Here is a 72,089-nt window from a genome sequence, read left to right as displayed (position 1 = left end):
TTGTGTTTTAGTTGCATTCACTTGAAACTTAATTTTTTATATTTGTGTCAAAAAGAAACCTAGTATTAGTATGAGCTAGTGAGTAAGTTTAAATATTAATACTAGGTTTCTTTTTGACACAAATATAAAAAAAATTGAGTTTCAAGTGAATGCAACTAAACACAATACGATTTACTAAAAGAAAATATAGAGAGTTAATCCCCCTCATGTGACGTTAACTTTTGTTGTTGATTTTAATAAGTTTATTTTATTCTTTCTAGAACTCATAGACAAGTCTACTACAAGAATACTGAGCATTTGCCACGGCCATAGACCGTGGCTAAAACCCTTTTGCCACGGTTTATAGCTGTTGCACGACCGTTGCCAATGCGCCTGTGGCTAATCTTTTCCCACGGCTATCGGCTGTGGCCAAAGCTTGGTTTTTGCCCACGGTTCTAGACCGTTCCATAGGCCGTGGTAGATAAACCTTTTGTTACAGTTGTTAACCGTGGCTAATGCTTAGATGAACGGTGGGGATTATTTTTTTAACTGGATCAATAGTTTAGCCACGGTTCTAAGCCGTGGCAAATGTTTTGAATTGGGTAAAAAATGATTCCAAAGACCTTTATGCAAAGACTGTAATTCATACAAAGATATACAATTCCATTCAAACCCACAAAAATCATAATTCTTCACAATTTAACATTTCATACACAATATGTACTTAACATGAACGATTTTACATCATCATTCGAAATCCAAACTAACATGAAGAAAAAAAAAACATATAGTACTCTTTAAGAAATTTGAAATATTATTAGGACTCCCAAAAATGAAAACATCACCAGATATAACGCCGAAACTCGATAGACTCTATTCCTAGCCATCTAAACAACACCTCAACTTATTTGGATCAAAGTCCGCATGTTCCGGTTCGCTTGCTTGTACCTCATCATGTTGGGCAGTAGGCCAGGCATTGAAGATATAGCTAAAACCATATAAAATCAATCATTAGAACTTAAACTAAGTCATCTTCACAGAAAAATTAAGTCAATATGTAAGATTCAGTCATCATCAAATAGAAAGATTAATAGTACACAACGCTAATAAATATTTGTTTAAGAATTAAGTATCACAATCACAGAGGTTAGTTTGTTGGCTTCTCTAGATAAACAACGGAGCATACATCTGAACACCATTTTTGAATTATGAAAGATTACCTGATTGAGTAGTTTCGAATATGATATAACCTCAACTCTAGTTGATGATGGAAGAGACGGCATGTGTTCATTTATTCCTCATACTACCTGCAAGAGAGAAAACAACTGGAGTTACATACCTTTACAAGGATTAATTTCATAGACCAGTCACACTCATACCACTATTAGACGTACGGATGGAACCTCCGGCAAATAAGTCAGCTGCTAATTTCATTGTTGCTAACACACTATGTGCTAACAGATGTACCACTTAACACTTGGTCCTGGACAAATTAACGGATGGAATCTCAGATAAATAAGGTGACAAACATGAAAAGTGGAGTAAAAGCACTTGCAGTCTAGGACTAGATGTTAGCAACAATAAAATTAAAAAGAAAAAAAAAATAACAAACAAGGAACAGAGGGTCCACTGAACGGCATCGATTTGAACCTGAATATATTGGGAATTATAGAAACAAAAGAAAAATAAGATCAACTGAAGGTCCACATATTAGATGTTATATCATCAATTTGCATGTAAGAAAAAACATACCAAGAGTATCATATAAAGGCAACAAAATGTAAGAATACATATAGCAAGCATGATCAACAATAATCCACTCTTGTCATTTTGTAAAACATAATCCAATGCTAGCTCCGTGTTAACTAATGTAGTCTGAGAACAACTAAGTTCTACTGGTTCTTTACAAAGTCTATTTGCATGAACCATGCATAGGATCAGGAAGAGTAAGCCTAATATCAAAACAAAGTACAAGAGAAAAAACCATGTTCCAACACAAACTCACTTTTGGTATCCCATGATACATAAGACTAGATCCTATTTCTGATCGAGCAGTACTTGCTTCTCCATATGTCATCCATTTGTACCTAATTTTAGTGCAAAGTATAAATAAAAATCAGGATAATGGAATTTCAAATATGAACTTCGAAACAAAAATTGTAATAAAATTGGAATGTAAACAACTCTTCAACTGTTCCGTCCACTTGAATTCATGTGCCCAAATATTTGTTATCTTGAACGTTTAATCCCCCACCTCCTAATCAAACATTTAATCCAATGCAATTTCATGTCATTGTATTATACGCATGTCTTCTGCTTGTAAGTCTATTTACAATTATTTCCATGAATGTATATACCACACAGTGTTTGTGCTCCCACAGCATTGTAATTGTAATGTGCTAATTAAAAACCTATTTACTTATTGTCCTCCACTTGGTTCCCATCAATGTAGAGTCTCTGATAAGAAATTGGAAACAAAAGAATGCTCTTAATAAAGATCTTGACAGCCTAAATAGTAAATGGAGGTTTTCACTACCTTTGTCGGTACTCAAGATAATATATCCTCAAACAATCTTCCTGATGGAAGATTAAGATAAATGTGCTAGCTCCCTTAATCGTATATAAATCGCTAAAGTTTTCCTATGATTAAGTTTTTGTCCATGGTAGATAAGACTCTGCTGGCACACTGAAATATTTTGCGAGTCTTGAATCTTGGCCTTCACACCAAGAATGGAGTACATGTTATCGATATAAAGTTCAAATGTCTTTTCCCTAGAGCCGATACAAAATATTAGTTAAATTCATGAAGACACAAATTAGTGGTGCCATCCTCAAAAGTATAATTTTCTTTCAGTTTGAAGACATTTATTAGCTAAAGACAACTCTTGCAAGTTTGCAAAAATACCTTTCATTGCAGAAAACTGAGATTTGACATTCTGGATTGTATTGTATTGCAGTCCATCACCTTCAATTCAATTTATTTCATTACTTCGAGATTTGATTCATACTTTCATATATATAACCAAGAAAAGAAGGAAGTAAGATTTGTTACTAGAGAACAACATTTAGGAAAGAAGAAAACTAAATCTAGTTAAATTACCTGTGTACCAGACTACCAGCAGGGTAGGCTGCCAAATCCTGTCGTCGTCTCTCTCCTTAAATTGATTTTTTCTTCATTTTGGTTTCAGACTTAGTCTTATATATGTTGCCCCAAGGGGCTCACAAGGAGACCAGGCAGGTCAAAACTTAATAGAAGAGTGAGTATGAGTGTATGAGGGGCAGCAACAAGTCCACTGGCTTGGATTTGGTCACAACAGTGCTGGTTGCCAAGGTGGTCCAACCAGAATTGAACAAGGGAAGGAGGCAATGCCAGCAAAGAGGTGACTTGGCTTCAGAAGAAAGGGGGATATCCAACTTCAGTATGCTACTGAGGCAAGTCATTAAAGCCTTTCCCCTTATATTGACTATAATTAGATTATTTTCTAAGCACTCTTTAACTAGGAGAAAGTTCTAAATTCACTTTTCTATGTTCTGATACGTGACTTTTCATAAAGGTTTGTCTTAGTCAAATATTGGAATGTGTCAATTCTATATATCATGCCTTCTTTTGTTTCAATGTATTTGGAATTCCCTTAATGGTTCGTCGCAGACCTTATTTGTGTCTTTACTCTTGGATTTGGTAGATGAATTCTATGTTGGAGTGAACATGACTGAGTATTCCAACAAAATGATCTCTACAAGAAGAGACAACTCTAAACAACTTCTGAAGAGGGTGGTTCCTACAAGTCCAAAGAATACTAATTATGATTCTCATCGAGGGAACAATCAGTTACATTCCAGGGGAAAGGGATTGAGTAACTTGAGAAGAAGCAACGATGTTGATGATGCTTGGAAGCTTAAAAAGAAAAGTGCTGCTATATTTCCCGAGTCGGAAGAATATGGTGTTGATGACCAGTTTGATTTTGAAAAATGGTCTGGTGAGGGTGACTGTATGTGGCTGTTTTCAGATATCAAGCCTCCTTTCGGAAACAAAAGTGATTACAGAAAAAAGCAAATTAGAGGTTTGCAATTCTCATCTTTTAAACTTTGAACTACTAGTTAATGTGGTGTATGACACTATGACAGTAGAGTACCAAAGCAAAAAACAGCGAGTGATTTCTGAAAAAAATCGCTAATAGAGTGCATAGTTTCAACAAGATCGTTTGATAGACATTCAACCACTAACAATATAAAATTATGAACACCACGTTACAGATTTTATCACAAGAGTTTGGAATAGCCATAAAAAGCTCATTTATCATCTACATTTCGCAACAATAAATTGTCTTACATTTTAAGTTTGTTCAGTTCATGGTCACGATATATACAAGGTACTATGTTGTATACAATTAAACCACATAAACAAGGTAACTATGCAGATGATATCAAACACAACAAATAATCTAGGTCTTGTTACATACTTACCATCAGAAAATAGATACTACAAACACCAAGTCAAGACGAAGTGAATGGTACATCAGTTGATTGGCCAAAAAGGGAATTCTTCAAACATTCAGATGCACTCTTCATGCTTTGATTTGAAGAACAGGACTGATGGCCTATAGGAGAGGATAATGACTCAGTATAAAGAGATATTATTCTACTGGCACTAATAAGTAATTTTATCATCTCCAATTGATATTCCCTGAACCCTAGATCTGATAATTAAGTTCTAAAAACACTGAAAGTGGCCAACCCTTAAGCTTGATATTAACATAAGCAATTAAAATTAGAAAACCCTAAATTAGCATCTAACATCAAAATAAGTAAAAATGAAAATGAATATGAGAGTGAAATCGAACCTGGTACTCGTGGCCCTAGCATTAGAGAGAGAGTGTGTGAGGAAAAAAAAACTAAACGCCTGTCCTCGATCTTCAGCCTGGGTAAAAGAGAGAGAGAGAGAGAGAGGAAGGGAAGATCTATTAGAGGAGAGAAGAGAAGCTCATGTTTATAAAGGAGAGAAAGAAGGATAACAAACCTGGAGAACGACTCGAGTCTTCTTCTTCGATCGATTTTTGGTAGTTGTTTCGCGGCTCCTCATTTTCACGAGGGTTTTCATTAGATCTTAACCGAACCTCAAAAGCCAAGTCTAATCCAATGGTGGGCGAAACAATGGACACAACCGTGGCCAAAATGCAAAGTAAACCCAAACTACACACACAATAACCGACGGCCACTTAAAAACTTGGCGACGGCTGTGGGCCGTTGGACCCTCGCAACAGCTAATGACCGTGGCTAAACCTAGGTTGTACCTGTGGCCAATGCTCAATTTTCTTGTAGTAGACTTGTCTATGAGTTCTAGGAAGAATAAAATAAACTTATTAAAATCAACAACAAAAGTTAACGTCACATGAGGGGGATTAACTCTCTATATTTTCTTTTAGTAAATCGTATTGTGTTTAGTTGCATTCACTTGAAACTTAATTTTTTTATGTTTGTGTCAAAAAGAAACCTAGTATTAGTATTTAAACTTACTCACTAGTTTCCTAAGAGTAAAAACCAAGTTGTAGTTGTCCTAGACTTTAGGTTAGATCGAATCTTTACTCCAACTATATGAACACGAAATTTTGTGAGTAAGGAAACTTTGAAATTGCACTTTTGTCAAAATTAGAAGAGACAATCTCTAACGTAGTAAAAGTGGATATCAAAAGGGATGAGCTTGAACTGAACCTAAGGATCACAATTACACTTCAGTTTCAATTATAACAAAAAAATAAACGAATATCCTTTCTATTTTGCTGCTGGGCAAGTTATAAATTTAGTGAGTGTAGTAACAACATTCTACATTACATATTCATATCTGTGTCTAATAGACTTCCGTCAACATAATGAGGGTCACAACTCACAACCAATTAAAATACTATGTTACATTAGGGTTCACCCATCTCAAAATCCGATCAGGTCTTCCTCTCGAATCTTTACAGTGCGTGGAGTCATTCTGGAGGCCTATGTTATTGTTGCATTGGTTGATACGTTGCCTTATATGCATATTGAAGTCACCAATAACTTCCGCATAGTTCTTGTTGACTTGGGCCATCAAAAATTCGTAAGACATTTTTGACTTGCACCATTTTTGTCTCTGAAAAATAGCCCTCACACCAACCTGGCTAGGATTAGCCCTCCACAGGTACTAATTTCAGTTGTTCTTCCCTTGAGGAAGTATCCATTTGTGCATTCTCTAGCTTGAGAAAAATTCCAAACATAACAACAAAATGAGGGAAAATCAACATGGTTAAAACGATATTTTTGAACCAACACGTGAATAAGTTTTCACTTTTGAAACGAAAATATTCCTCCAAAGTAGCATGGAGCAAATGAGAGAATAAACTGCAAAATGAAATCACTAATCACTAAACACTAAAAAAGAAACTACAATTGAAACAAAGAAGAGGGATTGTGTGCAAAAGCCATCATCTTTCTGTCTCTTGATCATTCTAATTATTCCCCTTCTCAAGAGACAAACAGTTTATTCTAAAACATTTTTTGAACTGCCTTTAAAGGTACTCTTCCATGTCCAGTAATATCTTATGTTAGACCATAAAAGCCGTTTAGTTTCTCCCTCCAAACCATACTGTTTTCCTTTCAATACAAAATGCAGGCACTCTGATAATACAACTCGCCTGCACTCAATAGATTTGGGGAAAACAAAATGAGATGTCAATTGAGTACTTGAAGGGGGAGATAGATAGAATGAGGAACTTTGTAACTTATATGATGCCTTACAAACCGTAAACATATTAATTAGAGTAAAGAAGGATTTAGTGAGCAAAAGCATATTACATATAGAAACATGCAATAATAGAGTAATATTATATTAGTAATATCACATCCAAGAGTTTATAGCTTTCCTCAAAGTGGCCCGTTAAATTATTAATTTAGAAAAGGAGAATTTCCAAACGCGGCATCTACTGGAGACTAACCTCTTAAAACACTCCCCATCCTATACTATGGAAAAAATGATGTCCATACATATCAAACAATGAACCATACACAGCAAGCACCACTTGCTGGCCATACATAAGGACTAAAGAATCCTCTTCTGATGTTGCATTACAAAATAAATAGGTTAATGTTACCACGACAATTATATGAATGAGCAAAACTTCCGTGCATTAAACCGTCATAGTATATAATATAGTACACAAAAAATTCATATCAATGCATTCCATACAAAAAATTAATATCCAAGCTGAAAATTACTCAATGATTCGAAGAACTAAGCTAAAATATAAGGGGGAAGCATAACCTGTGTGCATTAGTAGTAACATAGGAAAGAATAACATCTTGTCAGAGAAAGTAGCAACCCATCACACTCACCTGCATATTAAAAAACAGAGGTGTAGTAACTGCATCAACTGCAAAAAATTGTGTTTAGTAGTTAAAAACAGGGTCACCCCCTTTTATGGTAAGATAAATTACAAATATATTTACCGTTAGCGTTGATATTGATGAAGTCTATGTAAATACAATTTTGCAAACGAATGTGATACTATTCATGACATTTTACAGTAAAGTTGGTATTTCACAGAAGCCACATCCCATACTATCCAATTCTTTCATACCAAAGGCCATCTTGGAAAGGTATAGATTACAGTATTCTAAAACAAATTAAAAACAAAAATATAAATATAAATGTTAACAATAATCCAACGCTAACCAAACGCAACTTTGACTAACCTTTGTTTGTTCCATATATTCCCATAGTATTTGGATTAAAAGATTAGATATTGCGTTAGAAAGTGGCATATTGCAACCAAAGGACTATTATAGGCCAAGAAAACGCAAAGTGAAAGAGAGCATTCAAAGTTCAAACAGTAGAAGCACACATTCAAACAAATAGACATAACATTTGATCGTAGGCATCTCTAAATATTTCTTAAGCTCCCGAGCTTAAAAATTGGAATAGGTAAGGGAAAACCACATTATAAACAAACATCCAAAGAAGAAAGGGGTGGGGATCAAGAAGTTCGGGTAGTAGCATTAATCCCTGACATCAAATTTTGTGGTGACAATCCACATTATATCTCTATGACTCAAACACTACAATCATTCGAATAATATGCAAACCATGAAATTAAGTGTAGAGCAGAAGGTAGATGTTTTGAGGTAGCGTATTCCGAAACGCTTACAATTGCTTATTGGAGGATCAACTTGGTCATCATGAAATGCAAGACTAACAAAGAAATTGGACAACATATGAAACTTGATGCATGGAGAAGCTAAACCTCAGCAGAACGTATTCCTATCAACAAATTTCAAATTAACTTTTATATAGTAAATATTGTTGTCTTACAGTATGTACATCTTAGCAACGGAAAACAAAGGTTAGTATATATATATATATGGCTTTGGCACATACCGAACTCGCCGAGATTACTCGGAAGAGGTTCAATAAGTCTTTTCTTTTCTTCCATCATTTTCTAAGCACACAGCAATAAAAACTTGATAAACTTGATCAGTGAAATCATCAACACGCGAAATTAATGTTTCGTTAGCAACAACTAAAAACTTTGTTCCAACAAATCACGTACTGTTACCCCCGTTCCATTAACTTGAATAGAGCATGCATAAGTACGCCATTCCAATTACTTGAATAGAGCATGCATAAGAGAACAAAAGATTCTTTGCTATATGGGCTTTCAAGGGAAAACATGATGGAAGAGAGAGAAATAGGATCCTAGACACTATCAGCGAAGACAATTTTCTTTCATTTACTTTATAATTCTATAATTAACCAATGAATCGGATATCCCAAGTCCATACAGAACTAAGAGATGGACCTGGATTTCCATGACACTCGATCTCGATGGCAACTATAACTTGCATTAAGAACCCAAAAACAAACTTAATTAGGGAAAATAAGTGCACCAGAATGCAACTATCACAACAACACAATAAAACAAAACACAATAAAATAAAATAAATTTAAAATAAATAAATAAATAAAAATAGTAAAGAATAAAATAAAATCAAACACTAAGAAGAGATTCGAAAATTGCAAATGCTCGCCTGCTTGCTTATGTTGCCCCCTCTCACTATTTGTACTGTTAAGCAAAAAGTATCAGATAAACCAAAGAAAATGCATCTTTTTTTTTTTTTTTTTTTTTTAAATATACCACATATACATCAGGGAGGAAACAAACCTCATGTGGTATGACATCATTGTCATAGGATCTTCAAAACCCGCCAAACCAAGTAGTATAATTCAAGCAGTAAGGGGTAAATGAACCTAAATGAAATTTTAATAAAAACTAAATCACAAAAAAAAAATCTGATTCTTACAAAATGAAAAACTTAATCAAGATAGGAAATACTTAACAACTAAACTACGATAGATGAAAACTTCATTAGTAGCAATGAACGGAGAAGAGGGCATACCTGTGTAGCTTTCGTTGATCGAAATTAGAGAAAAAAAATTGGACATAGAAGGAAAGTTAAAAAGAAATAAAAATTCTACATGATAATTTTACTTTTATTTTACAAACAGTAAAAGAAGCGAAGGGAGAAGCTAAGACGGTTTAGAAGTTCTTCTAATTGGCTTCTATTATTTTTTTTTTTTTTGTTTATGACTGTGTTGTTTTTCTTCAATTGACTTGCTGACCATGAATGCTGAGAGAAAGAGCAAAGGGAGATGAAGTTAATTTTATCTGATTGGGGAAAATGAAAGAGAGAGAGATCGAGACTGTAACTTCCAATTTTCTGCCATCCTTTTTTCGTTTAGCAAATAAACCAATGAATGAATGTAAAGGGAAAATTAGAGAGGAAGAGTGGGGAGACGAAGGGATTTGAATTTTGGTGTAACTGTTTAGCAATAAATTCTAGCCGTGGCTGCCTCACATTTTCTAAGCTTGCACACACGTGTCCCGACCCTCGATTTATACCCCACAAAGTTTTCGAGATAAGAATAATATGCATACCTCAACTTCTTTGACCATTTAAGTTCGAACTTTGTTAAGCATTGTCGCCCGGCCCGATGAATTTCTACATTAATTTCTCTGCACAGTAAAATGAAATGACAACCTTAAAAAACATTAAGTGATAAATTTGTCTGAATATACAACACATTTAAAAATATGTGAACACTTTAACATCAGTCAACAATTATATGCATACCTCGACTTCAACCACCGCTTCAGCTTGCTCCGGCATACTTGTATGAGGAGTACCAAAATAAGAATGAACTTAAAGGAACCAAGCATTGAGGCAGTGAAAAATAAGAACAAATGAAGAAACAAATTGAAGTTTGAAATAGAACTTCAAAAATGGAACTCTGAAATATAACTGAAATTCAATGAGAAAATAGTACAAAGCAAAGCCTAAAAAATCCTTACCAATTAGGAGAAGCTTTGAAGCCCATTCGGTATGGATTACACGTTGGTCCAAAGGGTCTTTATTCAGACGAACTACTAACCATCAACAAATGACTAAGTAATCAACATGTTGGGTCGTTCTCTATCATGTTGGGTTCAATGATGATTGAATGATGGTTATTAATAATCAACTTTGTAAAGCTTGCTCCTTTATTGAGAGATTTTAACAGAGATACATGATTTTCAATAACCGAAGTTTTCTTCTCTTTTTTTAAACTATGATTTACCCATAAGTAAAAAAAAATGCAATTTAAAGAAGAAGACGAAGGAGTTGATACCTGTCAAATTAGGCCGACTGCAATTGTTTTCTTCTTCATTGTTGAAAATGTGAAGTCCACCACTCGGAGAAGTAAGTTTTCTTTTCTTTTTTTCTTAATTAATGAGGAGAAGTAAGCCAGGCCAAAACTGTTAACATGAACAATGGAAACAGTAAGAAATATACTAAATCAAAAAGTCATATAGAGCATTTTCTACACGTAGCATCATTGCACCAAGCATAATGGCAGCAAAAAAAAAAACGGTTGCTTACCATTCCCATGGCATAAACAATATATAGGCCATACAGTGTACACCTAAAAGCAATTAACAAACAATTATTACGTACTCCAACTCTAACAATGCAATTAAATAGAGGTGGAGAGATGGAGAATAAACAAAAGAGGTTCAAAGGTGCCTTGGTTAACCATTTGCAGTACACAAAAGGTTAATTTATTGATTGTCTTGATATCATAAAAAAAAAAACGGTTGCTTACCATTCCTATGGCATAAACAATGTGTGTGCTTCTGAGTCCCCAACAATTTCCAGGCCATACAATGTACACCTGAAAGCAATTAACAAACAATCATTACGTGCTCCAACTATAACAATGCAGTTAAAAAGAGGTGGGGAGATGGAGAATAAACAAAAGAGGTTCAAAGGTGCCTTGGTTAACCATTTGCAGTATACAAAAGGGTTCCTTAGGAACAATTTAATATACACACGTTCTTATTACACCACTTACGCCACTTATAACAAATCTAAGAACTCTATGTCAAGAAAGGATTCTACTACACATTTATCCAAACACCACAAACTCAGTTTGAAAATTTCGAGTACCTCATTTAGCAATATAACGTTTAAAAAAGAGAAAGGAGAAAGAAGGCACCTGGAGCTTTGATGAGAATGAAAATGAACAATTGAAAAGTGAGAACACTCATTTATGGGGAAAATGAAGGGTAAAAAACCTGCGTTGAAAACAAAAGGTTTTTACAGGCCTCGAAGATTTTAATTCGTAATCTCACTCACACCATCTCTTAAATTAGATTTGGGTAGTCTTGCCACAAATTCATGAAAGAGAAAAGTAGATAAGAAGAGTTCTTCACGACACATACCGATAGAGGAAAGAGAGAAGACTTACCTGAGTCAAGCTTCCAATAAGAACTGATCAGGAGAGATGGGAGACCGAAGGATTTTGGAAAGAGAAAGTGAATGACAGCACAACACGGTGTGAGGAAGGAGAAGAGGTAAGAGGCGAAGGGTTTTTTTTGTTTTTAATTTCACAATTAAAACTCCTAATTAATTTCTAATCCAATGTGCGCGATTGCGGACCCTCAATTTATACCCCCTGAAACTCAATCCCAGCTGCGAGTCAGGAAACAGTTTTGTTTTGTTAAGTTGATTACAACAATAACAACGACTAAGCGTAGTGCAGCATGTTTCTTAAATACCCCTTGGCCATGGAACCTACCATAATAGTCAAATAGCCAATCAGTAAACCATATTCCTTTTAATTCTACTGTCACTGTTACCTCCATCGCAAACAACATACTAACTCTTCTTATCGTGTTTTTTCAAGCTGCTTAAGACCGACACCAACAAAGTGATGATCAAAGTAAATTAGCGCCGGCTTGAAGATCATAAAATACCACATCATATAATTAAAAACATTGAAATCATATGCTAATTTACCTTGATCTTTGTTGCTCAGATATATTATAAACCCATATCAAATTCATCCATGCATCTAATTCCTACACCCTTCCCTCCAAGTTTACATCTAAAAAAACAAAATCATAACCTAATTTCAAACACAAATATAATTTAATTCTAATGCACCTTAAGTTGAAACTACATTATTGTATATCTTAATATTGCCACTTTAAAGCAAAAACTTCAAGCAACTAAGAAAATTCAATGTACACCAAAGGTCCTAAGTGAATATACAGTTGGGATCCATTTGTAAACTTAGGGTGGTGAGAGTCAAAACTATTGAACTAATAGAAAACACTTAAGAAGAACTAATTAAGTTGATGCCTTACTAACTTGATAAGAGTCGAAGCCCATATGCACAGTCGCAGACCATCAAATATCAATCAATTTAGCTATTACTTGGATAATCATAACAACTCATCGTAAGAAGCAGCACAAAATTTATGAGGGCATAAGCATTTCACACATGCCATATATGAAGCACAAAATAAAAAGTGCTTGCAAAACATTTATTTCATTAGTGTGGATTTCATTTCATTTCATTTTAACCAATCCAAATACCTCAAATCCATAGGGTAATACATACTCATTTAAAGTAGGAATTCAAAAACAAAGAAAAGCACAAAGAAACTCCTAGCATGAAGCAATCTATATATGCTAAATATAGTAGACATTGGAACCACTATCTACTTAAAACCAATTCCATATATAGGTACACTTCACCTAAATAATTTTATGGGCAACGCGCTTAATCTACATTTCTTTGTGGTGTATAGTGAAAACTAATAGAAATGTTAGTTGAGGAAAAAGAGAATTCCATATTGTATATCAGAAAACTATTAGAAACTTTGAAATATATGGAGACCACATAATATTTGGACAGGAAAGCTACTGATTTAATTAAGATAGTTAAAATCTAGGAATTTAAAAACGAAGAAAAGCACAAAGCAAAAGAAAGGGTTCAACTCCTAGCCTGAAGCAATCTATATATGCTAAATATAGTAGCTATTGGAATTACTGTCTACTTAAAACCAATTCTAGATATAGGTACACTTCACCTAAATAATTTTATGGGCAACACGCTTAATCTACATTTCTTTGTGGTGTACAGTGAAAACTAATAGAAATGTTAGTTGAGGAAAAGAAGAATTCCATATTGTATATCAGAAAACTATTAGAAATTTTGAACTCAATCTATGGAAACCACACTTGTGGGTAGGAAAGTTATTGATTTAATTGAGACAATCGAAATCTACAAATATGCCTACTAAAGAAGTTTCATAAATTCAAATGACTGAATCTGTAATCAGTGGAAGACATAATGTGTTACTGATTTTCAATAATATTTTCAATTACCTACATACAGGAGCATCCTCCTCAATTTCTTCACTAAAGATATTCTATCAGTTAAAATGACTAAATATGATTTCAAACTAAATAAATTCAGGTTACCATAGTATGAAGAGTATGCATACCTGAACATCATCCGCAATTTGATTTCATAACCTTGCCCAATGAAATTCATCTACCATTTGTTGTTCCATGATAATCTATACATTAAAAAGGAAAGAATCCAAATTTAAGATCGTAGCATGTTGCATTTAAAGAGAGAAATTAAAATTGCCCTATGAAAACTTACATATTGCAATGAAGATACATACATGACAAATGAATCATTAGCACGTAGGTAGGGCATCAGTCTAGGACAAATTCACATTCTGAAGGACAAAATCTAGAAATGGACAAACGCAACATAATAATATAATAGAGTTTATCAATTACAATTATAAATAATTGAGTTTAACAACAAAGCCGAGGCATACCTACTGAAATATGTAATATAATAGGTGTGGTTAAACTCTCACACCTTTAATAGCAAGTAACCCCTGCTTCCTTTGAACAACTTGATTTGGAACATTGATAATAAGTAGCAACAACAGCTTCCAACTATATATAATAACTCCAGGAAAAATTACTCATGTCGTTAAAGGGAGATCGATAGGTCTAAAAATTTAAACACCACCACATTCAATTATGCTTAATAACAACAATACACATTGTTTCGACCCCCACCTACGTGGCAAACGTCCATTAGTAGGGGTCTCTATTTTATTCATTTAATCAACAGGGCTAAAACCCAATTTGCAATACCATAGATCAATGTACGGGCCCATTAACTCATGTGTCTAAGGCTGAACCTTAGCCACATGGCTTGCCACTAATGTACATTGATTTATGTCCAGATTCATTTCTTATCAAAGAGATAATTATCAGTTGAAAGTTATAGTCTATCACAATTACTCAAGCTACAAGATTACTTGAGCTACAAGGACTCTCTACTCTACTTATATAAATACCAAACTATTTTTCATAAAGGAACTACGTGGAAACTTGATCCCTAGAGAATAGATCTTGAGTACGTAGGCAGCCATTATCTTGGTTCAGTTTTATCTCCCCCAACATCAAATTCCTCTGTTTTTTAGTGCGTTCTTTACCATTGCTCTCGTTGTGTTGAAGCAGTTTATTGCCGAAACACACATACTTCAAAAAACCAATGTAATTCTCCCAAAATCAATAACTAATTTTAAACTCTATACTTCCTCCAATATACGTTTACTATGGGGACCAAAAGAAAAACCTAAAGAAAGATTGGTCATTGCTGTCTACGCAATGCTTGTATAGGCGCAACAAAAGAAATTCTCACTGAGAGCAAATACACAACAGTGTGGCCAAGTTTAACCAACCAAAAAGCTTTTCAACCTTTTCCGACTGACATCATACAAAGTGAATTCCTAGGATGGAAATTATTTATGATACTGCAAAATTAGTTATGATACTAAAATTCCTAGGATGATGGTGAATGCCTATGATATTAAACCATCGATCTGATTGCACATAAACAAAATGAGATGGGTGCTTAATTACCTTTTGTCAATCCATCATCACATCAATATAATTCATATCAATATAATTGTGGTCACTACTCACAGTAATCTCTGTAAACAACAATGTTTGTAGCAATGAAGATCTTACAATTAATTCCATTGTAGAAACTGCACCTCCCAATTGACTTGTAGACACCCGAATCAATGAAGCAGAAACCTAAAAATTTTACACGGAAAGGAAATTACTAAGAAAGATGTGAAGACAAATGTTTTAAAAGGGGACAAAAACTCGGCATATTTTCCAACGAAGGCAAAGATTAGAAAATATAAGGCATTGACATAAGAACTGAAAATAGATGATGGGGCTATTCTCAGTAGCAACAAAATCAGATAAAAAATTACATGATTACCATTGAATTTATATTGCTATAAATGTCCCACTTTAACACTTTAACTTGATGTGGAAACGCCCACATAGATGAAGCACAAAACTAAAAATCAAACAGGAATAATGATTACAGACTTAATTCGCAAAATTTCGGTTTGCTCTTTTACCAATATAACATTTAAAAAAAAATGGGAAAAGAGATACCTGCTTAACAATCTGTATATTTGATTTCTATTGATGACAACGAAGAGAGATGGAGAAGGTACCTGGTTCGGTGCACGAAAATATTGAAGAGTTGAGAATTGAGAACACCCACAGATAAGAGGTAGAGGAAGAGATAACAAAGGAAAACCAAAAGGTTTTCGCTGGTTTTGAAAAACCTTTGGGTTTCTTTTCTTCGAAAGGTTTTCCAACTTCAATTAGTTTCCATTTTTTTATTCTTATTTAATTTTAGTTTAAGACTGCTAATTAATTAATTTCTAATAATCTCTCTCATATTATGGCGCATTAGGGACCCTCAATTTATACCCCCTTATATTGAATCCCAACCAGTTTTAAGAGCATAAAGTGTCCCTATTACATATCTTTATAAAGAAATTTTACTTATATTTAAGGCAGCTTACCATGAGCATCCCAACCCTATTTCAAAAATAATAATTTTCAAAACTAACTTGACCACAGCTTAGAAATTTTGCAATAGTGGGTGGTTAAAAAGGCAAGGGTAAAGCACTTGGATCTTCCAAAGTTTAATAACTGGAGAAGTGAGTTACTAATTCCTCATGTCTTCTAGAATAGCTGTTGCACCTCTAAACATCTGTACAATTTCATGTATTCAGCTCACTATTACAAAAAATGCATCAAGTGAACCAAATCAATATTGCTCAAGAAATTAACATACAGTTGACCCACAATCACCATCACCAACTTTGCCATCGCAGTCATTCAAACTATCCTTCAAATTAATAAGTGCACTTGCTGCAGCTTCAATAACAACCTCAAGAATATGGCCTTGTTCACTCAGCTCTTGTGGACGAATCGAGACCTAATACACAGCATAAATTAATGACAATGTTTGACTCAAGAATCCGTTTGCTTCTTTTCTTGGAATAGCTAGAGAAACGGAAAAGTAAATATGAGAGAAAATTTTGATGGTTATCCATTTTTGGGATACCGAGTAGGGTCTTTGTTAAATTTTTAAGACTCGTTATTCACTGAAAATCAGATGAGGCAATTTCTAGACCCTTGTGAATCTTAACCATCCTCAAAACTGGACTGGAGACTAGACTTGTCTTGTAAATGAATCTTGATCGTCACACTGACCACATTTTACAGATCTATAGAATCTAACCAATTGTTTTCTATAGGTAAAAATGGAACATAAACCAAATCATCATTGTATGAGCGTTAACACAAATGAGAAAAGTACATGGTGGAATGATACTAAAATAGTTTGCAACAATTTCTTTCAGCTGCATAAAATAGGAGATTGTAAAATGAAAACTTTAACATGTGAATGTGCTTTACCAAGAGATAGTTAATGCCACTTCTCTTAACAAAAAAATTCTCCTAGGTTACCTCATCATTCTTTGTGGAACGTGAGATTGGAATAGGAACATGAAGCTTAGTAGGCAGACGATCTACTGCAGTCACAATTGGAAAGAATATAAAAGTGAGGAATGAGTGCAATTGATCTATAAATTTAAGCAGAAGTAAGACTTGATGGGTATGGTAATATATGGAACCGGTAGAACATAGTATATTTCCAGCCTCCTACCCTTAACAGAAACATGCCAATACGGAGCCCTAGTAGGGGTATCTAGACACTGTAAAATGGCTTCAGCTGCCCTCATGATAAACTCAGTTTGACAATTTCGAGTACCTCATTTAGCAATATAACGTTTAAAAAAGAGAAAGGAGAAAGAAGGTACCTGGTGCTTTGATGAGAACAAAAATGAACAATTGAGAAGTGAGAACACTCATTTATGGGAAAACCGATGGGTTAAAAAACTGCATTGAAAAGGAAACTGGGTTGAAAATGAAAGGTTTTTACAGGCCTCGAAGAATTTAATTCGTAATCTCACTCTTAAGTTAGATTTAGGTAGTCTTGCCATTTTTTTGGGGAATGAGATTCGCAAAGAAGAGTTCTTCACAACACATACCGATAGAGGAAAAAGAGAAGACTTACATGAGTCAAGCTTACAATAAGAAGTGATTAGGAGAGATGCTTTCCATCTCTTGGAGAGAGAGAGAGAGAGAGGAATTGGAGAGATGGGAGACCGAAGGATTTTGGAAAGAAAAATTCTAGAGTGAATGATAGTACAATGGTGAGAAGAGGTAATAGGCGAAGGGTTTTTTTTGTCTAATCCACTTAAGACTTTTAATTAATTCCCAATCCACATGGGGAACGGTGGCCCTCAATTTATCCACCCTTAGATTGAATCCCAGCCGCGAGTCAGGAAAGCGAGCTATTTTGTTAAGTTGATTACATTAAAGTTTGTGCTTAATATATATATATATATATATATATATATATATATATATATATATATATATATATATATAATTGAGGAATGAAAGGGAAATGAAGTGTGCAACCTTAAAGCATTAATTCTTATTGTTCTTTGACTTTGACTATGTGGCTGATAAGAACTACGAAGGCTTGATTCCAATCTTGAAAGATTTGGATACGTAAGCAGCCTTGAGCAAAAGTGCAGCCACTATATTACATATTATATATTAGTTATTAGTTATTGTGATAACTATATGTGTACAATGTTAGTATTTAATTGTGTATGTGATTGTAGTTGTTTAAAATATATTCACGAGACATTTAATTAATGCATTATTTCTGATTAAACCTTTTGATTTCTATGATTTATATAATTGATAATGAGGTGAGTTAATTAGTTATTGTGTTTGGAATCTTTAGTAATGATTCTATTATTTGAGAGAATGTTTGTTTTGTAATGAAAATATTATAATAAATGAGAACTCTTGAGTGTTAAAATCCGGTGTAAAAGTGTCTGGTGAAAATTTAATGTGTCGCCTACATCTTTAGATCTCTCCACACCTCTTTGATGAAAAGAAATGAAAGGAAATATTTATGACTAATGATGTCATGTGAGAAGCCGCCTTAGGGAGGAACTAAGGCATTTGCCTTGCGGGTAGATTATATTCCTTGAATGTACGAGAATATAGGTCTAATTTTCTTGAATGTGGTGAGAATGACCTAAGATATTCATTGAATGTGCCATGAATGACCTGTTAGTATTATAATGGGTATTCCTTGAATGTGGTAGGAATTACCCAAGATATTCATTGAATGTGCCATGAATGACCTGATATTTTGTTATGCCCAAAAGAGGCTTTGTGTATGTGTATGGAAAGCCCAGAGATGGCTGTGACTCACAAGTTACGAGTTTACAAGATGAAAATATATTTCCTGGAGGCGATATCCCCGCTTGGGACATATATCTTGTAGTGGTACTCGGTGTGAGTGAGGCACACAGATAGGTACTCGGTGTGAGTGAGGCACACAGATATGTGTGATTTAGCAAATGTGTGAAGTGCAAATCGTGGAGTAGGAACTAACGGTTGGCTGTCTTTTAATAAATGAGTCAATGAGATAATTAATAAGCAAAGTAAAATATTGATTTTACGTGTGATGGAGTTATTGCATATGAATATTTATATATTATGATGTATATGATTTTTTATGAGAAATATTTATGTGGTTTGTGTGAGTTAATACTCATGAGGGATGAATGTACTCCCTGGTTGTGACTTTTTCCTCGTTCTCATAAATAGACGAGTGATATTAAAGTAAAATATTGATTTTACGAGTGACTGAGTTATTGTATATGAATATTTATGTATTATGATGTACATGATTTCTTATGAAAAATATATACGTGGTTTGTGTGAGTTGATACTCACAAGGAATGAATGTACTCCCTGGTTGTGATATTTTTCTCGTTCTCATAAGTAGACGAGTGGGTTTTAAGAAAAATATTGGTTTTAAGTATGAGCGAGTTGTTAGATATGATTGGTAATATATTATGATATGATGCATATAATTTCTTACGAAGGAATGTGAATATGGTTAGCGTGATATGATGGATATGGTGGTGTGATATGAATGTTAGTTAATATTTGTGATATATTATGATATTATGGATATGGTGGTGTGATATGAATGTTAGCTAATATTTGTGATGTATTATGATATAATGGATATGGTGGTGTGACATGAATGTTAATATTGGCGATATATTATGCCAGATTATATATACCCATGATGGTTGCAGTGAGAGTGAAATAGATGTATACTATAAATGATTACGTTTGAGAAATCTAACTTTGTTTTGCAGGAGGGTAGGACTTATTAACTTTTTATGCAGAGACGTTGTCCTACCCTAAGACGACGTGATGTCTTAAAGGTAAAGTGTATCAAACTCATATTTAAATAAGTTATCATATGTGTATGTAATAAGTAGAATGTAAGTGGTAATTATATTGTGAGTTATTTTGGAAAGTGAAAATGATGAATACTTTTATATGAGATTTCTTGGAAATGTATATTGGGGGTTGAAACTTACTTGGGAAGAAACTGCATACCGTTTTGAGAATACGGAACTAAATTGTCTTCCAAGTTGAAATGATTAAATAGTATATTTCTTTATCCGAAAGATATGAACATAATGTTGTTTTTATTTTAGTCTTACTCATACAAGCAAATTCAATTTGCTGACCCATGTTTGCTTTGTTTTGGAATGTGGGTGTGTTCTTAGAAACATAGATGGTGGAGTGCAGTGGATGAGGACATGTGATTTGGATTTGCTCTTGGAGTCTTCTGGTTTAAGTTTTTTTGAAGTATACGGTTTTGTTTTGAGACAGATGTAATAGAGTTGGTTAGTTTCTTTGTAATTTAATCATGTGATTGAAGGATTGTCCCTTTTGGTTTTAAATTTGATCTCATATTTTAATATTGTAGTTGATAATATGTTATTAGGGTTTCGTTTCATCTTGGGTTTTTAGATGATTGAATAGGGTGATGATTGAGATAATTATATCTTGGATAATTCCCTATTTTGAATTTTCTGAAAATTTGGGGTGTGACAGATCTTGACATGCACTACCAGAGCATCATTATGGAGTAGGCACACTGTGTCGAGATCTTCCTCGATGAATGATATTGCAATCATAGTTTGAGAGCTGGCAGGAGTGATTACTTCAGCTTTGTGGGATAGGTGGTAGATTTATTGCAGTGCTCCTACGCATCTGCGCTTTTCACGACCGGAGGTCTCGTTGCTGGAAGTGTCTGTAATCATGTGGATTACCTTTTCTTCATCGTGATTAGAGGAGTGATGTCGTCTGTTGTGCCTCAACCGACCTAGAGATTTAGATCGTTTGGCTGTTATGCTTCTGCTCTTTCTGCGTGCAGGTCGTTCATGACTACGACTCTTACTTCTGTTGCGGTTGGCATTCAGTTTATGCCTGAGGTCGCTTTCTGGCAGGAACTCTTTCAGCTTTCCCTCTTCGACTAAGTCTTGGAGGTAGTGCTTTAGGCTCCAACATTCATCTGTGTCATGGTGATGGAGTTTGTGGAAGTGGCAGTATGGGCGTCCTGGTATTGCTATCACCTTGTTGATGTTTGGTTTGAAGTAAGGTGTTGTATATATCTTCTTCAGGATGTGGCCTGGCATTTTGGAGAAGTTGGAGAATTCTCTCTTGGAGTAAGATGGCTTTTGGGAGTTGGTGCTCTTATTGTTGCTAGAGTATTGCTTGCTTTCTTTAGGTCCCCGTTTGTCGCTTACTGCGATGACTTCTTTGCATTTGCGCTGAGCCATGCATTCTTTGTACTTCATGTACTTGTCGACTCTGTGGTACAGGTCGTCTAAATGCTCTGGCTTATTGCGCATAAGAGACCCTGCTAGCTCAGAATTGTCTAGGAGGGCATTGGTGAATGCCGAGGTTGCAAAGCTATCCTTGAGGCATGGCTCCATTGATAGCAGTTCCTTTTTGAAACATCCTAAGAAAGCACGAATAGTCTCACCGTGTGCTTGCTTCAGCTGGAACAACGAGTCTAGGTCGGCTTGCTTCTTCCTGTTGTGGATGAACTCTACTGCGAATGTCTCGGCCAGCTTGTCGAAGTTGTGGATTGAATCGGGAGTTAGCGTGTAGAACGAGTCTAATGCTCCGTTCTTCAAGTTAGCTAGAAAGAGTTTGCATTTTAGGTAGTCAACGTCTAGAGCATTGTAAAGCACCAGGATTTGGCTGAAACGAGCGATGTACTGGCCTGGACACGAGCTACCGTCGTACATCGGGAACTTTGGCTGGATGAAATCAGTGGGAGGCTGTTTGTCCCTGACTTCAGTGGTGAATGGTGACATTTTGTATGAATGGAGCATCTTCTAAATGATCTGGGCTGCGCTGGCTTTTTCACTTGACTTGTCTAACCGTTGGGCGAAGTCGTCAAGGCGTTGGTTTGTGGTGGTTGTAAGTGCTGCGACACCGTTGTTATCAATGGCGTCGGGATCCATATTGTTGGTGTTGGGTGTTGTTTAATTTGTTCGCGAAGAGTTTAATTCTCTTGTTGAAGGGCTGTAAAAAAAATCTTGGAGAGTCTTCATTTGATATGCTAAAGCTTTGAGATGTCCTTCCATGGTGGTTTTACCATGTTTCGTGGGATTGAGAAAATGGAATGAATAGTTTTTCTCAAGAAGACAAACTGGGAAACGGTGCCATTGTAGATGTGTAGGTTTCTACCTATGACCTGTTGTTGAGGTTGAGGGGGAATGGTTGCACTCTTGTTTGGGATAAGAGTTGCATACGTATCAAGTTTCTTGAGTGAACTTTAATCAAGTCTTACGTAGTTCATCTCTCTCTACTTATAGATGTTTGGTATGACTTTCCTTATTTGCTTCAGGCCATTGTCAAGTGTAGATCCATATTTTGTGCTCTCTTGATGATTCATTATTACTCCTGCTTGTTACAAAGTAAATGCCTCCTTCATTTGTGCGTTGAATGAGCTTCAAGATCGCGGTAGATCATTTTTTTCCATCTATGGCTGTATTTGATATTTGGGACAACCTGAGTTTGGGTCGTGATTACGTTCTTGTGGCGCAGTACGATCTGGTGGTATACGAGCTGTGAGGATATAACCTGATGGATTGGACACGTGTGATGTAGTGAACGTCTAAGAACGGATGGTACTTACAAGCACTTAATTCATTAGTTGATACTACTATGTCTATATATATCTACGTAATCTAATCCACAAGTCTACAACAATTCAACAAATTGTTAACTTCATATAATATTATAAGTCTATATAACCCTACTATCATGTGGATAAAACTATAAAATATTAACATTGAAAGTACAAAAAATTACCTTGTTTTGTTTTGCTTTATTTTTTAAGTGGAAATTTTATTGATAATGATAATGAGTTTTACAAATAATTAGGACAAACATGCAACAAGCTGTGCCGCAATTTCTTTCTGAATTTGTTTTTTGTTTTTTGTTGTTTGTTTTTTTTTGTTAAGGTATGACGTTTGTTTAAGAATTGAGAGTGAAAGAAAGGAGGGAGAGCTTACGGGTTTGTTATGAGTGATTAGAATTATACAAACTGACCGATTGGGCTTTGGTTATTTGTTTTAGTCGCATCAACCCATCAAACATTCAAATACACATTTATCCATCTTTAATAGTTTTGGACTCAAAATAAATGATAAATGATAATTTTGTAAGAACAAAAAGAGAAGTAAAAAAAAGTTGGTTTATTTGAATGTTTTTTATTAGTTATATATATATATATATATATATATATATATATATATATATATATATATATATATATATATATATTCTCATTATAGTTATAGTTGTGAAAATTTTGGGGGTGCGGTAGTGGAAGTTTGGTATAAAAAAATTAGGGGGATGCGAGTTATTATAATTTGAAGATTTTTCTAGACAATTAGTTATGTGGTAGTGGAGCTTTTCTAATCTCAGAGGGTGCGACCGCCTCCATACGCACCCCCCTTATATCCATCTATGCAACTACCATTGTTTTTAAATGGCGGTACTTTTCACATATACGTTTTAATCTTTAAGAATATGTAAATCAACGAACACTAAAGAGTATCACCTAAAATTTGAACATATAAAAATTATTCAAACATATGGAAATCAAGTGCTTCCAATGCCGAAAATATCTAAATATAGTAGGGATATATCCAAATAACGACCTGGTCTGAAAACTAAAGTAGTTTTGTTAGTTTTTCAATTAAATACTAATAAAGTTTCAACTATATTAGTATACATAAAAAGTTTGAGGCTTGGTGGATTAGTGATGTAGTTCAACACATAAAGCATGGATTTGAATCTTGCTATACTCAATTTCAATTTTTTTTTTAGAAAAATCACAAAAAAGTTAACTATTTCCATGTAATAATCTTATCGGACCTAGGGAAGACCCGAATCCGATCATGTCCAATGGGACCTAGCCCGGGCTTGGAGCTTGTAAATGTGAATATTGATTTTAGGCCAGGACCTAGTAGACAGGTGAGTGAGTGAGTCTATTGGGTTTACTCTGTAGAATAATGGGCTCTAAAGCACGGACGCACCTACTAATAGGCTGTCTCTGCGTCGGACACGGACGCGGCATGGACGCGCGTCGGACACGGTGAAGATGGTCAAGACGCAGTCAACTAAACTGAACGCGGGTCAAGACGCAGTCAGGCCGCGGTCAACATGGTCATGACGCGGATTTTGACCTAAAAAAATAAAAAAATAAATCATAATAATATTAAAAAACTCAATTTTTTCATTTTTTGTTTTATTAAGACTTATGACATGTCTTTAAAGTTTTATTAGGAAATATTAAACTTAATTTTGTATCTATTTATTTTTAATAGTTTTGAATTTATTAATGTTGATACATTTAATTTATTTTTTAATGTTCAATTTATATAAAATAAAATTATAAATATTAATTAATTTTCGCCCTTTTGTCGCGTCCCCGCCCTACTTTTTTGAGATATAACCGAATCGCCGCATCAGTGTCCGTGTCCGTGTCCGCGTCTGCGTCTGCGTCCGTGCTTTAGAGCTTGGATCTTTAGAAAAGCTAGCGCACGCGACCCATTGACACTGGGATCAATTACACGCGCGAGTCCAGGAGAATCCAGATTTTTATCTTTGTCCGGATGGCGTGAAATAAAACCAAGAGTTGAAGAGACATTTCAGAGATGAAATATCTCGAAAACTCCTCATGCTAGCTTGATGGACTCAGAGATGAGTACATCCTGTTAGGGATCGAAACTGATTAGAGATGGAGTGATTTTATTCCCTAAAGCTATGTAACTAATCTTGTATGAGTAGGTTAACCCTCTCCTTATCTTTCTCTCTCTCTCTACTTATTTAAGAACAACTTGCAAATTTTAGATAACTTGTGTAGTAAATAATCGTTAGAAAAAAAAAATTCAAAATACCTAATTAAAAATCCCTTCTCATGTAGTTCTCTAAGATGATAGGATTTCAGTTGTGATACTATTCTTGTCTTAAGGTTGGAACGAAACCCTTACTTTAAACATACAAATGAAAACACGTGAGTAAGAAAGTCTTGAGTTTTAGTACGTAGTAGGTTGTGAAAGGCCAATTTCATAAGATACTTAAAAGTGCTAACATCATGTGGTAGTGGAGCTTTTCTAATCCCAGGGGGTGCGACCGCCCCCACATGCACCCCCTTATATCCATCTATGCAACTACCATTGTTTTTAAATGGCGGTACTTTTCACATATACATTTTAATCTTTAAGAATTTTAATCTTTAAGAATATGTAAATCAACAAACATTAAAGAGTATCACCTGAAATTTGAACATATAAAAATTATTCAAACATCTGGAAATCAAGTGCTTCCAATGCCGAAAACATCTAAATATAGCAGGGATATATCCGGATAACGGCCCGGTCTGAAAACTAAAGTAGTTTTGTTAGTTTTTCAATTAAATACTAATACAATTTCAACTATATTAGTACATAAAAAGTTTGAGGCTTGGTGGATTAGTGATGTAGTTCTACACATAAAATATGGATTTGACTCCTGCTATACTCAATTTCAATATTTAACTATTTCCATGTAATCTTATCGGATCTAGGCCAGCCCGAATCCGATCATGTCCAACGAGACCTAGGCCGGGCTCGGAGCTTCTAAAATGTGAATGTTGATTTTGGGCCGGGACCAAGACATAGGTGAGTCTATTGGGTTTACGGTTTACGAAAAACCCGTCAGTAGAATAATGGGTGGTGCCACTCCGAGTGAAGTCTCGAAAGCCGAAATTATCGGAGATGGCGTCGTGTGTCTCTCTGGTTCGTCCACCAACTCCAGTCCCTCATTTCCAAAATTACCCTCTTCTCCTCCGAAAATCTTCCTCTTTTGTAATAATGCATCATCATCCAATAAGTCTCATTTCCACCTCCCACTATCCTAGTAGTAGTAGTAATTTCACATCATCATTTTCCAATTTGCTTCATAATATTTCGGTGTCCACAATTCTATTCCTCGTCCTTGCTGGCGGCGCACGTGCATGCACAGTCACTCCCCGGGACAGCTTATTAAAACAAAACTTGGATGGAGATTATTATTATTATTCAGGTAGCTATCTTGATGAGTTTAAATAAGGGGGAGTAGTGATGTTGAGCTTCAGTTGTGGATTGAATATATATATTTTCAGAAAACGAGACGGGGAATTCCGATATTGAGTTAAATGCTGCATTGGAAACTTGGAAGTCTAAGACATTTGCCTTGACTGTCCCTTTAAGAATTGTTGCTCTACGAGCCTCTGTCCCTCCTTCTTGGATTAAGGTTTATTGTTTCTTGTAATTCTTCCTTTAAATATTCTATGTTCTATCAACACACATCGTTTTATCATGGCATGTAGGACTTTGTGGATTCACAAGGGAGGAGATTGAAGCTACATTTTGAGTTACGTGGGACTCTTCTTAACATTTTCTCTGATATGTCTTCATCCATTACCAAAGGCAACCTTGAGCCTAAATCTGCTATGGCAGCTGATATTGTCACTGTTGGCAACTCATGGTTGAGTTCCAGCATTAAACAAGGGATAATTGAACCCATACGAGATGTCGAGCTACAAGATTGGTTCAAAGGTTTAAGTGAAAAGTGGAAGGTAGAATTCCAAATCCATGCCTCTTAGTTTGCTCATGTCAACCTGTTTAGTTATTAAGGGCTGTTCCTAGTGGTAACGTCTTTTTTTAGGAACTGTGGTTCTATATCTTGTTGACTTCAACCATAACAATGACACCAAAGCAATAAAGAATTCCATCAAATTATAGATGCCTTAGTCGTAAGCCCTGCTTATCCAAAAAGGAGTAGCAAGCTTTCTAATTAAACAATATTGAGATTCTTCTTTCAATATCATAGCTACATTAACTACAGTTTCTGTTGAGGTTACACACCTCTCCTTTGAATCTGAGTCAAAGAGACAATTTGCAAACTTTCACTGTGTTTGGATTAAAACCTATATTATATTGCCTTATTTGTTTTTTCCGTCCATTACTGGTCAAAAAGCTTCATAGAAATTAATCATTTTCTATTTAATGTACGTCTGAAGGATATCTAAGATAAAAATTGGAAGGGGTGATGTTTTTTGAGATTGTTGTATCTATTTATTGCTTGGGAAATGGATGCATAGGATCTCTGTGTGGATAGTCCCCCCCCACCAAAAAAACAAAATCTCTTATTGTTGAAAAGTATGGAGACGTTAAATCTTATTGTACTGTCTTTTTCTTACCAAGCAAAAAAATATATAGGAGACATTCACTTAAATTGAGGAATTGAGCAACATGAGAACCCGCACTCTTCATGTGTGGAACACATGTACTTGCAAATCGCAATCAATGAAAGAGCTTCAATTCAGTGGCTTTTTAACTTGTGATGTAGTGCACACCTGTTATTTTTTGTTTTTTGTTCTTCTCTTACTATCAATAAACTATAGGCTTTGATGAAAATCAGGTACATTTACGCAGGAATGCTAATGGAGAGTTGGATCCTGGTGGTGAAGTATGGGCTGCTCCATATCGATGGGGAAGTATGGTGATAGCCTACAAGAAAAACAAATTCCGCAAGCATAATATGGAAGCCATAGAGGTAGTTTAACTATAAAAATATGGAGTGTTCTTTGCATCTTCTGTCAAAACTCGTAACAAGATGACAATTAAATGTTTTTGGATGGCACAGACTCATGTTCTCCTCATGACATTAGATTACCTCCTTTTTTTTAATTATCGGCAGGGGTTTTAGTTTTTGAAAAGGAAATGGTATTGGAAAACAACATGATTACTTACGACTAGCATAAAAGCGTGTGTTTGGAACGGCTGTGTATTAGCACAATAATTAGAAAACAATTATTTTGCTACTTTTAGAAGTTAGAGTTAGATATTAGTATCAAGAATGGTAGATTAAGTATAAAGTGCTTAAGAAATCCATTTAGCTATAGGTTAAAAGTTTTGAACATATTGGAGTGTTTTTTCTGGAAAAGCAGTCCTGTGAAAGATGTCTATGAGAAATAGAGGTAAAGAATACTTTAGATTAAAAAATTTGAAATACATACCAAAATGTCTAGCTATTCAGAAATTAATAAGGTAACAAATACCCAAACTTTTATAAAACTCAAATTGGAAATTTCTTAATTTAGTAAAATTTTTGTTCAAGTGGGTCTTAGACTCTTAGTCGTAGATCAAGATGCTACTCCCGCACATGTAGTGGGTGTTAGGAGAAGCTTTATGAAGAACGTCGCAAGTGGCAGGCTTAGCTTGGAAGCATTATCTCTTGAGATGATTTATTTGGAAGACATGGAGTTGGTGGAAGCTAACATAAGTGAGGAAGAGGTCAAAAGAAGCAAATTCATATCTCATTGGAGACATAGCTCAGGGAATGATTGGTTTTTTTTTTTTTTTTTTGATTGGCTGATTGGTTTTCTTTACAAGGTGTTGGACATCTCTTAAGAATGTCGTAATGAGGGTTGTTAATATATTCCAGGGGAAATTCATACCATTGTCACGTTTGAGCTCTATACAGGTATGTACAAATGAGTGTTGTTAATATATTCCAGGGGGAATAATGTGTGGGTTGGTGAATCATAGTGGGGAAGCAGGGGGTTGTACTAAAGATACTAAAAAACTTAAGATTTTACTGTTACTGCAATCCCTAAAATTTGGCATATATTGCTAAGTTCTCGAATTACCCAAGATGGTATTGCATTGCTTGCAACACATTTCGGTGTATAGCAAAATAAAGACATTTTGTCTACATAATGCAGTATTTCTTCTAAAAGCTTCTAATCAATGTGATTTTGGTTAATTTTCTATGGTTAGGATCTGGATTGAGTTTTCTTTTCAACTTGAGATGTTTGTACCCAACTTTTTTTATTCTTTACTGTTGTTATTATTTTGGTTACTATGGTGATGCAATCAAATTTCACTATACATCATAGTAATAATATAAATGTTAGTTTCTCACTGATTCGGTGCTTAAACTATCTTAAGGTGTGTGTGGAGGTGTGTTCAACGCATCCATGAATTTGGCAAACACATGCTTAAGATTAAGGTGTTATGAATTGTGATGTGAATTTTGAGAACAAGTGGATTTACTAATTTGGGGAGAGAGAGGAGCTTTGTGTTTGGGAAAAGCTTAGAGGTGAAGAGGTGATTCTTAACTTTCCTTACAAGAAGATATAGTGGAACTCAATTCCATTTAGGTTTGCTTTTTCCTGTTGGCTAGCTTTCTTGAAGATAACTGAAACATAAATTTCGAAGAAAAGAGGTATGGAGCTCCATAATAAATATTCATTATGCAAAGAGGAAGAGGAGAGTGTGGATCATATTCATCTCAAACGTGCCTTCTCAAAGCGGTTTGTTCGTATTTCAACAAACCTTGGAGGTTACCAACTATCATCAAGGAGGCGCTTAGAAGAAATGTAAATAATGCTTTCTAGCAAAGCCACTAGGATAACGTAGCACCTCCCTAGGGCTACTGTATGGATCTTGTTGAAAGAGAGATGCTAGAGTTTTTTTAGCATACTTTCATGGTTTTGGAAGGAATTAAAGAGGAACCATATGATTGGGCTTGTGTAAATCTTTGTTTTAAAGCTATGCCACACAGACACACCATATTTTAACAATAATCTGTGTTAGATACATATCTACCTGGACACTTATTGTTCGTGATATACCTCAGTTTTTTAATATATAGCCGCCCACTTCGTATCCGTGTCGGATACGAACACACACATTCTTGTCAACTTAACTTAGCTTTAAGGGGGTGACATATCTATATTTTATTTATAATCGGTACATTCTAGTTTTGTAAAATGGCTTTGTAATTGGGTAAGGAATTTTTGGTGGCCTGTAGAATCTTGCTATGAGAACCAGTCCTTATAAACTCTAGTGAAATTTTGAAATCTCAAAGTATAAATTGTACTTGTTAAAATTAAATAAAACGTGGATAGAGTATATTTGATATTATAAGTGGTGAAATTGGATAATTGCTTTTAATAGAAACATGGAGTCACTGTGAAAGTGTAATTGTTTTGAAGTTTTATGTCTTTTCCTTCTTAAGCTCTCATGTTTGAAAACCCACATGTATACTTAAAAGGTGTGAATCTGGCAATTGTTGTTGAGAGAATACTTTTGTAGCCTGTCAACTAGCTATTAGGCAGTCAGAATCCTAGTCATGGTAGAGTAATATACTAGTGTTTTATTTAGTTAAAAGGTGTTTGTTGATATAATTTGGAAATAAGCAAGAAAATTTCATATAGATGGTTAGCAAGTACCTAATTTTCCAAACCCCAGCCCACCAAATACAAAGAAATTACATGTAAGCCAGGGTTTCATTTATGATGAGCTTTCTTGATTATTTCGAAATGTATAGAGACTTAAAAGTCTCTTGGGGATTTTGTGGTATTACTTTATGGAAGGTGGTTAATAGTGGATGAGAGCATTTCAATTAGGGCAGGGAACGGGTCGGGTTTGGGTAAGATATGCCAATATCTGAATCTGAATTTTTTCACAGTATCTGAACCCGAATCCGAACCCCAAACCCAATCGGGTAATACTAAAAATGTGAAAAATTACCCAAAACATGTATCTGAATCCGAACCCAAACCCGAATTATCAGTATCTGAACTGAATTTAAATACAGTTAGAGAAATGTATTCGAACATCGAACCCGACATATTCAGGTTCGGGTCGGGTTGGGTTCAATTCCCTGCCCTAATTTCAATAAAGGATCAGTTCTTCAATACAGCGGGGGAACAGCTATCTTATTTTCCGTTGTTGTGTGTGTTGGGTGTTTGGGGGGGGGGTGTTGTGACAGCATAAAACAAGAAGTGTAATGCTGCAGATTATAAAATGAGAGGTCAAAATGGTGTGGTGTAACAAGTAGGTATGATACCTTAATGAACGGAAACTGTAGGCCAACTCCAGGTGACCATCTATCAAGAAAGGGAAGGGTTTGGAGAGGATTATGGGAGGACTTGAATTTGGTTATGATTAAGGCGTTCTTAGTTAAGTCCTTGTATGGGGTGCTATGCTTGAGCCTCAGCCGTCAGAGCCTGAGCCTGACCCACCTCAGCTTGAGCCAGTCATTGAGCCTTCTACTGAGCATGAGTTGGAGCCAGTAGATTCTGACTCAGAATCTGAACCGGATGTGGGCCTCATGCTACTTTTCTCTAAGGCCATAGTCCAAGCACTACCGGCACCGAGTCTTTTGCCCGATGATCCATCAGATCCAGTCGTGGACATGGTACACCAGGGCCAAGAGTTTGACCCCTCCGAATTAATAGAGCCCATCAGTGGGCCAAGTCAAAATTGGACCATGCATCAGATTACCGAGGAGTAAGCCAGCGGGTCAAGTACGCCGCTGGTCTCAAAGGAAAAAAAAAGTCCCCCCTTCTTTTAAGATGGGCCATTGACTTCCTTCATTTACTGGTAGCTCTACAAGGCAGGTAGCCACCCCCCCCCCCCTAGTAGCTAGTTAGTTAGATATAAGACAAGAGTAAGATGGAAGATCCCAATGGGTTCTGCGTCTCAGCTTCTGTTGTTCGTTCTTGTCATTAGGGAGGCATGTAGCTCCTTAAGTAACTGTAAGTTCTTGAAGGACGGTAGCTAACTAATAAAGTGGGGTCTACGCAGATCGGAGGAAGGAATCCAAGCTATCCTGCTCTTAGGAATGCCCATGGAATTCCTTAACAGCCTGCTCCCACCGATGGGGAAACAGTGGTATACCGGTCCTTTCCCACAGCCAAGGTCCCTTACGGATACCAAGCCAAATCTCTATATAAAGAAGGGTGACCCCCAGAGACTCTCTCCTATGGTTGGTTTCTCTGAGCTGATACTGGCCATATGTTAGCTTGCCTTCCTTACTCACTCGTCTGTAAGTGGGATAAGGCCTAAGAGCTTCGTTCCTTGGTCTTAGGACTAGCAGTTAATTCCTTAACCAGGCTTGGAGCAATATAAGGTATCTTTCCGCTTGGAGCTCTATAAGGTAACTTCCCCTGCCCTACATTCAAGCCAAGGAACGGGCTCCAGGGGAACAAGAGAAAAAATTATTATCTTATAAAGGGTGTAGGTCAGGTTAAGAGCCATTCCTTGTGTAGGAGCACAAAGGGCAGAATCTCTGCATGATCTGATCTTTCTTGAGGACTAGTAACTGGTCCTATGGCTAGAACTCCCCATGAGCTCCCTCAATTCCTGTTGAGATTGAGAAAGGGTCCATAGGCTTCTATCTCAAGAACATAGGCTTCTCTCTCAAGAAAGCGGGTCTTAGTGGGTAGTATAGTGCCGTTCAAGCGTACTCCCTGCGGGTAATGTCTAATACCCCTTATTAGCATGAGGAACTGGGCTCCCAATTCTTCATCCTCCTTTTTGAGCAGACCAGGCAAGGGATCCCGCTTAGTGGGTTCAAGTTCAGTAACAGAACCTCCTAGCCTGCCTTTTTTTAATAGATATCTAGGGTTGTCGGCACCCTTCCTCAACTTAGAGTAAAAAGAAGGGACAGCTATGGCTAGCCCTTAAAACCCAATACCCTACTTTTAGAGACAGACCCAAACACCCAACCTCGGGAAAAAGCTCCAAAAGAAGTTGTTGAAGTTGGCCTTACGAGGGCTGATCCTAGCTTTGACTGCTCTTTTACCCTAGCTCTAGAGAAAGAGGTTTTTATTCCTCAACTGGATAGGGAGAGGGAAGAAGAAGCTGCAAAGCTCTGCTGGTGAATAGCAGATGATGCTCAATTAGGTATGCCAATCCGGCAGCTTGAAGGCGCGTGTCTGATGTTTCGGTAGGATGTTGCTATGTCCGCTTTCAGCCTGTAAATCGAAGGCTGTTCTTCCCATAAGGGGGATGACATTATAGGGTTCAAATTAAAGAATCTTATAGGTGGAACTAGACATCAAATAAATATTCGTGCATCTCCTAATTGGCGTTTTCTCATCTGACTTTGCTTTGAATCTCCCATTGGCACTTCACATGAGAACTACTAGAAAAGGGGAAACCCCAATCGCCAATCGCATTGACAAAACAATGCCTGGTTGAAATCAAGGATTAGAATCCGTTTGCAACTTGGTTTTTCAGTTCAGATAATAAAACTTTCAAAGGAGATTCTAGACTTGCAATCAATCCCTTTTCTTATTAGGCTGAAACCGAAAGCAAAAGACCTCTTGGTGTGGGGGCACCAGATCTCAACTTGAAACACAAGGAATTCTTAAACCAGACTCGGGGCTAACATCTGCAGTCTCTGATTAAACAGAGCTAGCGTCTGATCTAAGATCTCCCAATTGGGACAATCACGAAAGCCAACACCCACTTATTGAGCGGGAAGATCAGGCAGGGGAGAAAGCTTATTGGGTTCTCCAGAGCCGATAAACTTTAGGCGGGGCTCCCTGTGGAATGATGAAAGCATGGTTGTTCCCGTATCATCGAATTCATTGCTGTGGGTCTTTTTTCTCTTGGTCTTCTCTTTCACCGTCTTTCACAATAGCTGATTCGTCTATACTTTTATGCCTAGCAACAAACGCAAAAGATGCTAGTGGATGAGATCATTGCTAATTTTCCACACAAAACGGTAAATTTTCTTCAATTCCGTTTTGAGTTGCTTTTTTCACTTGGATCACATATCTTAGGTGCATTCAAATTATTGATTAGCTATAAGAGAAGGGTTGGAGATCACCAAGGCTTGTCTCTTTTTAGCGTAGTGGGGGAGGATGCGGATCATTTATATTATACTAAGTCTGTTTACGAATTGTGTGTGGGAATGAGTCATCTCATCTTCTAACCAACTTTTGGACTCATACGGATAACTTTAAGGTTTCCCTAGGTGGGGACACCATTCTTGAGGCTCTTTCCCTAAGGATAAGTGGATTGTAAAACACCTTCCTAAAGCAAACTAAGAGTATTAAAAAACATGGTGAAAGAGTTACCCAAGATCTTGGTGGAAATCAAGGAAGCATCGTATGATTTGTCAAGAAGAGGTTACTCTTAGAGACTTGAGATGTTAAGATTTTGTGTGCAGTTTTAATGTTACTTTTTTGTAATATTAGGTAGTGTATTGATGTAAATAGGAGTCTATTAAAACTGAATCTTAGAAGCTACTCTTGTATGGTTGTCATATTGTTAGAGATGAAATTCACCTTTTTATCATTAAAGGAAAATTTTCAAATTTGTAATGTGTGATATATTGTAAGAGGATTCCCTATTAAAAGAAAGAGATATCTCCTCTAGCCAAACATCCTCCCAAAACCTAAAGCTTTTACCATCAATGGAGAGGTTTGGAGGAGCTGGGTCTATAAGTGTGTTTCGTCTGCGTCTTTGTGGTGATTGAGAGATATGAGCGCAAATTGGCTTATTGGAGAGACCTCTCGAAAGGGGGTAGAGTTGTCCTCATTAAAATTTCTGTCTAGTCTACTTGTTTATTTCATGTCACTCTTTTGAGCACCAATGAGTCTTACTAAGCGGTTGGACAAGATTTCAAGAGATTTTTTTATGGAGCGATTCCGAGGAGGTACATCACTACCATCTTGTTAGTTGGAATAGGGTGTGTACTTCTAAGGATCAGAGTTTTATGAATCGTGCTCTTTGAGTAAGTGGTTGTGGAGGTTCGGAACCAAGAGTGAGAGACTATGGAAGAGAATTATTGTCTCCAGGCATGGTTTGAGTCCTTTTGGGTGGGAGAGCCGTGATGCGGCGATCCCTTATGGATGTGGAGTGTGCAAAAGGGATTATGAAAGAAGTGGAGGACTATAGGAAGAATATTTCCTATAAAGTCAACAAAGGGGATATGGTCAGATTTTGGGAGGATGTTTGGAAATGGGGATAGATCTTTATGTAGGGATTTTGGGAATTTCTATGCCAATATCAGACAGGAAGAATCAACCGGTCAGGGATTTTATTGTTATGGTAGATGCCTCATGGATGATCTTAGACAAACTTTTAATGACTGGGAGATTGATGATTTGGCCACCTTGATGGCGAAATTAGAGTCTCCGTCTAATATCACTCTCAAAGATGATCAACAAGTTTGGGCCCATGATGCCAAATGTATATTTTCTATTAGATCTTGGTATTCAGCTCTCCTTCTTGCCTCGCCTAGCCAACCTCGCCAACCTCCTATCTTATCATCTCTTGTTTATCCTTGGAGTTTCATTTGGAGGACTAAAATTCTGTCTAGGGTTTCTTTCTTCCCTTGGTGTTTGGTTTTGGATAGGATCTTAATCATTGACAATTTTCGGAAAAGGAAAATGATTATTGTTAATTTCTGCCATTTTTGCTATGATTCAGGTCGAATTCCCCGAAGTCATATTTCATTCCACCAAATAAGTATTGTTACAATCTTACAAATTAACTAGTACTTAGCAAGATACTAAGACTAGGTACATTGATTCCTCAGCTCGTACAAACAATTTGCTTGTTTACATAATAATGTTCTCCTACCTGCACAGAAAATCTTGAAACCGAAATTCCTTTAGCAATGAGGCTCCCCCCGACCATTCATACACCACTGTCTTAATTCCTTCAAGATCTTGTGTGTAGTATTTTTCTTGTTTCCAAAAGTCCTCCAGTTACGTTAATTCCATAGCACCCCCACACTATCGCCTTTAATAAGTGATCTGCTATCCACTTAGCTCTAGGAGAAACAAGCTCCTTTATTTATGTCTCCGCCTAGGGCCTCCCTGATATTTTCCAGCAGCATCCAAGGTTTCTTGAATGATGTATCTACACCATACAAACAATTAGATAAGGCAATTACCACACTGACCCAGTTGGAAGGAAGGGGCAATTACTCTTTTACTGAAAGCTTAAATGTAAAAACCACTCAAAGTTTTGGTGGTCATATATGTCTTGTTTTTCTTTCTGTGAAGTTAGTGAAAGAACTATGAAAGAAAAAGCAAGATGAACTGTCAATAGTTTGTTTTAGTCAACCCCGGCACAAAGGATAAGATGCGCCACATAAAAATTTAAACCATGCTCATAATAAACCTAGTACAACATAATTCAAGGGAATTCCATGATATGCATTTCTGAAGATGTGACCTTTTGGCATTCCATATGCTTCAGAATGTTTTCCTGCTCTACTGAGGACTTGCAAGTGGTTGCCATTTCGAGCAATCTCTTGTTTCCTTGTTGTTGATCAAGTTTTGCCAAAAATGAGTTGGTGTGCCCGTAATGATCTCAAACACCAAAACATCTTTCCCCAGTATGGAGCCACCGTCCTCATATTTGATAGCAGCCTTCTAGAGTCCTAGGCCTTACTATTTCTAGATCAACGCTTGCATTGAAGTTATTATATCTTTGCAAAATAGTGGTTGATTCTTTCCATATACATTATGCGTACCCTATGATCATGTGTTATGTTACATTACATTTGTCCTTTAAAGTTATAACTCTTGATTGCAGGATTGGAGCGATCTATGGAGGCCTGAGCTTGCGGGAAAGATTTCAATGGTTGATTCTCCTAGAGAGGTTATTGGTGCAGTTTTGAAGTATATGGGGGCATCATACAACACAATGAATGTTGACTCGCAGGTTACAGGTGGAATGGATGCTGTCATGCAGAATTTCATGTTGCTTCAAAAGCAGGTAGTGAAAAGAACTCCCGTGTACCATTTCTCCATCTACATAGTGTAACCCTAGTTGCACAGTTGCGAGAGTTATTGGTGAATGAAGCTTTGATTAATATAATGAATTAAAAGTAGCCAGACGAAGATAATGGAAGGCTGTTGTTAAAACTGTGCAATTTGTGGACATGGTTCATCTACAAGCAGATCGTAATTGGGATTAATTCAGGGTTATAACATTTCTAATTCCTACAAAATTACCTAGTTTTTCTCAAGAAAATACTTTTCTCGTGGAAAAGGTTTGCATGAAAAAATTTCAGATAGTGTCTCACTGTTTGATTGCATGTGAGAAATTTGAAATTCTTGGGGTTGGTAATATTAAGTTTTCTCATAGGAAAATGCTTCATTTGTTGCTATATATGGTTTTATGTTTGGAAAAAAAAATATTAACAAGGGAAAATTTCCTAGTGGAGAGGGCCGGAGGGGTAGGAACATGTACGCCTACAGTTAACCAATCAAAAATGAGAAAATAGTATTCTCCACAGGAAGATAATGAATCAAACTGGCCCTTGATTAAAATATTCCACTCAATGTTCTGCAGTTGAAATTAATTAATTGTAGTCGAACTGGCTTTTTTGTACAGGTCCGACTATTTGACAGTGTCCAGTACCTAAAAGCATTTGGTGTTGGAGATGTTTGGGTTGCTGTTGGATGGAGCAGTGATGTCATTCCTGCTGCTAAGCGCATGTCAGATGTTGCAGTAGTCGTTCCGAAGTCTGGAGCAAGTTTGTGGGCGGACCTTTGGGTATGGCTGATTCTTAAATGCTATCACGTTATAAGAATTCATTTAAAAAACTTGCAGGTATTCTACTTTGATAATTATCTGTGTGGAAATTTAACGTCACCTGGAATGTAATAGTAGAGGATACTCATTGTTCCAGATTCGGGACGAGACCAATCATTAAACTAGATCCATCTAGGAAATAATAGATCAACTTGAGAAAAATGCCCAGGAAAATGTTATTAAAATTGAAGGTAATTGCAATCTGGTCTGGACATAGTTTTCATCTTTTATTAGGCGAGTGCTAATTCTTTGTTCCCCATGCCTGATTGTCCACAGTACGTGTAGTATCTATTTTGATTTTCTTTGCTCAACTTGGCCAGTAATTTGCTTGAACATACTATTGCAGTTGGTGTTTCAATATTTCCAGTGCCCAATTGAAAGAAAACCATTAATCTCCTCCTGACCACAAAATGCTTCATGATCAATTTTTGTTCCTCTACTCCAACTATGAAGAAGTTTGCTTTTACAGGCTGTTCCGGCTTCTCATAGATTTCATACAAACCGTATTGGGGGACGAGTCAGGGGTCCATCTCCACTAATTCACCAATGGATGGAATTCTGTTTGTTAGCCGCAAGAGCGTTGCCTTTTAGGCAGGAAGTTGTCGCAGGGGCATCTCCCATTGCCCTAGAAGACCAATTTGAAGTGTCAGAAGAATCGACCAAGGGCAGGCCACAATTGGAAACAAACCTGGTTGCTGGTATACCCCCACCAGAAATCTTAGCCAAGTGCGAGTTTCTGGAGCCATTACCAGAGTCTGCATTGGAGGGTTATCAATGGTTGATTGCTGGTATGGCAAGACCACGTCATGGTTTGCTTTACAGTATGCAAAACTTTATCTCATCAATGTTTTATGATTTTGGGTTGAGGATATTTTCAAGGTAACCTAAAGGGATTCATTTGAAGGTCTGAGAATCTGTGAATTCTGAGCTAAACCACTTCAAATGAAGATGGAGTATTCAGAAAGACTGCTAAGGTTTGGAGAGTTCTTGTGGAAACAGTTTATAAGGTTCTTGTACTTCTGTGCGACCTTATTGCTATTTTGATTTAGTTGGGCTTCCCACTGTTATGATTAACGACTAAGAGCTGATGATTTAAACAATTAAATGAGGTTTCAGTAATTAATTTTACTAGCAAAATGCACGTTCTCTGCATATGGAGTATATGAAAATACTGCCTAACTCTCAACTCTGCACTAAAACATGAAATCTTTGTGGAGTTTGTCTAAACTCAAACAAACAAATATCAGAGTACACGGTATGATAGTCCATGGAATTCCCACTAAGATGGAGATGGAAGATGGAGATGGACGGTATCAATAGGTACATTATTTCGAGGCTAGAGTATCATGCCTTCAAACAGCAAGAGCCAACATAATTGAATCCATAATTTGAATACCAAATCTTGGAAAGTGTTTCAAATTTCCATATTCTCCAATTGTTTTATCTAAAATATATTGAATCAATAGGGAATTTTTATATTTTACCCAAATCTAGCTAGCGCTGAATCTTATATTCAAGTTAAACTTATATTGAACAAAATATATACAACAAAATTGTGGACATTCCACACATTTGACATTTCTTGATAATTTGGCCAACGCAAATTCAATTGGTATCACTTAATAGAAAGTTGTGCAAACGGAGTGAACCATTGTCCTACATTGAAGACTCACTTGATCGTGCATGCATATATCCAAAACCAGTTTAAGACAATTTTCTTATTAAAGAAGTAAAGATTCAATAATAATGAGAAAAAAAAAATACAAAAAAATCCAATTGGAGCTCACAATGATAGATATGTTCATAAAAATATGATGCACTCTCACGCATGGACATACAAACAGAATACAAATACGAAAGTTTCGTTTCTTCTTCTTCTTCTATTTAAGAAAGTAGTTAATGATAAATACAAAAAATGGAAATACCCAAAAAGAGCATGAGTCTTTGAAGAGGTTTTGAAGCAGTTTCAGATCCCTTCATCACAAACTCTCGAAGAATGTTGGTATGTCGAATAAAAGTTAGCAATAGTTAGAAAAAAGAACACCAACTTCACAATGAAAGTTGAAACTTTCTGCTAAAATATTATTCAATTTCTCAAGTAACATGAAAAACCAGCAAGAGTGACAGGCTAATACGCTATTTACATCAAGGACAATTCTGAAACTGAAGTTTTAGTGACTACCAAACCCAACAAATCCAGTCAACCTCTTCGAGTGTAGCACAATTTTTTTTTTTTTTTTTTTAATATGCAAATACATAAGTTTAAAGTATTGGAACAACTGCACCAAAACCTTGAGTAAAAACTTGGGAAATTGGTTGATATTTAAGCATACTAACAGCTAAAATTCTAATAAATCTTACAATTGCACTCATAAACACAAAATTGAAGCTCTTCTATATCATAATGTTTGATAGTGGTCCGTAAGAATGCAAAATATAGGTCCCAACCTATTTTCGTAGATATTTACAAAAAGTATAATCAGATTCTTGGCTTCTCCCATCTCTTTACTTTTGCATATAATTTTTTAATTAATGCATTTGTATAAGATTGCTACAAATATGGTGTGATCTTAGAAGATGTATATGCAAACATGGTGTGATACTCAGGCATCCAAAAACAGTAAAGCCTAAGCCTTAACATTGGAATAGCAAAACATTAACTAATGAACAGGAAGGTTCATGCGACATACATCAGGGTTCAAAAACCATAAGCAAAGCAAGAGCATTATAGGCAGCTTGATCATAAAGATCAATCCCCTATCCCCTATGGAATGCAAGACATTAACAATGACTAATTACTGACAATTTGTGTGTAAGTCTACTGACAATACAAACAAAAACGGTGTTTTAACAAAGATTGTCAATAACAATTTTCTTACCAAAGGGATGATACACTCATTTGCAAGGCAAGGGTTAGCCGCAACATGAAAACCAAGCTGCTCTCGTAGATAAATCTCCTATCTGGAGCAAACGGGTTACATAATTCACTCTAAAATTTCAGGAAAAAAACTAAGTTCAAGTCTTATAATCAAGTAATTGGGTTTTTGATTCAAGTGTTACAACTTCACCCATAAATCCAACTGTATTTACATAGAATGAAGTGGAGTTGAATAGAACATTTTTAAGTCAATCATGAATAAACCTGTAATATGAGACTCACCTTTAAGAACATTACATGATTGCATCCCTATTAAGTTTAAAAAAACAATATATATTCATAATTCCAAGTGTAGTAGCTAAGTGCAATACTATTGCTGAATGTGAGGTTATACAATTAAGCTGCCAAATTCAGAGGAAAATAATAGCCCTAAGATAACTCACCAGAAGCAATGTTAGTTGTGAGGATAATGTGGTACCATATGTCTGTAATGTTTGCACCTTATGTTCCAATAATTCTGACATGTATCTCAATTCCTTGGAGGAAGCACTTGAATTGTTTGGCCTCGCCTATATGTGCCACGTTAGTGTCTGTGTATTCGTATTGCAATCGAAGAAGCTAGGAATACAACCATCGAGACGATTCCTTGATAAGTTATAAGTAATTCAATATCCTCATACTGACCTGTAAGCTCATTTATACTAAGATCAATTACATTATTGGCTAGTCTCCCGAGCAAGCGAACCCACCAATATACTATTACTGAAATCCAAATTTAACTGTTGCAATCTTCCAATCTCTCTAATAATATCCAAGGGAACAAAAGCCAAATCAAATTCTAATTACACAAATCTAACAGCTCAACATCTTTGGATTGGAGGTATACTGCCATATTGACGAAGACACTACTTAAGAGCATTCAACCAGTTTAAACACAAAGGCCTTAACCAAGCCATCTTTAATGTTCAATGGTGTCAAGCTTTTACTGAAAATCAATTGAATCAAATAACTAAAAGTGGAGTTGAATTACCGAAGACAAATACAATTTCCACACAATCGGAAGTAGAAAAATTGGAGGAAACTCGCATGCAATTGAAAATCATAACACAATTGTTTAACGGATAAGTAAATAACCTCATATAATAAGATAAAGTTCATATTTGTATTCGAAACCCAAAAGAAGCACACTAAAACAGACAAATATCAATAAATAAAAAGATATATGAGTTTGAATATTTACTGTCACTCGGTCCTTGGAAATCAAACAAAACTCTTGCACGCCATCGTTGATCATCTCCACCTTTGTAGTCACATGTCATCCTAATCATCAGAAGACAAAGAAAAAGGTCTTAAAAGAACACCAAATAGATGAAGAAAATAAATTACAAAAGAAGCAAATTGAAGAGTTTTTTAAAATCCATCTCTTTGTATTAGTTTGGAGTCTAAAGACACGAATACACAATGATGATTATTTGGTTATTTTTTCTACCTTTCCATCTGCTTTTCCATTATTTTTTCTTCCTAGTAGGAGGAATGCTTTGGTGGCTCGACAACTGTTGCCAAGAAAGACAAACGTTGGTGATAGATCGGAGGCTCTTTAGTTGTTCTCTTTTTTAAAAGTTTGTGTATGCTACTATCGCAACAACTTTGACTTAATATATAAATAATGACACAGTTATTTTGCAAACACTTCCAATACATTAGCATATGAATCAAGAAGATACAAACAATAAAACACATAAACCAGCCTGAAACCTAATAACTTTTAAGAAAAACCCGAATACTACATGAAGTACTAAGTCCTGTAATAAAAATGAAGCTACATATTCAAACATTCTACACACTACTTTCATAAAATATATTGGTAAGCATTAGTAGCATAACATATGCACAAGCGGTACCCCCACACGTAATGTCATATAGTTATCATGGATTTTTAACACTTAGATACCAAAAGAAACCACAGTATCAAAACTCAATACAACCTAATTAAGAATTCATCATCAAAACCATACCCAACAAAAAAAAATTAAAAATTAAAAATAACCAAAACCCACACACTATAATTTCAAATTCACGCAAGGATATCGGATGTAAACAACAACTCCAATGAAAATTAAGCAACTCCAATGAAAACCACAATCTATAGCTAGGATAAAATAGCATACAAACATACCTTTCACCAAGAGCAACGAAGTCCTCCTCAGAAGTAATATCGTATTTACTAAACCTCAACTGCCAAACAAACCAACAAAAACACATGAACTTCACATTCTCAAATCTCACGCAGTGAACACAATAGAATCCAAAAACAAAAAGTTGGGAAAAAAAAATTGAGGAAAAACTTTCAAATACAATAGGTTGCAAACAAAACCCGAAACCCAATTTCACACTTCTTAAAAAAAACCACAAATCTTTAAAAGGCTCCCAAGCATATACCAGATTTTTCTAAGAACACAAAATGAAATATCTAAGCACACCAAAACTAACTCAGGAACAATAGATATGTATAAAATGTAGGAAAAAAAGGCAAGAATGGTTACAAACATTTTACATGAAAGCTAATCTAATGTAAAGATATAATTACTCACTGGAGGATCAAAGCAGGGCTTCTCCACTGGCACTATTTCAAATATTTCCCGAAGATCTTCCTTGTTCCACAAAAAAAATACCAATAAGGTGAGAGAAATTACTGGCAACCAATGCGTATTTACATAAATAATGAAAAATTATAAAGTATAGATGGAAGTGTAGAATGCAGAATAGTACAAATTGAGAAAACACACAAAGAAAAACGAAGCAAGAAATAAGCTATAGTTTAATCAAACCAATTAAGGAAATGACTTATATAATGAGTAAATGTTTATGCTTTAGTAACGATGGAGCAAAAGGAGGGAGAAAAGAAGAAATATTAGAACACAATCTACAAATGCCTCACCTTTACCGCCACATTTAAATTTCCATAATTGTCGCCTCCCATCGTAGACCCAAATGTGATGGTGTGCAAGTGAATGGAATTGGAGTTCCAGTATGCTACAAAACTAAACACAATCAAGTCCAAGATTATAGGAAGACACATTGGCTATAATTCATTGGAGGACATAATCTCATATATAAAAAGGAAAATAGACTTACAAACGTCTACGACTCTGATCGTGAAACCTTGTTGAACTTTAACCTTGCCTTATGCATGAGTGCACTTAGCTACCATTATAGGGAGAAATGCATAAAAGAAGGCTCCGACCATTTTTTTAAAAAAGAAGGTTTTGACGATTTTAAAAGAAAAGAAGGTTATGACCAATTTAATATGTATGCAAAGAAGAAGCTTAATGTTTTAAAGAAATTGCAGTTCTAAACAAACCATATATCAATTAAAGGAAGGTTATCAACTTGCTTGGCGCTATTTGGTATTTATTGAGAAAATAAGATACAATAGTACCATCATGCTCCATAAGTCTCATCCTTGCCTCGCTAGGCCAGCTAGAATCATATAGGTCCCTAATTCTGCTTATTAGAAATTTAGAACTGTAAAGTAAATGGTGGTAGTAGTTACTTGGTGGTCTTGTGATGGTGATTTAGCATATATATCTACATTCCTATAAAGTTTTGTCTTAAATACATCAGCCAAAATACTTTATAACTATCAAAGTTTTCATATAACTAAGCAGAAATCAATCAAAGAAAAATCAATAAACTTATGAAAAATTTACTTATCATGCACGTAGAGAGAAATATATGGATCTTCAATTCCATAGGTTCGGCAAAGCCTGGCTCATTTAGGGGTACCTATGCAATAACATGGTACGTACTCAAAATAGTTAAACATCTCCAAAGTACATTATCAAAAATATATAAGCTAAAAATCACAATACATCAGTACTAATATGAAGCTTGAGATCTTGAAAAAACTGGAATAAAAATCAACAAATGCTACCGATAACTCTAAACCCAGCCCTAAACCCTAAACCCTAAATTTCTTAAGTTAAGTGTTGATCAGCAACATACATGATCAAAGTCGTACAAAAACATACATATTGCAATTATACGAAGCCATTATCGAAGCCAAAAAACTGATGCAAACAAATTATTACAAAAGCAATAAACATATTACAAAAACTATTTGCAATCGATACCGAACCTGTAAACTTTGTTGCTTGAACCAAGGTGACTCCTTATAATGTTTAAGATGAATTTATTTTTTTCAGAAAAAATATAAATAAATAACTATTATAGAATACATTCTCAGTAGTACTTGACATCACCTGGATAGCTTGCAATGACATAAAGAAACTTCTGGAATGACTCACTTTCTTTCAATGATGGACTGATCCCAACCTTAATCACTTCTTCATGATGATCTGAAGTCACCTTAACCTTGCTTATTTCTCTTCCTATTGGCCACGTTAAGCAGCAATTGCTGAGATTTTTCAGTTGCTGCCCTTGCCTCCTGGACCTGCATAAACCAAAAATAGCACAAAATGTCTAAGTTTGAAAAAATATAAAATTAGTATCTATCTCCAACTTAAGTTAAAGTACGGTTAGTTTCCAATAAGAGAAAAGTCAGTTAACAATGCCATCAGTATGTAAAAGATAATAACCACTACTGAGAAGGAAACTCTCTCAATAGTATGCCAATTATTTATTACAGAAAAGACCAACTTGATTGAAATGTTATCTAACCATCTCTACTGCCAGGTACATGGAGTCACTCGGACCACTTTCCGGTGTTTCATTGCCTATCAGAGAGCACATCTTTAGTGCTCAAACTCTATCATGTGTCCAAATGGGCACTGACCGAATAATGCGCAACTGCACACAAACATAATTTTGCAACTATTGTATTCAAATAATTATCCACCCTTAAGAAAGTTTATTCCTATATCCTCAAAGAGCATAAATGTCAAAGCATCAAGCACCATATGAAGATGGAAAATAGATAACATGCATGTCTTGCCCATTGACTGAAATGCTAATACTATATTTTTGTATGCTTCGAAAACCACTCTAGAAAGTGAGAATTCAAAAGAGAATTTCAGGGCCATTGATTATAAACACAATTAAAGCAGAGGATATAGTGAGACACATAGTGACACTGCAAACAAATTGCAGAGCTTAAAAATTAATGTACAACTTGTGAAAGTAACCAAGTACGATTACATTAAATCACATTCATTCTTCACATTTACCGTAGCAACAAAAGTAGGATGGATATAGTTGTCAAGGACCAAAAACCACAAAAGAAAACGAATACATACCTCAACTTTCTACATCTTGTAAAACCATCTCCCTCTCTCAAAATCTGCAAGCCCAATATGTACGATCTCAAGGACTGTCACTTGATAGTTAGTGACATACTTCTCTATGAATTTCTCCTCATTTAATGTCAACGCTGAAGTGACTAAACCTGCATTCACTCTTCCTATCAAACCGTTTGAGTACAGAATTTCCAGCACATTACACCTAGGAATGATCCTTTTCTCAAGACTAAGAGCAAGTATCACTGGATTTTTCACAATATCCGATAGTTCAAAATTTTGTTTTATAATGAAAAACTCGACCCTGCTTTGCATATTCTCTTTTGAAAGTACGAAAATACAGGGTTGCCTCTTAAACATTGAAAGACTCCCCGCATGAGAAAATCCCAAGCTAAATACATACCTTTTCGAGGGACAGGTAACAGCCACATCCAAGAAACTGGTTTTGAGTAGTGGGGCTGTTTTGAAACAAAGATTTTTTTTTTTTACTTCTAATAATAATCGGCAGTGGAGGCAGAATCATTCTTACCTGTTTCTCATACACATTAGATGAGAGCACCTTAGGTTGTCTAACATACATCCCAGTGTTTTCGTAAATTTTCGGGTGTATGACATACATTCCAGGGTTTTCATAGGCTGGTTTATTGATCCAATCGGTTGGTGGACGTGGTGGTTGACCCACATACTGAACAGGCATCTGTTGTGGGCTTGGTGAAAATAGAGTATTAGGCTTCCTTAGTGGCGCCACAGAGTGCTAGCATGTTGGACCATCTTTGATTGTCAAAGACGACTTTTCTGTCTGTAAGTGGTATTGTTCTTGATACTGATACCTCTCTTGTGCTCTGTAATTATGTTCTTTCCACATTTCATTGTAAGAAGGTGTTGATCTAGAATTAACAATTGTACCTCTAGGATTGCTAAAGTTCCCATGGAAATAATTTTGATCCTGGCCATATCCTCTTTCATATCCTGAAGGTCCTGCTGGCCTAGGCCCTGTCCACTATATGGTTGTTTGGAACATGATACCGATTCGCTGGATAATCCAACAACGTAGATGTACTGGGTTTCATTTGGAGTGTGTTCCTGAGCAGCCTAGCTATGAGACGCTTCTCTTAAATGAGGTCCAGAGATAGCTCCCGACACTTGTGGCCTGTAAAAGCAGATATAGAAATGTGGTATTCAATTAATAGTGATTAAATCTAGTCAACCAGTGTATAATTTACAATAATGGGTTAGTCAACTTAATCATCATTGGAAACTGAATATGTCCAGAATATGACAACACGAAATCAGATCTTACCAATATCTAACAGTGTTTTGATTGCATGGGAGAATTTTCAATGGTAAACCTGACTTTGTAATATGAAAATATTCGAGCTAGGAGAATCCTGATTTTTCACTTGCTCCAATTCTCCAATGGAAGTACCAAGGCAGGGGAGTTACGATACATACAGTTACTATCACATGGAAAAGTCCCCACTACAAAAAAGATTTATCCATCCCAAGCATTTTCTGAACACCCACCCAAATCCCCATGGCTATCTCAAAGTATCTTTCAGATGAAAGGAATGGCCAACTTAACCAGTTTATCATACTGACCAGGCAGACTCACTTCTTTGCAAGATGGTAACATTTTTACTTTCTTACCTACAACGAACTGTTCTCTCAGGTACTTATAGCTTCGGTTTCCTCCAATACCGACAAAAAAATGCACATTTTAGACCTTAGAGCAAATGAATTATTAGAAATTAGTCTCACCTATCTCTAGATTGATGATGCCTCCTGTTGTTGTCTTCGTGCACATCAGAAGGATTTATAATCTATTATCAAACCAGAAAATAAAGGCAGATATATTCAGCAAAAAGTGTTAAATCGACAATAGTAACAAACTGAGGGGATTTCTTTTTTAAGAGAGAGCGAATGAGGGGAGATTTCTTTTTTGGTAACTAAACGAGGGGAGATTTGAGAGAGATAAAACTCATAAAAGAGAAAAGAGAGAGACGTCTGGGATATATGTGTGTGTGTGTGTTTTTTTTTGGCTTTTACATTTTTAAGAGAGAGAGAGAGAAATGTGTGTATTAGAAGAAGAAGAGAAGATGAAGAGAGAGACCGCTGGTTTCCTCGCATTTAAATTCGGCATAAATGGTAATAATTCGGCAATTAATGTAAATGTTAAGTCGCGAACAATTGAATAGTGGCGTGTAGTTGATTTCCGACTTGAATTTACATATACGTCCTTAAGATACTATGTAATTTTAAGGGTATAAATGGTAGTAAATTTTGAAATGACGAAGTAGTCCTTCTTAAAGGCATTGAATAATTTGTTTAAATATTTTATCAAGGGTATTTAGTGGTAGAAAAAAAGTTGGTCCAATTTAAATGTCCATGTTAATTATGGTATACTCTACTAATTGAGATGTTCTCGATGTAATTTTTGAGTTGCCTATTTGTACTCCTCTCTTACATTTCACTTTGTTCAACTTTACTAAATGGTACTGCTGAATTCATCGTCCCACTGGTAATTGATATTTTATATTAAGGGTTAATTCGATTTTGGCCCCACTTTTAATAGGGTATTCAGCGTTTCGTTTTTGGTCCCAGTTCTGTCAGTTGACTTTGTCAGTTTTAACTGCTCCGTAGGTTTTGCTCCTCATAATTTCAAAATGGCCTAAATACCCCTCATGCGTGTCACATGCAACTTGTTTTTTTTTAACAAAAACTAATGACACGTGTCCAAATCCAAGGGTTATAAGGGTTATTATTGACTAGCCGTTGGAGCTTTGAAATTGCAATATCAGTATTAGAACCTTTTCCGATTTTCCACCCAGTGTTTGATCCTTTGTTCCAGCCATCTGATTGACCTCCACCAGAAGCGTTTCCACTGCTCCAACCAATTGCAAGATCAGCATCTGAACATTTTCCTGTTTTCCACATGTCTTCCTGGTTCTTACTCCCACTTGCTTCAGGCACTGCCTGATTCCAATCCAAGGGACGGCCTCCATGTTCCAAGTACTTCCTCCTCCATTATTCAGGTTTGAAAACTTACTTCCACTAAAACCTTTGTCACTATCCTGGTCAACACAACTTTTCCAGTTAGATCCACCCGCATCAAAAGATTTTGCACCATCCCTGTTTCCTCCTCTCCCTTCACCAAAACCAAATTTTGGTTTGTTCCAACCTTCGTCTTGGTTTTTATTTGCTCTAGGATCTTGAGGAGAATTTCCCCAGTTAAATTGATTTTCATTGGTCTCGTGATATGTAAAATCCCCAAACATTTTAATCCAAGCCGTCAATGTTTGTAACATAGATACTTGCCACATGGACTTTTAAATCGATATCATCGAAACGAAATTTGTAGTGGATTTCAAAATCGAAATTTTATGAAACTAGTATTTACGAGATTCATGCGCAACTCACGTGAAGGGTAAAGTTGCCATTTTGAAAATATGCTACGGAGCAGTTAAAGCTGACCAAGTCAACTGACAGAACTGGGGCCAAAAATGAATTACGCAACTTACAGGAGCCAAATGTTGAATACCCTATTAAAAGTGGGGGCAAAATCAAATTAACCTTTATATTAAGGTGCTAGCTGGAGAAGGAAATACGCTCAAGTAAGCATCTCCTGCATCAGAAAACCTACTTAGAGCATTCCCAATGCAGGTGGATTTATTCTCCCCTATCACCTCCACTTAGGCAGTTATTCCCCCTCTTTTTACCAAAACGGTGAAAAGCAAGGTGAAGCTCTGCAATGCAAAGGTGGAAAAAAAATCTCGGACGGGATGTTGGATTCCGTCTGGAGGCTTTTTGATTGAGACGGAATGTAACATCCCGTCTGGTGAGTCTAATATCACAGACGCAAAACAAGCCCATTTTCACTTTCTTCCCAGCCTCCATTGCGATTTTCTTGCCGCCATTACCAACTTTTTTTCTATTTCTTCAATTCCTAATGACTTCTCTACCCCCCAATGATTCCCCACCAATCTCACCACATGAAGAGCGTAGTAGATGGTTTGGAAGTTTTAAAATATCTAAAAAAAAGGGGCAAAAAGGATCTTCGTTAAGAACGCAAAATGTGGGCGAGGAGGACGAAATTAAACTTGGGTTTAATTTTCCACCGCATTGTGAAATCGAGGAACACCCACCATTAGTGTCAACATCGGTCCAACACGTAGCAAGTCGAGTGGCAGAGTCTCAAGTAAGTTTTAGATTTTTTTTTTTTTTTTTTTTATGTTAATTATTATTATTTATGTTAGTTTATATCAAGTTTGTTGTTGTGTAATTAGTTTGAATTTGTTGCATTGTGTTAAAAAAATTTGAGTTGAAATTATATCGTATTGAATAGTTTGTTGTATTGCGTGTAATATGAATGTAGGAAGTACACCTATGGAAAGTACATTGTACACTTTCAAATGTTGTACGTGTCGTGGTGGCGTTGTTTGAAATAAAAAATGGATCCTAATTTTGTCATGGTTACCAACATTATAGCCACCACACCATTTGGGAACTTTTTGAATTCTAATTTAGGACAAAATGATCAAGCATTGTTGTTTGGGATAGTTGAGCGGTGGTGGAAATCTACCCACACATTCCATTTCCCATGGGGTGAGCTTGGGATTACCCCTCTTGATTTCACAATGCTCATGGGTATCCCAATTGGTTATGGAGATGCCGTTCCTTTTGATGAAAATTTGGAGGTTTTTACTACGGCAATGAGTTTCTTTGAAGGTTTTGATTTGGTAGAAAATGATGAGGAAGACGGGTTCTTAAGATTATCAGCTGAGCAGTTTAAGGGAGGAGCTATAAATATGAGTTGGTTTACTTTGAGATACTTGAATAGGCCAAAGGAGAAGCCGAAAGACTATCATATTGGTGAGGAGTCAATCCAAGAATATGTACGTGCCTTCCTTTTCTACTTTGTTAGTGCAGTATTATTCGGATACGCTGATAACTTTTTACGTATCGGGTGGATGGCCATTGTCTCAGACGTAGAGAGGATGTGGGATTATGACTAGGGTCAATCCATCTTGGCATACCTTTACTGCTGGCTAAACCTCGCAGTTGAGACGAAAGCCGCTAAAGGTAATTTGTGCGGCTTTGTTTGGATTATACCGGTAAGTCTTATTTATTAAGTTATTGTTTCATTTCATTTATTTATCTAATTATTAATGTTGACATGTTTATATATATATATATATTGATATTTTATTTTATCTATTGATTTAGTATTGGTAGTATGAATATTTTTGTGTGATGCATCCTGTGTTGAAGAGGTTGGAAGAGAATGAGACTCATGACCTGATTCCACGTATTCAAGCATGGGGGCTTCATCGTAGGCAGAGGGGGTATGGGGATCTATCGCATAATATTCATAATACTCGTCAACAGATTGAGCTTTTAGGAGCTACCCGAATTGAGTGACAACCCTGGGCCGAGTCCTTCATATTTCAGACCCCTTATACGGATATTCCAGATGTTCCAGAGAACACTGAGTACCGTAGACTATTCTATATGTGTCATAGAGCAAGGTTTCTTTCTCAGCGGCGAATAATACTTGTAGGGTCAGTAACTGCATGGTACCTTGGGGACAGATGTTGGCGTCAAGTATCTGGAGAGATTGTTATACCTTACCCGCCACACATAGATATGACAGCTTCTGATATTCTCCCTGCAACTCTTTCACACTATAGAGCAAACCCAAATGATTGGCCAAACGCATCAACTTTCATTTTTACGGGAGACTTTGACTTGTATTGGAAGAGGGTTGGTCGAGGTCTCTTGCTAGGTGTGTTATACCGGGGCACCAATTTTGAAGGGGTTACTTTTGAAGCATTGAGGCATGACATTCATTTCCCAGAAAGAGTGGAGTTGCCACAGTCACAGCCCAAGGTGTTTCATGATATTGAGATGCTGCAAAGAACTCCACAGATATTTGATGAGTCTAACATTTGGCACTGGAGCATGATTACTTCTCAGCGGCAAGAGATGAGCATACCTCTACCAGCAAATGCCGCATTGGTCACAGATTTGTCAGAACAATTTGAGTAGTTAGCCGTGGTTAGTATGATTTAAATTTATTCATGATTTGTTATTATTATTTACTATAACATGTAGCATGCATTTGTTTTGTTAAACAGGATGAAGGTCGGAGCTCCTTAACTACAGCTCTCTCAGTTATACCATGCGTGCATCGTTCATGGAGTCATCTCGTCAAAGTTTTGAGTACTTACAACAAGAGGGAAATCGAACTTTGCAGTTTCAGAGACGTGTGCAAGAGTTGGAGAATGCTGCAAGTGCCACACCTCAAGCTCAACCTCAACCAGAGCGGCGACAACGACGTATGGGGGAGAGCTTTTCGACCGAGCCTTCTCGTAGGGGGAGGAGGTCTCAGTAGATATATTTTTTTTAGTTTGTAATAACTGTGCGCGATTATTTGTAATATGGCGTTTGGGATTGTTGTTTATAACAACTTATTTATTAGCAGGTTTATTGATGAGTTTTGGATATGAATATGTCATTAAACAAAGGAGGTTATGGCAAAAAAAAATTTGGAATTATAAGTTAGTTTTTTATCGAGTTTTTGTGTTAGACTTAAGTGTTGTCCAGGATTGTTGTTTGTCTTATTTATTATTTTCAAAGTATATTAGCAGGTTTTGGATATGAATATGTCAATAAAACAAATGAGGTTATGACAAAAAAATTTCAGGAATTATAAGTTAGTATGTTTCCAAAATATACTGTATAATATTTTCAGTAAGGAATTTTAAGTTGCATTTCACTCATTTTTTAGGCTTGGTTCTGACAGAAATTATTTCAGGAAATATAAATTGCATTTTACTCATTTTTTATGTCTTGGTTCTGACAGGAAATTTTTCAGGAATATCACTCATTTTTTCAAGTTTGGTTCTGACAGGTTTTGACAGGAATAATGTATGGTGTAGACCGAGACGGAATGTAACATCCCGTCTGGGATTTTTAGACCGAGACGAAATGTAACATCCCGTCTGGTTTATAGGTACATACCATTATGCCTTTTCTTCATTCAATACATAGGAATTATTGATGGTGGCCCATAGATAGATTTGGAATTATTGAAGGTACATTTGGATAGATTGTGTTGTCACTTTGGAGAGTGAACAAAAATCGGATAAAATATGTTGTCAATTGGAAAGTGGACCAAAATCTAACTATCACATGTGACCTTATTACATGTGACCTTATCTTTCATATTTCGTTTTACTCTTATTTCTTTTAGATCAAATAAACAAACAGCCATCTTCTTCCCTACAACCAAGCTAAAAATAGAAAAAATGTCTAGAGAAAAAAGAATTGCATTTAACCAAAGGTTATGGGGAGGATTTAGTAGTAATAGTTCGTCTTCTGGTTTTACCAGGTCTTCTTCTAGTACTTCCGCTGAAGATGACTACATGGAAAGAGTAAGAAATGAGCATAATGATATGATGAGGCAAAAGAGGAGGAGGAGGTTGCAGTTATTATCCACTGCTGGGGCATTAATGACTCAAGCAGCCATTGAAATTGAAGATGTGGATACAGACAAACGCAGTGGATCTGTGATGGGCAGAGATTACACGTTTAAAGATGGTGGTGATTTCAGTAAACAAACGATAATGAGGGATTACTTCACAACACCTTGTAGGTGGCCTCCTCATAAGTTTAGGCGAAGGTACAGGATGACAAGAGAGCTTTTTATGTATATGTTGAAAATTGTTGCAGCATTCGACGATTACTTCAAAGACAAGGTGGATGGGTTGGGTCGGCAAGCAACTTCTGGGTTGCAGAAGGGATTAGCAGCAGTTGAACAATTAGCAACTAGTTGTTCTTCTGATTCAACGGATCAGTATTTTCAAACTGGAGATTCCACAGTAGCTGTATCTATGAAGCGTTGGTGCAAGGCAATAATCACGGAGTTTGAAGAAGAGTACTTGAGACGATCAACTGAGGCAGACACGGCTAGGATATTAGCTGAAAATGCGGCAAGGGGTTTTCCAGGAATGCTTGGATCAATCAACTGTATGCACTGGGTATGGAAGAATTGTCCAACTGGATGGGCTGGACAACATGTAGGGTGCAAGAAGGAACCAACTTTGGTACTTGAAGCCGTCGCACACAAACACTGTTGGATCTGGCATTGCTTCTTCGGCTTACCAGGTTCGCATAATGACATTAACGTGCTTCATCGTTCTCATGTTTTTGAATCATTAGAGCATGGTGAAGCTCCTGTTGTTGCATTTAATGTGAATGGTAATGAGTACGATGTGGGATTTTATCTTGCTGATGGTATTTATCCAAAATGGGGAACATTTGTTCAATCCATTCGTTATCCAAGAAATAAGCATGAAAAGATCTTTAGTCAACGTCAAGAAGCTACAAGAAAAGATATTGAAAGGATGACGTTTGGAGTTTTGCAGGCAAGATGACATATTATTAAGGCTTCTGCACATTGTCATAGTGTTGTTGTTCTTGGAGACATAATAAAGGCATGCATTATAATGCATAATATGATTGTTGAGAATGAACGTGCAAATGGAGTATGGAAATGGAAAGGTTAGAGGAAAGAAACAATACCTGCGCTCTTTCAGGAAGATGATGGTTATCATTTTGTCTATCAGATGATTCAAGCAAGAAATAAAATCAGAAATGAAGTTACACATACTAATCTTCAAAAGGACTTAGTTGAGCATGTTTTTAATTGGACTGGTATTGAAGAAACAACAATACCAATTGTTTCGGCAGTAAACTGCTTCAACACAACGAGAGCAATGGTAAAGAACACACTAAGAAACAGAGGAATTTGATGTTGGGGGAGATGAAACTGAACCAAATAATGGCTGCCTACGTACCCAAGATCTATTCTCTAGGGATCAAGTTTCCACGTAGTTCCTTATGAAAAATAGATCGGTATTTATATAGGTAGAGTAGAGAGTCCTTATAGCTCAAGTATTCTCGTATCTTGAGTAATTGTGATAGAATATAACTGTCAACTGATAATTATCCCTTTGATAAGAAACGAATCTGGACATAAATCAATGTACATTAGTGGCAAGCCATGTGGCTAAGGTTCAGCCTTAGACACATGAGTTAATGGGCATGTACATTGATCCATGATATTGTGAATTGGGCTTTAGCCCTGTTGATTAAATGAATAAAATAGAGACCCCTACTAATGGACGTTTGCCACGTAGGTGGGGGTCGAAACACCAATTTATGATCCAGATTGGTCGGATCTAGAGGAGGGAGAAAGAGAGGAAAATGAAAATAGAAATGAAAGTGAGTGAACTATGTATTCCCTAATGTATTTCCTATATATTCCCTAATGTCAACTATAAAGTTCCTATGTATTTCCCTAATGTGAACTATGAAGTTCCAAAGTATTTCCTATGTATTTCCTAATGTATTTCCTATGTAATTCCAAAAGTAAACTATGAAATTCTTATGTGTTTTAATGAACTATATTACAATGTATTTTAATTTTATTGGTAATTGTATTTCTATGAAAATAATTATATTGGAAAGAACATACATAGTGCATTAATTAAAAAAAAACAATGAAATTAAAATGCATAGTTCATTAATTAAAAATACATTGAAATTAAAATACATAGTGCATTAATTAAAAAGACAATGAAATTAAAATACATAGTGCATTAATTAAAATAAAATACTAGATATTACATAAGCTTAGTTAGAGCTAGAACCACCTCTTGCCTTTGCCCATTCAGCACGTATTTCAGCTTGTTGTTGCTCGATTATAAAAGCGGTATCAGGATGGAGGACACTTATATCGGTCGCTAAAATCTTAGCTTCGTATTACATCTTTTGAAGCCGATTTTTTTCCAATTGAAATTGATTTTTTTCGATTTGAATCCGATTTTTTTCTTCTCTTGCCATCACAGTTCTTTGACCATATGCAAGTTCCCTTTCCCTAAGTTCTAAGCATTTTTGTGTTTCATTTGCATCTTTTACAAATGTATCCTCTAAACGTGTAAAGTAACCCTCCAACATACCAACTGATTTTTTTTTGTTCCTCTTGGACTTGGCTTTCTTCGATCCAAGAGGATGCTCTATTTCTTGAGGACGCTCTATTTCTTGAGAACCCTTCAATTCAACTCCACCAACACTTGGTGAATTAGAAGTTGAATCTTCACCATCATTTTTGCTACATTTTCCCTTTGTGGGGCGGCTTGACCTTGCCTCAAAAATATTACTCCACTTTGGATTATCCTTGAGTATAACGTAACAATGATCAAGTGAAAAAGACACTTCTTTTTGTAGTTGGTACGTCATCCTTGCCTCGGACAACTAAAAAATAAAATAGAAATAATTAGACTAAGATAATTAGACTAAAATAATAATTATACTAAGACTAATATGGAAATAATAATTAGACTAAGATAATGATTAGACTAAGACTAAGATGGAAATGATAATTAGACTAAGATGTAAATAATTAGACTAAGACTAAGATAATCAATAATTGACAAATTGACGAAGTTGTAATTACCCGGCTTTGTATTGTTGTACCACTTGCATGTCGAGCCTCTACCGCATTCACAATTGCAACAAACTTGTTCATCATTTTCGAAATATATTTTCATCTACTGCTAATTGAATCGGAAGACCTATCCGACCCACGTGCTTGATTGAACTCGTTTGTTACACGATTCCAAAATCCTTTTGCATTTTGGAAAGCACCAACAATGGAGTTTTCACTAATTTTATCCAAGCAAGACATAGAGCTTGATCTTCGGACATGCTAAAGTGAGTTTTTGCTTTTGCTTGAGTTGTTTGAGATGCTTGAGATGATGCCATTTGATATTTTGTTTTTTTTGAAGAACTGATTTTAAAGAATAAGAAATATTATATATGATTGTTGGAAGTGTGAGTTGAAATGGAACAAATGTTGTATCTATACCAAAGTTTTTATTTTTGACCGTTTTTTACCGTTCTGACTTTCTGACCGTTGGTGAACTAGCCGTTAGGACTCCGGACGGGATGTTTGATTCCGTTTGGAAAAAAAGAAATATAGCGAGACGGGATGTTGGATTTCGTCTTGTAAGTTTTGTAATCTAGACGGAATCCAACATCCCGTCCGAAGTTAACAAGTCAGCCACTATCTCGGTAGAAGGTTTCACCTTGATTTCAACTGGGGAAAATAGTCACCAGTTTTTCACCTCTGCATTGAACACCCCTTTTTCACAAAACCGGTGACTATAGTCACAAACCCCCCAAAACCACCTGCATTGGGAATGCTCTTAGAGCGAAGTTCATTGTTGGTCACTATGACTATAACTCGATTACCTTCTCGATAAATATGGGTGTATCAAAACTAGATTCTTGAGATGATGATCATACAATTATGCCACCTGGTTAGAAGTCTCCATGAAAGTGATTGCATACTCGAAATACAATGTCATGCCAATTTCAACTCACATTCAAACCAGAGTCTATTCCATCCCCTTTTATCAGCTTCCTCTACGACTAAAATAACACCCATTAACTTAGTAAACATAGAACTATGCACTCCTACGTAAGTTGTAAACCAAACCTTCACAAATCCTCTTGAGTTTCTGAAAATTGCACCACATAAAGAATGACCTGGCAAACCGTGCATGTGCAACACCATTAGTGTTCACTTTGACCCAAGAAGGAAGGGGAAGTTACCATCGAATGGGCATCCCGTGATTCACTATGAACATGAACATAGTGATACAAGCTCCCCTAAGTAACCAAAGCCAGCTTGTTTAAATGTCTAGAACTATACGCTTGAACAGGTACTCTTGTAAAAATTCTCTTTGACTACCTTCCAGCTGGTTTTTTTTTACAAGAGCTTCTAGCTCAATTGGTTGTGTACCCCCCACTACCCCTCTCTTCATGGGAGAGGTTGCAAGTTCGAATCCCACCAAGTATTGGTTGGGATTTCTTCCTTGTGTAATTATGTGATGGGTCTTTGGGGCAGGTGAGCTTTCAAGCTAGTGACAAGAGTGTTGCTATGATAGGTGAACCAAGGAGCGAAAACAAGTCTTCATGGACAAGGTAGAAGTAGTCTGGTGCATCGGTGAGAGCCTTCGAGCTAGGTTCCCTTCGGGGTTGATGAGCCTTCGGACTAGTGTCTCTACAAGTTGATAAGCCTTCAGGCAATGTAAGTTTTCATGCTAGGGAGCTAGGTTCCCTTCGGGGTTGATGAGCCTTTAGGCTAGTGTCTCTACAGGTTGATACACCTTCGGGCACTGTAAGTTTTCAGGCTAGGGAGCTAGGTTCCTTTCGGGGTTGATAAGCCTTTGGGCTAGTGTCTCTATAGGTTGGGCAATGTAAGTTTTCAGGCTAGGGTCTTTTGATGTAACCGGTGTGGGTATGCCTTAACCCTCTAAATTTTTTTTTTAAAAAATCTCCTTTCAGATCAGCTGATTTTTTGTGAAAATTCTCTTTCACTACCTTCCACATAAAAAAACAACTGAGCCAGTCGTGTAGGGTTGTAGGCCCATTTTTTTTTTTTAATTGGTTACGGGGTTGAGGCAGACCCCTACCTGTTGATTAAACTTCAAAGAGTTTCATACACCTCCCCAAGAGTATGATAATTGGAGGGAGAATCCTTACTACAATAATAATAGGCTAGCTCAAAGCTTTACAATCATGAGAAACTCATGAACATAACCCACTCGGGTACATACACAAAGACTTAACAACATAAAAAACAACATCTAATGTCTGCCACCAAACAAAAATTTATCCCTTAAGACCGGGTGATCATTCCTTAGGTGTTTCTGTTCGTGCTCGAAGTCATAGAAAAAAGTCCCACATTCACCACAAGCGTATGTTAGACCAAGAGTATCATCTGAAATTTCCTTGATATATCCATCAAGATTTTTACCTTTATATCACTAGTTTTGTGTAAAGGCTTATCTTAGTAATTGGCAGAGGCCATATATTTATTAAAGTGGGAAGAGATAACAATAGAAACAAATATAATAGATAAGATCAAATCAATGATCTTAGATTATCCCGTATATTCTCCAACACGCCCCCTCAAGCTGGAGCGAAGATATCTATCAAACCCAACTTGACAATGGAACTCCTGAGCAATGAAGGTCCAACTGGTTTGGTGAACATATTTGTTGTTTGTGCTATAGATCGAACATACACTAGAACAATAACCCCGACTTTGACCTTCTCCCGTATGAAATGTATATCTACTTCAATATGTTTCGTCCGCTCATGAAGCACAGAATCGGAAACAAACATTATAGCTGAGTTGTTATCACAGAACAACTTAGAAGAATGTCCCACCGAAAAACCCAACTCATCATATAGAGAACGTAGCCAAAGAATCTCACAAGTTCCCTGAGACATCGCACGGTATTCAGCCTCTGCAAAAGATCTAGAAGTAACATTTTGTTTCTTACTTTTTCAAGATATCAGGTGTGACCCAAAGAAAGTACATAAACCAGATGTCGACCTACTATCTGTCTTGGAACCAGCATAGTCTGCATCTGTATAACAAGACATTCCTGACTATCTACCTGATGCATAAAACAAACCAAGTCCTGGGCATGACTTGAGATACCTCAGGATATGATAAACAACCTCCATGTGAGCTGTATGAGGAGCATGCATAAATTGACTAACAACACTAACCGCAAAGGCTACATCAGGCCTGGTGTTATTCAAGTAAATCAATCTCCCAACCAAACGCTGATACTGAGATGGATCTGACAGCAATTCGCCAGACTCAGAAGAGAGTTTCGTATTAGGATCCATAGGTGACAATGCTGGCCTACATCCTAACATGCCTGTATCTTTAAGCAAGTCTAGAATATACTTCCTTTGAGATAGAGAAATCCCATGCCGAGAACGTGCTACCTCAATACCTAAGAAGTAGCGAAGGGGCCCCAAATCTTTCACATCAAATGCCTTATTCAAATCAGATTTTACTTGAGTAATGCCAGATATATCATCACCTGTAACTATAATATCATCAACATACACAAGAAGGAGGACACGATGTTCAAACTTGTTCATTCGAACAAAGCAAGTATGATCAGATTGGCAGTGGGTGAAACCAAGAGACAACACCACCTGGCTGAAATGAGAAAACCAAGCCCGCGGTGACTGTTTCAAACCATATAGAGATTTCCAAAGACAACACACTTTCCCAGCATACGCCCCCTCACCGCAAAAACCAGGTGGAGGATCCATATAAATAGTTTATGTTAGATCACCATGAAGAAAAGCATTCTTGATATCCAGCTGATACATAGGCCAAGAATGAGAAGATGCCAATGAGATCAAAAGCCGTACAAAAGAAAGTTTTGCCACTAGAGCAAATGTATCACCGAAATCTTTACCAGGAATCTGGGTAAACCCCTTGGCAATCAATCGAGCCTTGTAACGATCCACAGTACCTTCTGCCAAATACTTAATAGAAAACACCCATTTGCATTTAATTGTTTTCTCACCAAGTGGCAAGAAAACCATATCCCATGTATGGTTCCGTTCCAGGGCCTCCATTTCACATTGGATTGCAGTAACCCAGTGGGGATCACACAAAGCCTCAGAAATTGATCTCGGAATTGAAACCGAAGACGTTGTAGCCAGAAAAGCCCGATAAGAGCTAGATAGTCCCTGGTAAGAAACAAACTCGCTAATAGGATGGTGAGTGCAATAGGAAACAATGATACGGTCAGTGGGATGCCTATCCCGTGAAGACTTACAAAGTGGTGGTGGAGTAACATGTGGACCAGATAATGTAATAGACTCAGAAATAGGAGTAGAGTTACCTGGGGAAGAGGCACCAGGAGCAGAGGAGTCTGGTAGGGGTGGGGCATGGGGATGACGAACATCTTCTTGCAAAGGCTGCTCAAGTACCTGTGAATTAGTATAAAAAATAGGTGAAGGACAAACATGGATAGAGTTTTCATTTCCAGGTGGAAAAGGAGAGTCCATAAAGGTAGTGTGTTCTTGCAAATAGAGTTTCGGAACAAAGAATGGTGTATCTTCTAAAAAAGTCACATCCATGGTATGATACAACTTACGAGTATGGGGATCATAACAACGATAGCCTTTTGAGAAGGTAGCGTATCCCAAAAATATACACCTGATTGATTTATCATCCAACTTTGTTCGACTTGGACTACGATTTTGGACATAGCAAGTACATCTAAACACCCTGGGAGCTATCGGGAATAAGACTTTATTCGGATGAAGAAGACGGAAAGGGGTTTTACTATGCAAAACATGACTCGGTGTACGGTTAAGAAGATAACTAGCAGTCAGAACAACCATATGCCAATAAGATTTGGGAACATTCATTCCTTGTAAAAGGCAACGAACAATTGCCATAAGACTTCAGTTTTTTCTTTCAGCAACCCATTTTGTTCAGGTGTGTAGGTGTTGGAAAGTTGTTGGAGAATGCCTTGCTGATTAAGTTGAGACACAAAGGCATATGAAACATACTCTTTGGCATTGTCAGATCGAATACCCCTAACGGTAACATTATACTGGGTCTTAACCATTCTGAGAAAATTGGTAAATGAAAAGAGAACCTTAGATTTTAGATTGAGTAGATAAACCCAAGTACACCTGGTATGATCATCAATAAAAGTGACATAGTAGCGGTGTCCTGACCATGATGTTACTGGAGACGGTCCCCAAACATCAGAATGAACAAGGTCAAATGCACAGGGAGTACGATGCATTCTAGAAATATAACTAGAACGAGTATGCTTAGACAATGCACAAATGTGACAATGAAACTTATGAGACTTGCAAGCTTTTATTAATTCGGGAAATAACAAACAAAGATACTGGAGGTTAACATGTCCTAAGCGAGCATGCCATAAGTTCAAAGACTGTAAAGAGAAAACATAAGAGCTAGAAGTTGGCAACAGTGAGCCTTGCAAGGCAGTGACCGGTGGAGGTTCCCCAAAATAGTAAAGTCTGTCACGCTCATACCCCATGCCAAAAATCGTCCTCATACTCCGGTCTTGGATAAGACATCGGTCAGAGAGAAAAATGACAGCACAATTGAAATTTTTGGCTAATTGACTAACAGATAACAAATTAAGGGAAAGGTTTGGCACATGCAGGACAGACTGAAGCGTAATAGATGGTGAAAGACAAACCTCCCCCTTACTTAGAATGGGGGTAGATGACCCATTAGCAAGGCGCATGGTCGATGGACGATGATATCAATGGATGTAAAAGATTAGACTCACCACTCATATGGTCATTAGCCCCTGAATCAAGAACTCATGTGGGTTTAGCAGAATCCAATCTAACATGAAGAGCAGTAGGAGTACCTAAGGCAGTCATAGCTGTAGGGACAGTAGAATTCTGGACACGAGAATTCTGAACTATAGTGAAAAGCTTATCAATCCTAGAACTCAGCTGATTAATGTCTGCAGGTGCACCTGATGGAGTCTCAAAAGATGCTTCAGCCACTGCAGCAGTACGAGGAGCATGGTTCTTAGAATAGTTCTGAGAACTAGTCTTAAATCTCAACTCCGGATGCAGTTTAAAACAACGGTCTCTAGTGTGTCCTATATTCCCACAGTGATTACAAACAAATGACTCCTTTTTGCGATTTCCAACAAAAGAAGACTGATACCGAGATCCAGAATTAACAGCAAATGCTATTTGATCAATGGGAGTGGGTGTCTCTGAAGATGGTGTGACACTAATAGATAAACGACGACGACGTTCATCACTTTCTACTATAGCACAAGCCTCACCCGAGAGGGTAGTGGAAAAGTACCCAAAATCTGACAGCAAAGGGTCTCATACTCATCTCGAAGACCCAAACGAAACTGGTATACCTACTCATCCTGTGATGCTTTGTTAAGGTCATTGGCAATAGCTGGAGTCATACCACTAATATTGGCCAGAAATTGAGACTTATAATGAGCTAACTCGTCCATCCCTTCTTCAGATTACCATAATAAACTTTCACTGAATCGTCTTTTGGCTAGCATGAGTAACATGCCCATAAATCTCATACTTACGGATTTGGTTTCGAGAATGTGCATACATCTCGTTCAACCCACCCCATAAGCCATCCACAGTATCATAGAACATAAACAACTCATAAACATCAGGCTCCATAGAATTAAACAACCATGTTAAGATCTTACATCGTTCAGTGTTCCATTCTTCTAACTTGACAGAATCTGCTGCAGCTAGTTTTGGCAGCGTCCCCTGCAACCAGCCTGCCTTCCCTCGAGCACCAAGAAACAAGTTAACTGAGTGTGACCAAGCTGGAAAGTTATTGCTATTAAGCAATGAATTAGTAATCGATGAATAGATGAACTAGAAAATCCATCAGAACTGGATACTGTAGATGTCTTAGATACTGTCGTATTGGTCGTCATCATAAATCACCAAGTGCAAACAACGGCAGGAGCAAAAAAAGGAGGACTGAGCCCCAAATCCGTAGAAAGTCTTGATAAAACAAGGCACCGAATAAAAACACTACTGCACTAAAAAAGGCTGAGAAACAACAACACCCGAACAAAAAAAAAATGGCTACTTGATCACCAAAGTAGCCTCAACAAAAAGGAAACGATTTTAAATAGAAAAAACTCATCTTTGGGGAAATGATGGTGGAGGTTGTGGTGGTGGAAAGATATGGGTAGGGGATGGTAGAGGTGATGGGAAGAGATGGAGTTGGCTTCGATACCAACTAGTTTTGTGTAAAGGCTTATCTTAGTAATTGACAGAGGCTATATATTTATTAAAGTAGGAAGAGATAACAATAGAATGAAACAAATATAATAGATAAGATCAAATCAATGATCTTAGATTATCTCGTATATTCTCTAACAATATCTTACCTTGGAAGCTTGCTTAATCATAGCTAAGGTAGGACTAATTTCACCACCTAAGCACCCCCTGACCACACAAGGAGAGGGTTTCTTGGTAGTTCTCTTTGACTTTATCGTAGTCCATTCTTCATCAGCTTGAGTTTCCTTCTGTACTCTCGACCTTGTACTAGGTGGAGAGATAGGTTGTGCTTTATATCTCGTCTGCTATTCCATGGGAGCACAAGACTGCTCACTAATCAAGAGGTTATGAGAATCATTTGTACCTACAGCAGCATCCACCTGTACTGTAGCAGTATCCACTTGAACCACAACATCCAAGTCTACACTATAAATTTCAGAATTCACGTGTACAAGAGCAACATCTTAATGAGGTGGCTCATCCTCATGCTACTCAACTTGTACCTCAACATGTTGTTGGCTATCAGCTACCACAATTGGAGTCACCTCACAATCCCCATCTCCACGATTAATTTCCCGAGTACAAATTGGAGTTCTGTTTTCGGGGAGTAGTTGAGTGTCAGCAATCTCACCTTCCTCGTGTTCTGCATTTGCTTCTGGCTGAATTACATTCTCTTGGACCTCAGTACTACCTCTCGGCACTGCCATGGCGTGGGTTTCCTCACTCACATGGGTCTGTCCATCTGTAACCGGGACGACAGAAGAGGATGGATCCAAATCTATAGTGGTAACACCTTGTGCATTGATATTTTTCTTTGGTGTCCATCTTTGCTTTAAAGGTTGCTTCTTTTTGTGTTGTGGATTTTGTTGCACTTTTCCCTTCTCTCCTTCAGTTGAGACTCCTTGCTGCAAGGGACATTTAGCATCATCATGGCCAAAAATATTGCATTTTTTGCATTGTGCTGGTATCCAGTTGTACTCTAATGTTATATCAACATTAACACCCTTGCCCAACTCCACAGTTGTTGAACTAGGAAAGGAGAAATCAGTGTTCACAACAATACAACAATACATGTTTTTGCGTAGCTCAACCTCTCCCTCTTGGATGTAGCATCGTCCATGCATATTGGGTCTCCAAGTATGCTGGTCACAAATTCAATCCCACTCTTAGTCCATAGTTGCTTAGGTATATCCATTTTCACCCACACTGGTAAAGCTTTAATTTTGCTTTTATGCTATTCTACAGCTTTAGACCATGGTCTAACAACGAAGAGGAGTTATGAAAAGAGGCCCCAGTTCAAGCACATGTTGCCGGTCTTCTTCATTGAAGAACTTAAAATAGAATAAGTTTTTGTCTGCAACTATGTCGAAACTTCCTTTTATTTTCCATTGTTTGGTAAGTATATCTTTAACAAGAGGGTAAGGAAGCCTCTTCTCCACAAAGAACCCAACAACATACTCCTTCCAGAGAGAAACCCCTTGTTCCACAATTTCAGGTGGAACAACATCAACACCGTTACTAAATACAGGATATACCTTGTCAAGATTAGGTTGGAGTTTCGAGTTCTTACTCAAGTTGAAGAGTGAAGATCATGCTCTACCTCCACTAGCAGAAGTGATACTTGCAGAACCATTGGAAAGGTTTGCAGAAGAAGAAGTCGCTAGATCCATCGTCCCCGAATGAATTCCTTGAATGTCCGGTGGATCTGTATGCTCACCACCTTCCATGATGTAATACTAGGGCAAGGAACAGGTTGGATATGGCTATATCTGAATACGAACCCGAATAGTTTGACAATATCCGAACCCGAACCCGAATAAAACCAAAATTTTATATCTGAATCCGACCCGAACCCAACCAACCCGATCGGATAACACTAAAAAAGCAAAAAAAACCCAAAAAAATATATCCAAACCCGACCCGAATAAATAACTAGATATGAAAATCGACTTGAACCCGAACTATTTGGATTCGGGTCGGGTCGGGTCAAACCCGAGCCGATTCCCTGCCCTATGCAATACCGTGGGAGTCAACGACATAAACCCACCGGAGGGCCCCGGTCAAATATGTCTGGAAGAGGCAATTCCCTCCAAGAGGGATATTTCGGACCAAAAATGGAAGTTTTGGACCTAAAGACCTAAATACCCTCTATCGCTCTCCCCCAGAAGAAGGGTAGGCCCACTTTTTAGTTCTGCGTCTCATTTTGATTTATTTTTCCATTTTATACCGCCTACGACTCTCAATACTCCAAGGGAACAAAATATATAAGTCGGGAAGCTCCACTGTGGTACTGTAACGGTGGGTAGCCATTTGTTGTTTAGTTTACCATTTTGTTTATTTATATACAGATGCAGATCACGCTGTAGACTCTAATAGAGCACATTATATCCCCCTGTAGATGTGATTTAAGTTATCAAAATACAGGTCGAATTCCCCTACCGCAACTTACAAAAAAATATTTACAATTAAAAAAGAGGTCCATACAATAAAGAGAGGTAGTGACTGACTGAGATCCAACCGCTCAAAATTATCTGCAACAAACAGCTACATTGAACAATGCGTGCCAACAAAATTTCAACTACGAACTCGACTTTACAAAAATTGCATATAAAAAAATAATTTTCTGGTGGGAATTGTTGCACAGATCGTGATTTCCATCATGCATATACAAGTAAATTAAGTTAAAAAGATGAAGGGTAAAAAAGGAGAGAAGAAGTACAAGTGGAAATTATGAGAAATAGGGATGAGATACGCCGGTTGACACCCAACCAAAAAAATATACTCTAAATCCTCAGGTGACCAGCAACGTTGAACTCCGACAAACATTTTCTGATTACCAATCTTCCAGAAAAGATTGAAAGAATGCAGAACCATTTTCAAAGCCGCAATGTTGCTTGCTTTAACAGTTTGCATCCTGTCTTTCATACTAGTGGAGAAAACACCACCACTGGAATGCAAACAATAGGTCCTCAAACAACAAGTCACTTGTTTGTCTGTTGCAGGATTCAATCTGAGCTGGAGTCATAAAAGTCACTTGGGCAAGGGGTCATAACCTCTGATTCTAGCACTTGGACCACCCTATGCATAGTGGGGCGCTCCTCTGGAATGGATGAAACACACTGAATAGCAACTGAGAGCAAGGCATCTAGGCTCTCTGTTTGCACTCCTTCACATTGTGGATCAACAATCTCCCTTTGCCTGTTTTCTACCACCAGAAAATTCAACTGTGGAAAGAAGATAATCAAGTCCAAACAAAGGTTAGTCCAAACAATGATATAATTGAATCATATAGGGGATCCACACATCATTACATGATAAATCAAAGAACTATTGAAGCTATACATTTGATGGCTTATGTTAGAGTCTCGGAGCCAGTATCCCCAAAGGTAGCTTATACCTTAGATAAAACTCAAGGAGCACATACTTAAATGGTAAATTACTGTTCAGTGGTGTTAGTAGCCCAGTTACAGGACATTTACTAAAGAAGGAATACGAAAAATCACAAACAGATACTGTAACTATTCAATGTATTGTATGGTGTCAAACAGTTTCTAAGGCATGCTCAAAAGCAAGATGGCATGGTTAGCTACTGTAGGCATGTAAAGAATCAGCTTCAAGGTCATATATGATCATTGTATAGACTAAATAGTTCCCACAGACAATATTAAAAGGAATTCAATAATATGGCCAAGGCCTTAGGTATTTCCAGAATCTAATTGTGTCCATTCTGATTCTGTATGCAAATTATACAAAAGCGACTACCGGAAAATGAGATCCCAATTCAGATCAGATGAAAAGAATTAGCTTTTGCAGTAGAACTTAAAACCGCAGTTTGGAACTGAAGCCGACTATATGTTGACAGTTTTATTTCAGAGGTATGTTGAGAAACACAAGACAGGTGAAAACTCTGATAGATTTCAATCACAAACTTGATGGTCAAAGTAGACTAGTTAGAGGTTGCGGCGAGTTTCTATTGCTTGTTTAGTTTGTTTAATTCTCTTCTCTCTCACTCCGACACTCGGTACATTATGAGTCAGTTCCTTCTTAACATGAAGTCTCCAATTTCTCTATAATTGTAAATTTTGGTGACCACATTTGTCTCCATCGGTCCAATTTGTTCAACACCCCACACAGACTTCAAAATTGTTCAAACTTAATCTCAATGAACTCAAATTATAATCCCTTGTACACTCCTCTGTAAAAATGTAACTATATCATAAATGAAATGCTGATTTTGGAGAAGATATCACCACCATGAAGATCATCTTCACAAAATCAGCTCATTTGAATGTCTAATCCTATTGTTAGAGTTATAAGAGGACATCTCCCGAGGGGATTAAGGACTGGGCCGAAGGCCCAGTTTAGGAAGTTTCTATTATTGTAAACTCTTATATTTTCTTATATATATTGAAGTGATACAAGGCCAAAACTTAATAAGGCTGTATCCTCTTTTCTCTTTCTTCTCCTAACTTCCTCTCCATTAACAACAATACAATTTTACTCCTATTAAAAGAGTCGGAAAATTGCAAACCGATAGATGAAATTAAACACAACTTTTCATATGGTTGGACAGTCAAATGAGCTGATTCTTTGCAAGGATGATCTCCATGGTAGGAAGACCATCTCCACAAAATCAGCCCTTAAACCCTATAGTAGGTGCTGTTTTGGAGTTGAATTGCTCTAGCGGAGTGTAAACAAGGGAGTATCCTGTATCCCTCCCCTTCAATAATACTACATACTTGAAGGACAAGTGAACATACATAACAATGATATATTGGGCTCATCTTGTAAAACTAAGGATAATAGTTATACTGATGGACATAAATGATAAATGTAGATATTGCGTAACAAAATCATTAAACAAGTTACCAAGAATAAATGTTTGCGAGTTAATGAGAAGACATACCCAGCCAACAATGTTAAGGCCCTTTTCGATGAACGATGCATCTGTTGGTCGCTTTCCACTCATAACTTCAAGCACTAGAACCCCAAAACTATAGACGTCTGTTCTTTCTGTTGCTCTACCACTTTGCATGTACTCTGCAAATGCATACATGCATGTCAATAGGACATAACTAATAACATGGAATTAATTGTTGGGGATGGGGAGGACATGGAACCCTAAGGCTTTGTGATATCCATATGGAGAGTGTCCAGTGGTGAATTAAGCAAGGATCTCTACATGTGGAGATAATCTCATGAACCTAGCATCAACAAACTTTTTGATTTGAACTCCAAGTGGAGTACCTTCTAACTTCTAAGTGCCACCCACCCCACGGCCCCACCCCACACCACACCCCAGACATAACCATCGCCACCAAAAGTAACACATAAGCTTTCAATTTAATCACGTAATAGTCCTCCAATGCAGGTCTACAAAAAGCTATACGTATAACATAGTCTCAAGAGCTTGTTGTGTGCTCAATATCTCTTGTCAGATGATCGAAATAAACATTTCAAAACAACTTCTCATTTTTCCTTCATTTTTGAAAACCCAATGCCCTTTCAGACGTGCCTAAACAATGGGAGAAATATGAAATGACACTTGTTGCGTCAGCCTTTCAAGTTTTGGCTAAAGTCGGTAGAACTAGGAGGGAGCCAACTAATATCAACACAGTCCGTCTGCGTTGAACACACTTGAGTGGAAAAGACGGGAAGATGTTCTTCAAAACTAAAATAATTCTGCTACATTCAGCACTGCATACCTGGTGCCAGATAACCAAATGTTCCTGCTACAATGGTAGTGATATGAGATTCTTCATCCTCCAACAATTTAGCAAGTCCAAAGTCAGATACACGAGCTTCCAAATTTCCGTCAAGTAAAATGTTACTGGACTTTATATCGCGATGAATGATTCGGGGGGAACAGTCATGATGTAGGTAGGCTAGTCCTTTTGCAGCTCCCATGATAATATTTAGACGTGCATCCCAGTCCAGTTGCTCGGATCTTTCTGTTCAATGCATCAACAAAGCAAACAAGAAGAATTGGTTTAAGCAACTCAAAGGATTCTCAAAACAAAGTAGTATTAACTCTTAAAGCATCTTTCAAAAGATATTGAGAAAATCTCAGGAAGTTCCGGATTATTCTTGTAACAAAACTGAATGATAATGAATCCAAGATTAAACTAAATACAGTGCATCAGGCACCTCACTAGCAGGACCAGCTAATCACGATCAATAAATTGATAAGGCCATCTAAGAAATTTTCATCTTAGCATCTCAATGTTGTCATGACCAAGAGAATTGGACTGTTTAATGGCCCTGTACTTCGTACTTTGTTAATCTTCCATTAAATCACTTTTTTGCACTTTGTAATATGAAGTTTAGCGATTAAACTCCACCACCATGCTCAAATCAAGGAAAGAAGCATGTGTATAAAAGATTGGTTCAAGAAAAAGAGAACGGAGAGAGATAGAGAGATGGAGGAGCTCTCACCATGTAGTGCCTCGTCTAGACTACCACCAGGTAAAAAATCGTAAATTAATAATTTTGAAGAAGGAGAGTTGCAATATCCACGCAGATTCACCAGATAACGGTGCTTTATACTCCCAAGAATCTCCAGTTCTCTCTCAAAAAACCGATCCATTCCATCATTTGTCTTCATAATTCTTTTCAAAGCAAAGACGTTGCCGTCATCCATTGCTAGCTTGTATACCGTTCCAAAGCCCCCCGAGCCTATAATGTGTTCATCATTCAAAGTCTCTAATTTCTTAATAATGTCTTTTGAAGAGTATGGCAAGTCACCGTGGAACATAACAATGGAAGCACCTGTCAGAAAGTGGCAGGAGTTCATAATGAATGAGAGGTAAACAAATATAAAAACTGTTGAAACTGTGGTTTCAAAATTTAGTGCCTCAGTGTCTACAATGTTTTAACTAACTTGAATAATACCTCCACTAACGTCCATTGCAAGACCTTTAGTTTCGTTCTTCCCAAACTTTTTATAAAGAAAACAGCCCCAGAAGCACATAAGTGCCACCAGGAGTAAAGCGCCCACTGTCGCCAATGCACTAATGAGGAGCCTGGCAGAGTTTCTCCCAGATCTTTTCTTCTCATTCTGATTTTCTGTGACAACAAATTCAAATTTATGAATACAAGTAACACAATGCTAATTTCTTTAAGTTGATATGATGATAATTACAATATCTGCATATGGAGAAATTGAAAAGTCAAGACTAAAGAAGAATAACTAGTGGGGTTGGTGACAGATTAGTTAGATTCTTGGAGAGGCAAAAAACTGAAAAATACACACTTTGCTTCTTCTTTTTCATCGGTAAGAAGACAAAAGCTGTTGCTCAAACCATTTTCTCAAAATCCACCGAAACAAAAAGAAACAAAAGACGTTCTATGTAGTCATCTTTTCACAACATACATCAAGGAAATTTTCAAGTTTAGGACGTGAATCACTTGGGATCTTTTTGATAAGTAAAAGTTATCAAAAGTAAAAGTAAAAGTAAAAGCTATGTATATTGATAAAAAGATAGTTTATTACATGAATACCCCACCCCCACCAAGGTTACCTGTGGTCAGAGAAATAAAAATAAAGACCCACCCATCCAACACCCTGACCAGAACCCACCAAACCAGTCCACCACTGGTCCTCCATGTCCATCCCACCTCTGAACAGTTGAAGTCGACATAATCCTATCATTTCAGACCCTCACAAGAAACCGGCAGGTTTTTTCAACTAAGAAGTCTTCTTATTTAACATCAAAGATGAAGAAACAAATTAAGAGATAGGTTTGCAAATAGTTTTGTGCAGAATCTTATGAGGCTAGGTTTATAAATAATCAAAAATCATCAACCCCACATACTCTGCCCTCTACCTGAATCTGGAGATTGAGACGTTGAAGGACCTCCACGCTCATTGCATGCAACATTTATCTGCTTCCCACATAGACGAAGGTTTCCAACAAAGCTGCACGTATTAAAATAATTCAAGGTACTTACTAAGACTCATTGAGTTTGATTGCAGTGCATGTTAACGATTGTGCTTGTGTACATACATTCATTTCTACCAACACATGTCATCACTTGTGTGTGTGTGTGTGTGTGTGTGTGTGTGTCATGTCATCACTTGTGTGTGTGTGTGTGTGTCCAACAATGAATGTAAACGATGAGCCAAGGCTGAATTTGGATTGCCCACAATGGAGATTTCTCATACAGAGTTCAGTTGATATGAAATTTAAAATTCCTAACCTTTTCTGAAGGAGAGGCTGCAAAAGACTGTTTACTGTTTCATAGAGCTCACTACGATTTTTGAAAAAACAAAAAATCTTAAAACTATTTGCTCTACAATGAGGATGGTGGGGAATTCATTGTTAGCGAAGTCAGCCCTTAACCGATCATTTGTTTTTAATGGTAGAGACAAAGATACCATAGATACACTTATACTTTATTAACAAGCACCGACAAGCTTATCTGATGTTAATTGTGTTCAAACATAGAAAAGTGCAGTAAAGTTTCATGAATATCCACGAAATTTGTCAAAATTTTATTAATGCAGCACCAAAGTACTAGTGAAACTTCTTAGGCATGAAAACCTCCTATGGGTGACACCATAACGGTATATCATGCTACTTTTGATCAAAATCATACGATAAATTTGAAAGATTTCTT

General features: G+C 36.8%; 2 protein-coding genes and 1 long non-coding RNA gene across 9 annotated transcripts in view; 1 reads left to right on the top strand and 2 right to left on the bottom strand.

Moving 5' to 3' along the window:
• Window positions 1-9,114: 9,114 nt before the first annotated feature.
• Window positions 9,115-10,714, bottom strand: LOC147525456 (uncharacterized). Its single transcript, XR_015198166.1, has 3 exons — window positions 10,132-10,714; window positions 9,397-10,013; window positions 9,115-9,247 (listed from the first exon to the last, which is right to left on the bottom strand). It is a non-coding gene; the product is annotated as an uncharacterized LOC147525456 (long non-coding RNA).
• A 15,184-nt stretch (window positions 10,715-25,898) lies between these two features.
• Window positions 25,899-38,741, top strand: LOC147525455 (putrescine-binding periplasmic protein-like protein). Of its 4 annotated transcripts, none has more exons than XM_086607309.1 (7): window positions 25,899-26,286; window positions 26,366-26,496; window positions 26,573-26,821; window positions 27,667-27,801; window positions 36,600-36,782; window positions 37,404-37,565; window positions 38,061-38,741. In XM_086607309.1, exons 1-7 carry the CDS (start codon window positions 25,980-25,982, stop codon window positions 38,091-38,093), a joined length of 1,200 nt encoding a protein of 399 aa, XP_086463435.1. In that variant the 5' UTR covers window positions 25,899-25,979; the 3' UTR covers window positions 38,094-38,741. The 4 variants fall into 4 exon arrangements, with proteins under 4 accessions (XP_086463435.1, XP_086463428.1, XP_086463421.1 ...); XM_086607302.1 differs by having other exon boundaries at window positions 37,951-38,741; XM_086607295.1 differs by having other exon boundaries at window positions 25,901-26,286; window positions 38,074-38,741.
• A 27,301-nt stretch (window positions 38,742-66,042) lies between these two features.
• Window positions 66,043-72,089, bottom strand: part of LOC147525454 (LRR receptor-like serine/threonine-protein kinase FEI 1) — a 14,395-nt gene continuing 8,348 nt past the window's right edge. For all 4 annotated transcript variants that reach the window (XM_086607271.1, XM_086607287.1, XM_086607266.1 and 1 more), the window contains 6 exons: window positions 71,297-71,388; window positions 70,362-70,535; window positions 69,906-70,238; window positions 69,176-69,421; window positions 68,377-68,510; window positions 66,043-66,694 (listed from right to left, as the gene is read on the bottom strand). In XM_086607271.1, coding sequence (XP_086463397.1) covers window positions 66,476-66,694; window positions 68,377-68,510; window positions 69,176-69,421; window positions 69,906-70,238; window positions 70,362-70,535; window positions 71,297-71,388 — 1,198 coding nt within the window. In that variant the 3' untranslated portion in view covers window positions 66,043-66,475. The remainder of the gene's footprint in view (window positions 66,695-68,376; window positions 68,511-69,175; window positions 69,422-69,905; window positions 70,239-70,361; window positions 70,536-71,296; window positions 71,389-72,089) is intronic.

Source organism: Coptis chinensis, chromosome 1, assembly GCF_015680905.1.
Source record: "Coptis chinensis isolate HL-2020 chromosome 1, ASM1568090v1, whole genome shotgun sequence".
Taxonomy (NCBI): Eukaryota; Viridiplantae; Streptophyta; class Magnoliopsida; order Ranunculales; family Ranunculaceae; genus Coptis; species Coptis chinensis.
Note: the sequence above shows the minus strand (reverse complement) of the source record. Positions and strands in the feature narration are given on the sequence as shown.

Bases quoted from the DNA above. Each gene is read 5' to 3' on its own strand.
- LOC147525455 (XM_086607295.1), top strand. From the start codon at position 25,980: ATGGCGTCGTGTGTCTCTCTGGTTCGTCCACCAACTCCAGTCCCTCAT. The intron at 26,822-27,666 runs GTAGAATTCCAA...GATGAAAATCAG, and splicing joins GTTTAAGTGAAAAGTGGAAG to GTACATTTACGCAGGAATGC. The intron at 36,783-37,403 runs GTAGTGAAAAGA...TTTTTTGTACAG, and splicing joins TCATGTTGCTTCAAAAGCAG to GTCCGACTATTTGACAGTGT.